The following is a 72,089-nucleotide window of genomic DNA, read 5'->3' as shown; positions in this document are numbered from 1 at the left end:
GTTCCGTTTGCCCTCAGCCAGCACGTGGGTCAGGGCTCCCTGCCAGAGCCCACAACTTCCTTCCTAACCCCCTTACTGTGTAACCCAAAAAGCTGCCAGTTATGTGCAGGGCCCAGAACAGGAGAAGACGGTGCCCCAGGGTCCGGCTGTTGACCGACTGCTTGAAGTGCCTGCAGCAGAGAGATGCTGTTTAGAGCCACGGGTAGGCCCGCTGCAGGTGCGGCACCGCAGAGAACCTCAGGACTTGGAGGCAAAGCAGTGCCATCCTCTGCAGATGGCTATTCTCCTTTTAAGAAGCCCACCAAGTTCCCAGGCGACCTGGGGTGACTGTAGGAACTGGACTGGTCTGCCGTTTGTCAGGTGTGAAATAGCAGAACACGTGTCTACCTTTAAGAGCTCAGCCAATTTTTTTTTTTAGCCAATTTTTTTTAAATTAAAGTATAGTCAGTTACAAGGTGTCAATTTCTTGTGTACAGAATAATATCCCAGTGAGCTCAGCCTATTTGATCACAAGGATTTCTATAGAAGTTATCAGGCGACCTGAGTGACAACCCTCACCGGTGCTGCCAGCCAGCTGGGTGACTTGCATGTCTGCATTCCTCATCTGTAAAGTAAGGGTGCCACAGTCACTGAGAAAGGACCAAGCAAATCTGAATGCAGCGGGTTCAATCCACTGGGTCTGTAGAGCGGTGGATTTGCTCCATCGAGGTTTTTACAGAAGGGTTTTTCTAGGATTGAATCAGCTTGCTAAGCCCAATGATGTCAGATCCTCTCTTGCATAACTTGTCATCTTTAATTTTCTAATATGCATGTGGTGGGCAGTTGCGGAGGGACATTGTGAGAAGAGCATATGTATTGTTTCCCAAATTTATCATGTATATATATTTTTACATGTAATATAAATACAAAAACTGGTAAAAAAAAAAAACACCCCAATTTATTGCAGACACCTATTAATATCACTAGGAGCCAGGCTTCCATGGAAGATGGGGTGGGAAGTTCTGGGATTCTTCTCTAAAAATGATAAACAGCTGTTAAAATTGGTAAGTCTAAGGTCTGGATTTATATAGGAGAATTTTTATAGAAAATAGATTTAGGGTAAAAAAAGCCGAAGATGAAATTACATGTGCATACTGATGACAGGGGAAATTATATCCAAGTAGTTTGGAGGCGGGAGAAAAGAGCTAGGTCGGTTTTCTATCTATTGGGGTCAAGGACAGTCAATTTAATAAATTAAGCTGTCAAGTGCTAGACTTGGTTGGGTGTTTTTAAATAGTGCCCCAGGTGGCCAAGGATAGGGCCAGTGTTAAGGGGAGAAACAGCAGAGCTCTGAGCCTCCAACCCTCTGCTTTAACTCAAGCATCTCTGGTTTTATCTGAAAGTAGAGACACAGGCTGTGGCATCAGGAATCCTGAGTTGGAATCGCACCTCCCACGGCCACTGGCAATATGACCTTGGTCATCTCTCTGACCCTCGGTATCTTCCTCTGTCAGTTGGAGAAAAGGAAAGAAACCTCCCCCGTGAAACTGTAGTCAAAATGAAATGAGATTATCCTTGTGACGCTGCAAAGCACAGTAGCAGGTCCTGTGAACTATTAAAATCCTTTCACGTAATGGGTTTCCATGTGAATGTGTAAGCAAGAGGCATCCCAACTAAAAGGGCTCGAAAACACAGGACTAGATGGTTCTTAAGGTCTTTTTCACTGGTAAGATCTTGGCATCCTACAATATGACATGTCTGCCCGGTGACAGCAAATTTCCCCCTTCCTGCTCCTCAGTTGTCACTTCTGGTCAAAAAAGGAGAGGGGAGCATTTGGTGTATAGTTCCTCAATCCTTGCTTTTTGTGAATTTCACTGGGTTCCTCTTCTAAATACGAGGCCTGGCAGAAAAGTCCAAAGGCCCGCAGTTTGTCTTTATTCAGAGGCACACTGAACACTTGATTAACTGACAGGGAGAACAGGTTCACTGGCTTGTGTTTTCAAGGTAAAAACTGTCCACTTAAAAAATGAAATTTACTCTCAAATGTAAACATACTAGGAAATATCTAAAAACGGGCACAATTTATGTGTAGGGATGTGCTTCCTGGAGGTGTAGTCATAAAGTGAACTCAGGTTTTAATGGTGAACAGACTGGGGGTTGACTGATGGTGAACTGGGGATGTTCGTTGGGTGGGTGGTCCTCCATTTGCCCCCATGTCTCTCCTCCTCCCTTCTAGATCCTGCTCTGCACCCTGGGAGGCTGATCCCTTCGGACTGCATTTGTCACTCGAGTCCCCTTGCCCTCTGGCTTCTGACTGGTCAATAGGGAGGCAGCCCCTGGAGAAAGGTGTGGATATCTATTCCTCCTGTTTCTCCATGGCTTGACCTGATTTTGGTGGTAGCTGCATCCCTCTGTGACTTCAGCCTGCCTCAGACAGCCCCTGTCCATGGTGCTAACCCCAGCCGGGCTCTGGTAACGTCTTCAGGCCTGCAGGTAGTGATGGCTTCTCAAGTCGCTAGTCCCTGAGGGCTTCTGTATCCCCAGTATCCCCTGAGCTCTGGCCTCCTCTGTAAGTAGTTACTCAGAGCCTGTTTAAAAATCCCAGCTGGTGATTCCAACTATATGGCCTTTTGGAAAGGGCAAAACTATGGAGACAGTAAAAAGACCAGTGATGGCCAGGACTTGGGGAGCAGGAGGACTTTTAGGGCAGTGGGAATACCATGTATGGTATTATAGTAGTGGGTATGTGTCCTTATACATTTGTAAGTGAATCTATTGATGTGTTTATTTAATATTTTAACAAGTTAAAATGTATCCAATTTTACCCTTTATGTTTCATTTTCCAAATATTTAAAAATGATCCTTCCCTACTTTCTTTTTAGGCAGTAAAGAATTATTTAAGGTTAATTGGACATCTAAAGAACTTTGGTACATGACTTACATGAGCAAAATAGTCTAATTTTTAAGATTTGTAATGGCTCCAGTGTGCTGTTGATGGGGTCAGACTCAGGCAAGACAGACTCAATTCATTTTCCTGTGGAAACCACACAGAGATAAATGATTATTTCAATAAAAGGTGGAAGTTTGACTGTTTCACATTACTGAGAAGACATTCTATGCTCTACTTCTCTGTGGCAACCTAAAATGATTTTTAAATGTCTGTTGTCGATTTTAAACAACAAAAGCCTTCAGCTCCTGCCAAGCGAAAACCTGCCTGCCTGTTCCAGTGTGATGATAACATATGCAGTGGATGGCTGGGGCCTGGGGCTGGGGGATCAGTGTCAGTTTAAGGGGTGACATTGCCAGGCCCTTCTGAATGGAATTCTGATGGAACAAGGGCCCCTGGATGGCGGCACGCACTGACCACTTCCTCAGTGTGCAACCTGAACCACCTCCCCATCTGGGAAGCAGAAACAATGAAAGGACTGAGCTGAAACCTGAAATGACTGAGAAAACCAGGAAGTGAGATTTCGCTTTCTGCCACATGGTAGAACAAGGGTTCAACTGAGATCAAGTGGATCAACAAAGAAAGGTCCACTTGCGGCATGTGGGCTGCTGTGGCTGTGAGAATTTACACTCACCGTATTGCGAGAGTTTTTGGGAATGATTATAGCACAAGCTGAAACTTGCTGAACTCCACTGAGAGCCAGGCCCTCAGCTAACGGCCTTCCATAGGGATTTCATCTAATCCTCTCTACAACCCTGGCTGGGAAGTACTGTGCCTCACATTGTATACAGCAGGGAAACTCTGATGGGCTCGCAGGGGTGAACTCACCGAATCAGAGTGACGGGCCCAGGTTCATGAAGCTGGCAAATCAGGAGCTGGTTTCAAATCCAAGACCTCCTGATGTAGAGGCCTTTGGCCCAACTGCTTAGCTGTGCTGTCCCCTAAATCTGTCACTGTTAATGCATCTTGCCTTCTACTGTAGTTAGTTCCAACATGCCTTACATTTTCAACCAGATCGCAATATTCTTTAAGGCAGGAGCTTGTCAGATTTATCCTTTTACACTTCTTACTGAGGTATAGCTCACTACTGCAAACACAAATAGTCAAGTATGTGGAATCATCCAAATCAAGATTAAAAAAAAAAAAAAAGATATTTAGACCATTCTAGCATGAAAGAATTTCCCCTTGAGCTTCATCCCAGTCAAAATAGTGCCGAAGATAACCACTATTCTTATTTCTATAAAATAGGTTTTTGCCTGTTCTTGAATGTCATAGAAATGGAATCATACTAATGTATTAATATTTTATTTCCTTACATGACTTAGTGCATAGTTATTTGGGTTTGGTTAATGTGCTCAGGAAATGTTGAATAAAAGTTTAAGGAAGGCGTGAAAGGCCCTTATCCTTAGTGCTATACATAAATCTGCTTAAATATAAATCTGTATTTAAATCTGTGAATATATAATATATATTAGTAATATATTATATATTGCATTATTGTTATATATTACTAATATATAATATACCCGTATATACGTATAGATGTGTATATAGGTGTGTACATATGCATACATGAAAATCTATACCATCGTTTAACTCTATAATAGCACTCACTACACTGTATTTTATGAGTCTGTTTAATTGCCTTCCCTGGCAGTAGTGAGGCCCTCGGGAGCACAATCGTTGTTTTATTCACATAGCACATATTTAATGTTCAGTGAATGTTTGTAGAATCAGTGAATAAACCCTTCACTGCTTCCGTATTCTTATTGTCCATTCTTATACCTTCTTTTATGAAGCGTTGCTTTTGTCTTTTTAAATTGGGTCAGTTATCTCCTGTTACTGAATTGGAGGAATTCTTTGCATATCCTAGATGGAAGTCCTTTGTCAGGTAGATGTTTTGCAGGCATTTTCTCCCAGCCTGTAGCTTGCTTATGTATCTTCTTCTTCTTCTTTCTTTCTTTTTTTTTTTTTTGTTCATTTTGTTCGTTGTTTTCTTTTTTTTCTTTTAACATTTATTTATTGAGTTATCGTCACTTTACAGTGTTGTGGCTTATATATTTTCTTGATTGTGTCCTGTTGAGCAGAAGTTTGAAATGCTCAGGAAAGCTGAATTAGCAAATTTTCTTCTGTGATTTTGCTTTCTGTGACGTAAGAAACTTTTGCATACCCTCAAGTTCTGAAGACATCCTTCTATATTTTCCTCTAAAAGCTTTATGATTTTAGCTTTCACCTACCAAAGATAATGTTAAAGATACATGGACAGATACTTTTAAAATTTAGTTGTAATACTTTTTTGAAAAAAGCTTATGGTTTTCAACTTATGACAACTTATACTAGTTTTCCACTTATAGAATCAACATACATGTTTCTTTTTCAAATAAACTGATTAAAATCAAAAAAAGTGAGAATGAAAGTCTTAACAGGATGCATGGTAGTTGACAAAAATCATGGAGAATGATACTTGAATGAATGAAATTTGCAAAATATTGAGCTAATATGTGAATGAAGAAGCTTTAGCTTTTGTTGAGTCCAGGTAACTATCAGTTTACTTATTTGTTGATAGCTGAAAATAACTTCTCTGTTGATCTTAGCATCAAGATTTGGCATGATTCCCTGTATAATTATTTTTGGCTCAGACCTAGTCCAAGCTAAGACTGTTGCCAAGGGTTAACAACTTCCAATTATCCAGAATGCTGGGGAAAAAGCAGAAGCAGAGGTCATGCAAAACTGGTGACACCATGTTTTAGAATTAACATTGGATGCCAGCAGTCTTCATTTGGAGCATATTATTTATTCTGAATAAAATTAATGAAGAAATTTCCAGGACAGTACATTTTTCTGCTTTTTTAAAAACAGGGTTAGGATAGAGGAGTGTTGCATGTGTTTGAGTTTAAGTTTAATAACTCAAGTTTTAAAAAATCTTTTCTTTGCCAGGGTATGAAAAAATAAGAGAAAATCAGAGCACAGAAGGTTTTTAGAGTGGTGACTACTCTGTAAGATGCTGTCATGATAGATACTTATCCTTGTACATTTGTCCCGATGTACGAGGTGGCTGGTGGCTTCAGAGCTGTGTCCCAAAGGGCTTGCTAACACCACTGGAATTGAGAGATCTCTCCCATCCAGGCCTTGTTGTGGATAGGTGCCAGGTTTTCCCACGAGGACAGAGCCTGCTGGGCAGCCTACTACCCAGTGAAGAGCAGGCCCCAGTTCACCGTCTTTTCAGGCTGGCAGATCCCAAGAAAACAGATCCCAGCAGGGCCTGATCTACCCTTCTCATTCCTTCTGCCAAAGCCACCAACTAGGGAAGTCACTCCTTCTGTGGGGCGGGGAAGGAGGGGGACAGAGAGGCTGGAAGTGTCACCCAGGTGGAGTGGTACTTACTGGTTGCCATTGGTTGGGCAGGACAGTTTTTGGTTGAACTGTCCTCCACATTGTAAGATCTTTAGCATCCTTGATTTGTGGGTCAGTTATTTAATAACCAAAATACTTAATGACCAACATATTTCCAGATGCACTTCCTTACCCACCAAGGTTGAGAGCCTTGCTTGAGAGGACCTTCCTCTACGGAAACAGGAGTCCTGTGTGATTGTGTGTGTGTGTGTGTGTGTGTGTGTGTGTGTGTGTGTGTGTAGGGGAGGGGGTTGGGAAAGGGCAGAGATTAAAGTTCTTGCTAACGTTAATGCCTTTATTATTATTAACTTTCTATTAGCTGTATTTTAACTAATTCCTTAGAATGAGAGGCAAGTTAATCTCATCCTGGCCCTACCTGGCTTCCCCAACAAGGGATATCAGGCGTAGCAAAGCAAAGCAACCAGCCAGCCTTCGAATTTGCTTCCGTGGCTTCTAACCTCTCCAGTGGTAGTTCTCATATGGGATCCCAGGGATCGTCATATGGGAACCTTGGTGGCTTGAATCCTGACAAAAAAAATCCAGCAAAGCTAAAGTAAAAGAGAAGGGCAGACATGGAAGGGACCAAGGGAAAGGGTGGAGGGAAAGTGGGGCTGCTTTTGTGTCTCCCATCAGCCACTGTAGACAAACAAAAAATCGAGGTAATATCTGCCCCATCCTGTTCCCAATTTTAGCCATCCAAAAGGAAATAAAAAGTTAACATCTCCCACTTCCATTCTCATCCTGAATCCATCACTCACTCTGAGATGACCATATTTAATGACTTTTAAGTTCTACAAGAAATGAACGTTCATTTTGAACAGTGTGCACATCCATGTTCTGTTTTATCACATGTAGGTGGTAGCTGCTGCCTCCATGCCATGAGTGATGAGGGACTCAGTGCGGCTTCTCTACTACCTATATGCCAACCACTCTGCCCTTTAAGTATTTTTAATTCTTATAATGGTGATTTTTATGACCTAAAATTATATAACCAAGCCCTGGTTTATTTTTGAAATTTAGACAGTTATCCATTGACACCACCCCCCCCCAGTGAAAAAAACGGAAATTGTCATATTAACATTTCCATCCAGTTCTTGTCTCCACCATGCCTTCCAGTTTTTTAATTATTTTTATTTTTTCACTGTCAAGATTATAGGTACGATTCTTTCCTTATTCATCTAAAGACTGAGTCTAAATTTTAAATTTAATACAACTCATAATATTTTCATTATGTAGTAACCATTTACCACTGAGCTAATTAGTCTGATTGGATCCAAAGAGAAAGTGTAATCTTGTGCCCTTAAACTTCAGCCACTTGGCAGGTGATGTCTTGAGCACCAGTGTTCCAGAGACCCTTCCTTCATTGCTTTCAGCTTTCTTCTCTTCTCCAGGTCATACTTAACCACTCTGCTGCTTTTTATCTTACCCTGTGTTCTTTCTTGAATTTTGTTTCTCATTTTGTTTGAATGGCCTCCTTTTAATTATTTTATCATTCTGTACTTTGGTTTATTTTATTGCATAGTGACCATAAAGGTGTCCTGTAAGCATGTGAATGATTTCTCCAGTAGGCCATAGGTAATGACGTAGGTGAACTGCAGGTGATGCACATTCCTGGTTTGCAGTCTGAACTTTACCCTCTGATTTCCCATCGGAGACTGTACATTGGAATGTAAGTATGTTAGAATGCCCTCATTGCAGGGACAACCTAACATCCGCTCTTGCTGATTTAAAAATATTAAGACAAACCACTTGCAACTTTGGTAGCTATAGATGGTAAGGAATTACCTGCAACAAAGCACGCACTGCCGTTCTTTGCTAATGACTGGAAACTTCAGCTCTGAGACTCTTGCTCCTGGACCTTTATTCTCGGGCTGAGCCAATAGCACTGAAGATTCCTGGGAATCATCCTTGCCTGTCAAACTCAGCTCTCCCACGTCTCCCCCTTTTCATACCCAATTATAAAAACTGGTGAATGTTATCTCCTTATTTGTTTTTTCCTTTTAACCATCCTTTTTGGAGTATATTTTATATACAGGAAAATGCACAAATCTTAAGGTCTTAAGGCACACAACATTCCTTTCACTCTGGGAAGTTCCCTCGTGCTCCTCTCTAGTCAGTTGTCCCCCCTCCCTCGAGGGAACCCCTATTCTGACTTGAGTTTTATCCACGTATTGGTGGGCATCAGTAGTTTGTTCTTTTCTACCAATGAAGTTCATTTCATAAATGTACGAACATTTATTTTTCCATTCTTCTGTTGATGGGCACTTGGATTTTTTTCTAGATTTTGGCCATTATGGAGAAAGCTACTACAAGTGTTATATACAAGTTTTTTTCTGTGCACATACGCCTTTATTTCTTTTGTGTATATACCTAGGAGTGCCATTTGCTAGGTAATAGAGTAGATACATGTTGAACATTATAAAAAGCTGCCATACAGTTTTTCCGTAGTGATGGTAGCATTTTGTACTCCCACCAACAATGTATGAGGGTTCCAGTTGCTCCACATCTCCACCAACATTTGACGGATTTAGTCTTTTTAAATTTTAGCCACTCTGGTGTGTGTGCAGTAGCATCTCATTGTAGTTGAATACTTCTTTTAGAATTTTGTTTTTAAATTGAGAGCACGTGCATCCTAACAAGTACAAATTTATCTTCATGGTGCCTGATTCCTATTGCCTGTGTATAGTAATTCGGATCAAAACATTTTATTCATAATTAGAAACCATTACATCACTGATTTCTAGAATCCATGTTTGTTGAGGTGAAGTCCAGTGACAGTGTGGTTCTCTGCTTTGTAGGTAAACAGTTTTAACTGTCTGGTACAAAGAATATGGATATTTCTTGAAGAATTTTTTTCTTTTTATTTGATCTTAGAATTCCTAAAGTTCAAAAGTATGTTTCTGTTCACGAGCGTCTTTTTATTCATCCCATTTAGTGCTCAGGGACCTGTTGGACTCCCAGAGGGTCACACCTTTCTTTATCTTGAGGACCTTTCCTTCTCTTTGAGGAGGTCATTTCCTCCTCTCTGCTGTGGCTGCCTTTGTTTATGATAGTCCTAGGACACCAAAGTTGCAGCCCAGTGGACCTATCTTCCATGTTCTTTAATTTTTAATTTTTTGCACAGCCTCTCCCATTATCAACATCATCACCAGAATGCTACTTTTTTTTTAAATTAAGGTGACCCTGCACCAACACAGCATAATCACCCACAGTCCACATTATGGTTCACCCCTGGTGTTGCATATTCTATGGGTTTGGACTAATGTATGTTTCCATCTTCATAATATCATGCAGAGTAGTTTCATTGCTCTAAAAATCCTCTGCGTGCTACCTAGTCATCCTTCCCTCCCCTCAGTACCTGGCGACCACTGATCTTTTTATTGTCTCCATAGTTTTGCCTTTTTGCAGAATGTTGTATAGTTGGAATCACACAGTATGTAACCTTTTCAGATTGCCTTTTCTCTCTTAGGTAACGTACGTTTATGTTTCCTGCATGTCTTTTCATGGCTTGGTAGCTCATTTCTTTTTAGCACTGAATAATAATCTGTGTCTGGATGGACCACAGTCTATTTACCCATTCACTTACTGAAGGACATCCTTGCTTCCAAGTTTTGACAATTGTGAATTGTGAGTAAGGTGCTATAAACATCTGTATGCAAGTTTTTGTGTGGACGTAAGTTTTCAACTCCTTGGGGTAAAGACCAGCGTCAGCTTTAAAACAGTAGATTTTTTCCCCTCTTTGCTTTTGCTCTGCATCATAGAGGATTTATTCAAGATTATCTTCTAGGTTGCTGCCTTGGTCCTCATCTTGTCTGTTGTGGTATTCAGTCAGTCCATTCAATGATTAATTTTGCTTGCATTTTTTGTTGTTGTTGTTAATAGAGGTACTGTGGATTAAATCCAGGACCTCAAGCACGCTAAGCTGGCGCTCTACCACTGATCTGTGCCCCCACCCCCTCAATGATTAATTTTGGTCAGGTTGTTTTATTCTGCCTTTTTCTTACTCATATCAGCCTATATTATTTTGTGGATGTAAAGTATTCTCAAATAATTTTGATGGTCCTTATTAGTTCTTACTAAAAAATTAAATCTGTGTTCCCTGAATTGATTAATTCCCTCTTGGGTCAACTGTTGTGTTTGTTCATCCTGGTCGTCCTCGTCACTGTTTTTGGTATGCCTGAGTTATGTGGTCCAGCTTGTCTGAGTGCAATTTGTGGCAGTTTGTATTTGCCGAACATGGCCACACATATGTATCCCATCTCAACGTACTCTTCTTAAAACGTGGTGCTGACACCGTTGCATCAGGAAGTGGGGTCCATGGTCTTTCCCCTTGAACTGGGGAGGGTCTGTCTACAATGGAAGTGATGCTGTATGACTCCCAAAGCTAAGTCACAAAGGCAATTCAGTTTCTGCCTGGCTCTTTCTTCGGACCTGTTGCTTTGGAGCCCTGAGCTGCCACGTAAGCCTGCCTCACTGGAGAGACCATCTGTAGAAACCACACAGAGGTAGAGACACCAAGCAGCCCCTGGTGGTCCAGTCCCCATGTTTGAACTGCTCCAGGGCTGAGAGGAGCCGACACAGCTGTCCCCACTGAATTCTTCATCAGTTGCAGATTTGTAAGCAAAATAAATATTGTCATTATTTTACATTTTTGGTAGTCCTTGGCCAGCAGTAGATAACCAGAACGCTGCTTTTAATCCCAGTGACAGCCTCCAAACTGCCCTTCCCTGTGGACTCCCACCCTCAAGCTTCTCTGTCCCCCTTGGGAAGGATTGCTCTTTATTTGGATGCTTTCTCTCCACAGATGGTATACAGATGGTTCAATATTTTGGGTCACAGCTTGTAGTGCTGACTAGTTTCTGACAATGATATCGAATAGCAGCTTTGGAACATTAGCAGATCTGGTAAACTCTGGACTCAGAAATCAGGATGCTTCCTGGTGGAAGTTGAGCAGACCCCCTTCTTGGATTCTAAGGCCCCCTCTAGAAGCCTGCGTGCCCTAGTAGAGAGAACACCCCAACAGACAGATACCAGACTCCTCTCTAATCTTGATATATAGGGCTATGAGCTGGTCCTAATTCCATTTCAAACATAAAGACAAAATCATTGCTCACCCGGGGATCATGAGGCAATTCATACTGGTTAAATAAGCATGAGGAATTATTATTTTTATTAAATTACCGTGTATGCCACAGAAGGGTTGCTGAAAATAGATCATCAGAAACAGTGGTTTTCCTGGCCCATTCGAGGTTGAGACCAATAGAATGAACACTCCAAGAGGATCTTCTTTCTTCCTGTTTTCTTCATCGATACCCTAATGCCTAGGGCCTAGGACAGTGCTGGCACACAGTAGGTGCTCAGCAAATGTTTGTTGAACAAAAGCACAATTTCAAAGGATTCTCAGTGTGTTGTTTTATTTAGCAGAGGCAAGAAGAAGTTTACAGGAGATATCAAATCTGTATTTTCTACATGGAAATATCAGTGTTTAGAGTCCCTACCTCCTGTAACTGTGGGAACCTTCCTTGGAACTTACAAATCAGTGATGTCAGCTTGCAACCTCTACTCTTGAAGCCAACTGCAATTTACTACTTCATGAAGAAGTAGTTACTCTAAAGACAGGACAGAAAGAAAAAAAAAAAAGATGTCCACATGATTCTGGGACGGTACTGGAGCTCTGTGAGACAGGCTCTCCATAAAGGCTCACTAGGTGTCTGGCTCTGGGCAGACCTCATTTAGACCCAGGAACTGATCTCAAGAGGCCAGAGGGATTTATAGATGATATGAAAGACATTAGACTTGATCTCTTGTTGTCAGATTTTTTCTCGGGATTTTGCTTGTTTTGCATTTTCTGTTTGCTTCTCTGAGCTTCATTAGACAGTTTCTTAAACATTCATTCCCAGTTGTCTATTCCCCCTCCCCACCTTCTTTCTGAGCCCACAAACCCAAACCCTCAGGGATGGGGTGTATAGTTGAGTGGTAGAGTGTGTGCTTGGCATGCATAAGATCCTGGATTCAATCCGCATTGCCTCTGTTAAGAGTTGGGGGGAAAAAAAAAACCTTGAAGCAAAATACCCAGAAAGAACTGGCAAGGCTATTTATATTCAGTAGATTTTACTTGCATAAGGATGATTGCATTAAATTAAAACAACCAAAACTCCTCCTTTAATGACAGTTCACCTGACCATTAACTAGTAATGCTCATCATGATATTAATAGTTATAATTTCCTGGGTGCCTACTATATACCTGCCAGGTACTTTACTTACATAAGTTAACTTTCATGTTGGTGAAAACAGGGAAACAGGTTTGAAGAGATTGTCTTGCTCAGTGGAACAAAGGGGAATTACAAATCCTGATATGAAGGTGCCTATAATGTGTTCCGTGAAAAAAAGGCAAGTTTCACAAAAACATGTTATCCTTCATCAATAGAAACTGTACATAAACACATACACATGCACTCATATATCTGTGTGTACTCCTGAGAAAAATAGGCAGAAAGCTGCACAAACATAGGCAAGTTTCCTACCTTCCCCAAGCCTTGGTTTTTTATGTCTGTAAAGAGGGAGTAGTCAAAGTATCCATCACATAGGAAGGATGTAAGGACTAAAGGAAACAGTCTACATAGAGTATTTAGCACAGTGCCTGACACATGAGTGAGTCCTAGATTCATTTTTGTTATTATTATTATTACCACTACTACTGTTACTAAAGGAAATTCACCAAGCTGTCAACAGTGATTACTGCTGTTGAGAGGGAGTGAAGCTAGAGGGGCCAGGAAGCGGGTGGTGATTTATATTTTCTACCTGATACACATCTGGGTTGTTCGAAGTATTTACACCAATCAGAGGCTACTTCTATTATCTATATTATGTAAATTATTTGATAGAAAATAGCTCTCATGTCAAAAGTGATTTCCCCAAGTGCCTCTATCTTTTGCTAGGAGCAACCGGTAAAATAATAATGAACTTTAAAAAAAAAAAAAAAAAAGTCTGAAAGCTCTATTCAAGTGTTTCTGTTCCATAGCTTATTTTTGGCACCAGAGCAGTGTGTAGAACCCGAGGTTATTAAAGTTTTCTTTGGATGCCCTGAATCAGTGTTCCGCAGGGCACACCACCTGCCTGGGTCTGGTCAACGCCGGGGGCGTTTTGGACGGACGTGTCTCTTCTGAAAGCTTCTAGGCCGCCTTTGAACCCGGCTTGGCGGCGGATAAACATCTGGAGCATCCCAGACGATCCCGCTGCGCGTCGGAAGCGCGTTCCCGCCCCTCGCTGCCCGGAGGAGCCCTGCAGTGCTCCCGGCAGCCGCCAGCTGGAGCGCACCGGCGGCGGCGCGGCCCCGAGCCCGCGGCACCCGCCCGCATCCTTTCCGAAGCTGGGCAGAGGTTCACCTGCGTCTCCCTTTCTGCACCTGTCTCTTTATTCCATTATCAAAGGTTGCTGTAGGGGTTTAATAAAACCAAACCGAAACGTTGTCAAAGGACAGGGAGCCGAATGTAGAGACGACTGGAAACTTGCTGTTACATCATTCATCGGGAGTATTTGCATATCCCCCTACCGGGTGTCAGAGGGAAAGCCAGGAGGCTGGGGACACCCAGCAGAGTAAGGCAATCCCTGCCTTCAGAGGGCCTCAGTCTGGTTAGTAATTATCAGGTAAAAGTTTGTTGCAGTGAAACCATTTGGCTCTGCTTTTGTCTGAATCACCAAAATTGTAGATGTCCCATATCAATGAGATGTGTGAGTTCGCCATGCAGGACTTGCAAAAAGAGATAGCTTGGAGGTGCTGAACCCTTCACCCCCACTGAGGGCAGGAAAGGGATCCAGAGGGGGAATTAAAGGAAAAGGTGCTTGGAGGGAGCTGTTGATGAGTTCCCCAATCCTCATCCCAAGTGAAGGACAATGTTAACTTAAACCTAGGGACAGGGGCTTTAAAGGGACCCCTTAGAGAGGCTGCCTGGGTGATCTAAAACATGCAGCTCTGGGGTTGGCTAGCTGTTCTGACTGAAGAGAAAAAGACATTACTACAATGGGGCCAGTCTGATCCTCACAGTTTGTGAAGGCAAAGTACAGTGTTTCCAGGGAACCGGATGTGGATCACGTGTGGAGAGAACTGAAGTGGGGCTGCCTTAGGTCTTGTCCATGGAGACTGCAGTCCTGGTGGAGTGAGGATATCTCAGCAGGAAAAAGATAGACTCTTGGATACTCTGGTTCTAAAGGAAGGACTCCCTAATCTGCCTGCTGAAACAGAGATGCATTCACCTGGATGGAGTGAACTGCAGGTGTGATGTTCCCAGTATTTTTAGCTCCAGGAGGGAGACGGCCAGTGTGAAACATCTGCCGTGCCTGGAGAGTGCCAGCATCCATCGTGGTGGTGTTGGTCAAGTCAACTCTTTCTGGCCCCCACACCCCGCTCCCTACCTCCACTAGGTCTATGCTTCATGGGTAAGGTGACCATATGCCCCAGTGTGACCAGGATGGTTCTGATTTACATCTGAAGTTCTGGCATAATTATGAACAGCACCCCCTTTCTCTCTTAAAAGGGTCCCATTTTAGATGATAATTCCATGTCCATCCTACTGATGGAAGAACAGGGGTAACTACTTAGGCAGGTGTTATGAATTGAATTGTGTCCCCCCCTACCCCTCCAGTTCAAGTGCTAACCGCCAGTGCCCCAGAATGTAACCTTATTTGCAGATGAGGTAACCAACTTAAGGTGAGGTCATTAGGGTGGCCCTCATCCAGTAAGACTGGTGTCCTTAGAAAAAGAGAATTTGGACACAGGACACAGAGGGAGACACGCACACAGGGAGAAGGCCATATGAAGTTGAAGGCAGAGATGAATGATGCCGGTACAATCCAAGGAACCAAAGATTGCCAGCAAGCTACCAGAAGCTGGGGTGGAGGCCTGGTACAGATTCTCCCTCTCAGCCCTCGGAAAGAACCAGCCCCGCTGACACCTTGATCTCAGACGCCTAGCCTCCAGACTATGGAACGAAACATTGCTGCTGTTCAAGCCTCCTAGTCTGTGGTCCGTTTTCACAACAGCCCTGGGAAGTGAATACACCCAGAAACAGAAGCAGCCAGTCTTGTCCTCTGTCCCTTCCCAAAGGTCCACTCTGCAGCTGGCTCAAACTGGGCACCAGGAGACTTCTTACCTGAAATACATTTTTTGTTTTTTTCAATTTCTTAAGACTACATATATTTGTAATGGAACCAGAAGTGTGTGCACTAATTTAAAGTGACAGGAGGATGTTTTTATGATGTAGGAATGACGGGTGCCAGGGAATAACCACTGCACAGAGTGATGGCAGAGCAAAGGGGGCACTGGATGCTGCAGTCTAGGGCGCATTGTCTGTAGAAGATAAATCCAGTAACAAACCAACAACAATTCACCAACTTTTTATGACGGCTGTGCTGCAGTACTGAGCAATCTCAGTGATAAAATCCTCCTCCCTGGCTTGGACACTGAAGCCACCGGCTGTATCCTAAGTGCTCATTATAAAGCACCCGTGAGGACAGCACAGACAGGACTCCCAGGGCATGCTGCTGTAGACCGGGAACGCTTAGGAGGGGCTGTGCCGATAGAGTTCTGGGTAGGGCGCCTGTGGCAGGAAGACACAAAAGGGAATTTCCACATCAGGCATTGGAATCTCGGATGTGAGAAGTAATAACAATGGCATTTAAGGAGAACGTGCTGTGAACAGGGCACGGTGCTAAGTGATGCTGTTGTACTTTTCATTCGACTCTCGTGACAGCCCTGAGAGGTAGACACTATTTCCATTTGGGTTCAGAGAGGTGAAGCAATTTACCAAAGGTCAGAAGGGAGAAAAGTGGGGTGCAGACCAGCTCCTGATTGACTCCAAAATGCATGCTTTTTTACCCCCAAACTGGGTTCGCCTCGATGTGTGTTGAGCCAAAAGATACAACCCAGCCAAAGAGCAAGAGAAGGAAGGACTTTCTCACTTGCAGCAAGTAAGGAGAACACCAGGGGTCTTCCCCAAAGCAGTATCTCCCCAAAGAGCAAAACTGGGGAAATTTAAAGCTAAGAGTACATGCATATTCATGAAGGGGCTTGAGCAGAGAAGAGTTCAGCACAGAACTGGGGCAAAGGCTGCCAGAGTCCAAGCTTTACTTGATTAAAGTCACGAGGGCCAGAAAAGGTCCACATCATCATCCCTTAGGTTCTGACCAGTCTGGGGTCTCAGCACGTGGTTACCATCCTCCACCACGGTGGGGACTTAGTTCCTGCAGGACTCAGAGATACGCATCAGATTGTTACGAGTATCCCTCGAGGAAGAGCCAGGACTCTTACCGATAAACTGTTGTTTCTTGATAACTTTTCCTTCTCTCCTGTGTTCCCTTAAAATCATTAATTACTGAGACCTGTTCACTGACAAGCATTGGGGCCAGGCTTAGATCACAAAACGGCTTAGGCCAAAAATGGCTTCTCTTACGTCAAGAAAACCATCCTTGGTCCTCTTTCTCTGGGGAACCCCCTCACCCTGTCTGCTTATACTTTTACCCCTGAAACAATAACACTGACTCATCATCAAATCCACCAAACGGCAGTGATGACCTGGATGAAGCAGAGACCCACTTGAAAAAAGTTACTGCATCTATCCTGTACAGCGTATTATTTTGATTTTCTATTGTTTCTTTGACTTTGTTGGTTTTTATTTCGTTTCCTTACCTTACTTTATTCCTTTCATAGATAGTCTTTGGTTTTGTTTTTATTCTTAAATCTATTTTAGGCAGGATTCTTACCAGAGCATTTGACAGAAACTCAGATCCAAACAGCCTAAGGAGAAAGAGAGTGGTTATCGAACATAATTGAAAAACTCAAAAGAACAGCTTCAGGCCTGGCTGAACCTCGCTGCTCCAACAAACAGAAATCCTTTGGGTCCCTTTCTCCTCTATCCCATGGTCATGTAGATGTTTCTGAGTTCCACTGATGATTCTTTTCTTTGTTGTTGTTGTGGGGTTTTTTTTGGGTGACATTCCATGTTTCTTTGTTTCTTTTAAATATTCAAAGTCATAGACTGTCAAATTTAAGAGAGTTATTTCAGAGGTTTTTTAGGGAATTCTGTATGTCCTATTCTGTATAATATAGTAACAGTGAATACATGACACTGTACATTTGTCAAAACCCGTAGAACTATGTAACACAAAGAGTGAACCCAAATGTACCCTATGGACTTTAGTTGATAATAATGTAGTAACATTGGTTCATCTTTTATAACAAATGTAACAAATACAAGTGGAGAAGCTGTAGCGGGTGGGAAGCAGGTTATGGGAACTCTATACCGCCTGCTCCATTTTCTGTAAACTTAAAAATCCCCTAAAAAAAAGCTATTAAAAAATTATTCCCTTCCCCATGTAGAAATCCCTTCCCGAACATTTCAGTCAGACTCCTATGAAATCACAAGATTTTAGAGAGAGGGAATTCCTAAATTTTATCTTACCCAAACTTTCACTTCATAGATAGGGAAACTAAAGCCCAGGGAGGAGAGGTGACTTGCCCAAGGTCACTGTTTAGTTTTTCAAGCCAGAATAAGAACTTTTTTTTTCGAGATAAGGCTTTTCCTTCCTAGCAGAGGGTGCTTTGCATCACGCCGAGCTGTGTGGAGTATCTATTTTCTACCTTTGGAATTCTCAAGTGATTGACTGTTCTTACAGTGGGGTTGGCCAGCTCAGTTTTGGACTAACGAGGAATGTTTCTTCTCTAGACTACTCCCTACCTGGTTCTTGCTTCTCTTTTCCTGAAGCTGGCACTGTCCTTTTAAAAGACAGAGCTGACATTCTGCCCCTTATAGATTTTGAAAGGCTGCCTCTACGACCTGGGCTGACATCCATGGCTAATGAAAGATTATGGCTTCTTGACTGACTTGGCCAAAATGCAGACGTGTCCTGCCGAGAAGGCCCAGGTGCCGTCATTTGAAGATGCTATGAAGCTGATAATCAGGCCGGTGGAAACATATGGAATACGTCACGCTCATTTTATTCTTTGTCTAAAACTATTATCCCGTTAGACAAACGTGAAGCTGAGGAAACAGCGAAGTGGTGAGACATTAACCGACTCATTTTCTCAGAATGGGTTTATTGGTTTAAGTAGAAATGATCCCTCTTCTTAAGGAGATGACAGCTCAAAATCATGTCCCTAGGTGCGATATTTCCTCCTCTGTCCCTCAGTTTTCTCAGAGCTAAAACTAAAGTGGTCTTCAAGGATGCATTTGGCTCTGATCATGGAATTTTTCATGTCTTATACAACAGCCAGGTAGCAAACCCATGGGTTAGGCTTATCACTTGTCCTCATCATCCACGTTCCCAGCACACCAGGACTCCTGACCTTTACATGTGACTTATGAATGTGTCTGAGCACGTGATCCTGCTCTCCCATGTTTTTAAACTTAATTCTAGATGAAGTTCAGAGGGAAGAGTTCACCGCCAGACTACGTCAGGGACTGAGTCCAGCAGAAAATGCCCTTTCAGTTAAAATCTCAAATAAGAGTGATATCTTTACCCCTGTTTTACAGATGAGAAACAGAGCCCCTGAATTAGTGACCAAATGTCCTGAGTCACTGTGTTCCAGAAATAATGCCTAGTATTTAGTGAATGCTCATGCTGCGCCAGGTGCTACATAGTAAGAGCTTCCTGTGGACTCATTCATTTAGTCCTCACAGTTATCCTTTGAGGCAAAGAACACCATTATCTCCCTTTATAGAGGCACAGAGAGGTTAAGCAACTCGCACAGTTCACACAGAGATAGGTAGAGAAGCTGGTATCAGAATCAGGCATTCAAACTATGAACTCTGTACACAGTAAGCATATCTTGCCTTTCATTACCTTGCTTTATCTAATTTACTACGGAAAGGGAGCAGGACCCTTTGAGGCACCTCCCCCCCACCTCTGACTCTTATATATAGAAAAGCTGAAGTCTCCCAGGCCTCCCTGAGTCACAGAAGAGCAGGCTCAAGCAATAGATTAGGACACGCCTGCAGGCACTGGGGGGTGGCAACCGCTCTGACCACCTCTCTCAATGATTAACTGAGATTATTCCTTCAATTCCTTTAAAAACGTTCATGGCTGAACAGAATCTTCGGAGTTTTTTTTATTCTTTTTTTTTTGTCAGGGAAGATGCTGGGCCCACCAGATGGCTGGCATTCTGGTTAAAAGCAACTTTCCTTTTTGTTGCCAGGGCTGTTGCCCCCAGTATCATATCCGTGCCCCTCCCCCAACTAGAAACCAGTTACTCTTTCTAAGTCTCAGAAGGCAACTGCAGAGAAGAAACAAGAACTGGTTAGAATCCAGTCCAAGATGGTGGAGGATTTGACTTCATTATACACTCATTGTAATGTAGTAGCATGCTAAATGACACACCCACCAGCACCGTGACAGTTGGCGATTGCCATGACAACAAAGTCCATACGAGGACTAAAAAGCCCATGCAAGGACTGATTGGCTCCATCACAGCCAGGAGGAGGACGTGATGGCAGAAGCCTCCCAGAAAAGTCCACATGGCCTAACCTGGGCCCGAGCTGTCCCTGCCACCCATCTTGGCTGAAGGCTCCCCATTCCAGCACCTCTTCCTCACTTGAGCGCTTTTCTTCCTTTTCCTCTTTTGAGAAATAAAAGCAGTTTTCGCTCTGTCCCTCTGCATCAGCTGGGAATTTTTTCCAGCCATGAGGCAAGGACCCACACTTTGGTGGGCCTCCTAATTTAGGGGTCTCACTGTCGGCTAACACTATTATTTAATTCTCATTTTAATCCTATGAATGAGGTACTATCTGTAGTGTGCTGGTAAATATCTAACAACTGGCTCTCCTGGGAAGGGAGGAACCTAATTTGTAGTGTCTGCCAGTTTCTATGGTGCAGGTATTCCCACAGTGGTTGATTTCAAGCTACCAGTGTGACATCGATGAACCCAGAGCTGGGAAGAAATGTTCATTGACTCCCTATAATAAGGTATTTGCATCATATGGATAAAATACAGGTAGAGAGCTTCAAGGACATAGATTATAGTAAACTGTATTAAAATAATTAGGAAATGATGAGTTTTGAAAATATTTTTGAATATTTCTGCCTTTATTTTTAATAAAATAATTTTAACTGTAAGTTAAACAAAGGAAGCTACAGAATAATGGCTACAACATGTTTCCATTTTTGTGCATAAGAGAAAACTCTCTACCCCATATATGTGTATAAATGTTTATTTGATCAGAAAACAGTAAACTCTTTTTTTCTTTCTTTTTTTAAATTGAGGTACAGTCATTTACAATGTGTCAATTTCTGGTGTACAGCACAATGGCCCAGTCATGCATATACATACATATATTCTGTCTCATATATATATTTTTCATTAAAGGTTATTACAAGATATTAAACATAGTTCCCTGTGCTATACAGGAGAAACTTTTTTAAAATCTATTTTTATGTATAGTGGCCAACATTTGTAAATCTCAAACTCCCAAATTTATCCCTTCCCACCCCCTTTTCCCAGTAACCATAAGATTGTTACCATGTCTGTGAGTCTGTTTCTGTTTTGTAGATGAGTTCATAGTGTCCTTTTTTAAAGAGTAAACTCTTAAAATGAGTTACTTCGGAGATGGGGAATTGAGGATGCCAAGAGACAGATTACCTTTTTCTTATTATACCTCTGTACTATTTGATTTTTTTTTTACAACTATCATAGTGTGCTTTTATGATAAAAATTTTTATGAAGTTTTTTTTTTTAATGGGAGACTAGAACCAGGAGGTAAGAAATGACTTTTCTGTTAAATGATTTTAGAGGTGAAGAGAATTATGATCATTGTAAAGGTTGAGGAATGTTCAACTTCCCGTTTTGAAATTAGTTTGTTTGCTTGTTCATTGTCTTTGCCACCAGAATGGAAGCTTCGTAGTGGCCGACCCCCAAGTGTGTACAAAGTCGTGTACAAAGCCAGCACCATGGCTCTCTTATGCTGGTATGATAGTTTCCTAACTCATCTCACTGCTTCTGCCCTTTCTTTCTGGGTTAGTTTGCTAGGGCCACTGTATCAAAGGACCACAAACTCTGTGGCTTAAAACCACAGAAATTTATTGTCTCACAGTTCTGGAGGCCAGAAGTCCAAGATCAAGATGTTAGTAAGGCTGGTTCCTTCTGATGCTGGGACAGAGCATCTGTTCATGCCTTTCCTCCAGCTCCGGGGGGTTTGCTGGCTATTCCTTGGTGTTCCCTGGCTTGCAGCTGCAGCACTTCATTCTCTGCCTCTGTTGTTGCATGGCTCTCTCCCCTCCTGTGTGTACGTCTCTTATCTTCTTAGAAGGACAGCAGTCATTTTGGATTAAGGGCTCACCATACTCCACTAAGACCGTCTTAACCGATTACAACGGCAATGGCCCTATTTCCAAAGAAGGTCACACTCTGAGGTACTGGGGGTTAGGACTCCAACACATCCTTTCAGGAGGACACAGTTCAACCCATCACGCCTTCCTACAGTCAGTTCTGCCTGGAGCTGCCACAGCAAACTTCTAAAAATATATATTGGTTCAATCTCCCATTCCCCATATTCTTGTTTTCTTGTCTTGTACCAAACTATCATTTAATACATAGCTGGCATTTTGCCTTTATGTTCCTTGAAAATATTTCCTGGACATCATTCTGTATCAGTTAATAGAGAACGTTCTCATTCTTTTTTAAACAGCTGTAAAGTATTCCCTTTTGGGGACATACTAGAATTTATTTAATCACTTCCCTACTGATTTACACTTGGGGCTTCCATCTTTTGCTATGTAGGAAAGCAATTTTCATGCTGACTCCGCCAGTCTTGAAGTCTTTCTGCCCAGAGGAGACTGCCAATAAACAATTGTTGAGAGAATGAATGAATTCACCAACATCAATGAGCCATGGAGGGTGGTAGAAAGGGAGCCCGAGGTCGGAGCGCTGGTACGCGGCGCTGCGCGCCGAGTCCACAGCAGGTGGCGCTGCAGGCGGCGGGCGCACCTAGCCGGGCGGGCCCCGCCGCTCTTGCTGTGGACGCCGACGGCGGCGCGGGGACGAGCGTGGGGGGTAGGGCGAGTCATATGACCTGCTCGGCTTCCTGGCTCCGGCCGCCGCCGCCCGCCCGTGTCCGCCAGCGTAGCACCGGGGCCCCGAGGAACCGTTGGGGGGATCCGGGCAGAGGCCCGCTCGTGTGGAAGTCGCCGCCGCCACTGCGCGCCCGCTCGCCGGTCCGTCCTCCCTGCCGGCCGCCATCATGCTGGCGCTCATCTCCCGCCTGCTGGACTGGTTCCGCTCGCTCTTCTGGAAGGAGGAGATGGAGCTGACGCTCGTGGGGCTGCAGTACTCGGGCAAGACCACCTTCGTCAATGTCATCGCGGTGAGTGCCCTCCCGCTCACCCGCCCAGGGCGCCGCAGCCCGCGGGTCAGGCCCGGCGTTCGCCGAAGGCCTGGCTTGGGGCTCCCCTCAGCGCGGCGGGGCTCTTGGGATTGTGTGTGTTTGGGTGGGGGACGCGGGGAGACAAGACGTGACCGTCACCTCCCCGAGGGCCAGGACTTGGAGTTTCCCGCGTGTTGGTGGCTGAAGTGTAGCGCTGAGATCGGCAGCTGAAGGGTTAGTTCCATGTAGTCATCTTCTTCCAAGGTGTGTGTCCTCGTCGCGGCCGGGGCTTGGAAAGGGTGGAATTGGGCTTGTCAGATTTTTAAAGCTCTTGGAGGACTGGAGTTTCTTTCGGGTTTGCTCTCTGGGGGCAGCGGAAGGGTTAACTCCAGCTTGTCACTTTCCTGAAGGGTGGGATTTGGCGAGTCCGTCTGTCTTGGGAGAAAGCATAAAAATTTAGATCCTCTCACTCGCCACTCGGGACGAAAAGTCCCATTGTGAGAAAAGCAGGGGACCATTGTGGACTCCTTTCTGAATTCTTTGGGCAGCTTGTCCCCTGTAATTCAGTTACTGGTTTTCATCCGTTTCCCTCGGGGCCAAGATCCAGTTGATTGTGCTGCATTCGTGGGTAGAAGCTGGGGAGAGACATTTCCAGCCAGTTCACAGTAGTGCTCAGCTTTTATTAAGCCGAGCAGTTGTAGGGGTTGGGGGTGGGGTCTCCGCTTTTCTAGAACTAATTGCCCTCGTCGACGTGGTAAGATGGATCTTATCAGTCAGCCAGCTACGTTGAAAGAAAGGGGTTGGTCTCTTGGGATGGCGCTTTCCTACATGAATAGAGAGGAAGGGATTCAGCAGGAATATAGCTCATTCCACGTACAGGGCAGGGGTGTCTGGGAGGGAAATTGCCCTGGGAACCTATACACAGTGTGCTGTTTATCCCACAGTGATTGAGGGGAAGGAGGATGATGACATTTTGCTTGTTTGGTTGGCTGGGGAAGGAATAAGAACGAGAGATTCTCTCAATCTTTATTTAGAGCCTGGGAGTTGCTGTGACTCACTCAGTCTTAGCTGGTAGGGGCTTGTGCTTGTCGGGGGTGAACTTTAGAGCCGTTCCAAAGAGAGATGGCAGCAGCTCCTCCACGTTTTAGATAATGGGTGAAATCCCTATTTAATAGGAGACTAGCTGTCCAACTGGTTTGGTTATGGGAGTGATTCAAACACATCTCCCTTGTTGTAGAACACGAGAGCTTGTGTAACTTGTGACTCTTAGTCCTTGCAGTTACAGAGCCACAGGAATGAGTAAGACTTGGAGAAAGAGATTAGCAGAACCCAGAGTTCCTTTGAGGAATGTTGCTTATAAGCATAAAGAAAATTTGCCTACTTGTTTGGCTCTTTTTGTAATATGGTTTTGGGGGGTAGTGCTTGAAATGACTACCTTTTCAATATGTGTAGATGAGTGGAATGTGTATCTAATACCCCTAAAATTAATAAGGAAAAACTTTGAGCTAAGTATCCATATTTGAGCTTTTATATGATGTGGAAAAGATCAGCCTGAGTGCAGTTGAGCTCACTGAACTGTAAATTTTCTGATATTCCCTTTAAGTAAGAATTGGAATCTCCTTGTAAATCCTACCCTTTGACAAGACTGAAGTAATTTATAATGTCGATAGGTGTATTACTGCAGTCAGTTGTTGAGTTTTTTGCAGACAACTAGTTAAGCTCGGGAAACCTAAAAAAGTTTAGTAAATCTTTGAGGAACTTTTAAAAACATAAGCATGAAAGTCATGCTTATGTTTTTAGTTGACAGTGTAGTTTAATATAACGAGTGTGAACTTTGAAGTCAGGCAGCCTGGGTTTGCAGTCTGGCTCTGCCACTTAGCAGCCTGTATCCTCTCTCAGTCAGTCCTTGCTTTCTTGTCTATTAAAAGGAGATAATAATAGGTTTCTTACAGATTTGCTGCAAGTACATGATGTTAAATGACTCTCATCATGCCTGCCATAGAAGGGGCTAGGTAAATGGTAACTGCTGTTATTGTATGTAATGGGTACACTCATTTAATGCAGAAACAGTATTTTGAAAAATGTTCAGAAGAAAGCTGGCTGGTGTCATTTCCTCCTTTGAATTTGTGTGTATATCCAAACGTGGCCTGCTGTACTGGATTTATAGATAGTGGCAAGTAATCACATCATGTCCTCCCCCCCATCTTTTTTGCATTAGATTATTTTAACAACATAGCTTCTGGAAAACTGTTGAACTAAAAGTGAATTATTATTTTAATGTTAGAGTATTCTTTTTGAATGATATGTTGTGGGTAGGCTCTGTTAAGAAAAAAATTGTGACTGTAATTGCTTGTGACCTTTAAGAAACTGAAAAGAAAAAATGTCAGTAAATTTCATACTTCAAAAAAAAAAAACCTCAGGCTTTAACCTAATCTGTAATTCTTACAAGAATATATTGACAATGAGGAAAAAGTACTTAAAAGTGAAATTTACAGACTTTTAGATAGAAACAATATGTCCAGAATAGTAAATTTATCTTGATCTTTTTTTTAAAAAACGCACTATTTTTTTGTAGAAAGTGTTTTGATTTATAGACTCAGGAATTCAGACGTGTTGAACACTATGTGTCACTTTAGAAAGTTGGCCATTTCTCAAGTTCAACTAGTAACTTCCCAGGTATGAAAAGCTTCAGGTGAAGCCAGTTTACTTAGATAAAAGTCAATTTTTTGTAAACATCAAAGTAAAATGTGGCTATCTTTTCTACTTTAAAAGTTAAGAAAATTTTAATAGAAGTCATTTAACTTACTCAAAAGGTTTATGAAGCTGAATTACTTATTGTAGGATTTGGTCTCTGAATTCTGAAAATTCTGAAATTTGGCAGTTTGCTTACAGAGAGTTTCAATCCTAAAATTCATATTCTTAGGGTTTAAAACCCAAAATGAAGGTGGAGGGTATAGCTCAGTGGTAGAGTGCGTGCTTAGCACGCACGAGGTCCTGGGTTCAATCCCCAGTACCTCCATTAAAACAAACAAACAAACAGACAAACCCAGTTACCCCCCCCAAAAAAACCCAAAATAAATAAAACCCCAAATAATACCACATGTTACCTAATACTTTATGTCGAAACACTTAATTTACATAGTATTCTCTTTGTTTTGAACATTAAAAAAAGAAACACCTCTAGTCCTTAATTTTTGATGAGTGTCAGGGAATGAAATACTGCCCATTGCCAGGTGTTGTAACAGTCATTGCATAATAAATCATGTGTCCCATATGTGTAATGTATATTCAGTAACTTTCTTTTTATCTGAGACTCTTAGATTGGTGATAGGATAGTTACTGAGAAATGTTTAATAGAATTTACCAAAATGTGATAGGATGAGTTTTAAACACCTTCTGTATTTTTGAAATAAGTAGTGTTACAAAAATTTGTCTACATTTTTATGAAGTGTTGCTACCTCAAAGGTTAATCCTAGGAAAAGTTTATTACTGCTGAGAATTAGGAAAAGAAGATATTTGGAAAGATTGTAGAAATCTGGACCTAGAATAATTTTTTTTTAAAGAATTGTAGAAACCTTAACTAAGTGGTCTAATTTTACCCTAATTTTATAGATGTAGCTAGGAGATCCAGAAAGGTTAAGTGAAATTCCTGAGGCAACAAAGCTAATTAGTAGCAGAAATAAAATTAGAACCCAGGGCCAATGCACTTTCTACTTTTCTTGTCTTCCTCTGTGGATCCACCTGAGGGTAGAACCATAGAGCTGTGGATTGGGAGATCTTAATCCTTTAAACATCTTTTTTTTAATGTAAATGTACTACTATTATGAATCCGGGTAGCACTTTAAATCCAAGCATCTTAAGCATTTTGACTAAAATTTGAAGACTATACACACACACACACACACACACACACACACACACACACGATTGTGTGCATATGTGTATATATGTGTCTATATTAGGGGAAAGAATGATAATCTATGGAAAGTAGGAATAGTGGAATATTATAATACTATGTTTGGACATTTAAATAACTGGCTATTGGGCATTGGATTATTGAACTAAATTTAGTATCTTTAAAAAGCAGAAATAATTCTGTGATCAAAGTACTTGTTATTTAATTACTTTGGGGTAAGAATGGCGAAAACAGTTTTTAAAGAAAATGTACTGTAGCTCAACTCTAAACTTGAACAAATCTGAAACTTTACTGTAGCCTTCCAGTGAACTCGGCTTCAAATGTAAATTCCGAGTCGTGGAACCTGAAGCATCCTGCTAGAGAACTCTTCACAGTTCTTTATCCCCCATCCCTCTTGCCATCATTTTTTCTGTGCAGGCCTAGAATCTCAAAGTGAAATGTTCTCGTTAAGAAGCTGTTAAGAGTGCAATAAGGCATTTTAAATGACTAACATAGAAGATATTTCACAACTTGAAGCACTTATTAGGTTTCTCAAAGATAAAATGAAATGTCACTGAACATGGATACAGAATGTGTTGCAACTGTAAAAAATAGTTATATATTCTTTTTAGATGATCTTTTTTCTGATTAGCAAAGTAGCACAAGGTTACGAGTAGAAATTTTAAAAGAATACTGTAAAATATAAGAAACCACTATTCTCCACCATCCAGGGTTAACTACTGTCAGCATTTCAGAGTATTTCCTTTTCATCTTTCTTTTTAAAAAATATATGTGTCCAAATGCCATTTAAAAATGCTGTCTATAATGTTCATATCCTGGTTTGTTTTCTTTTAATTGTGATGTATGCATTTTTCTGTGCCTAAAACCGTCTTTAATGCCTTCATAATTTATTCTGTTATGGCATAACTTGTGGACATACTGTAATATATTTGATCATTTCCTCATTATTGGACATTTGAGTGGTTTCCAGGGTTTTGCTGTTGTACATCAATTTGATCTGCATTTCCTGAGGATGGGTTCCAGAGTTGGCATCGCTGGGTCAAGGGTACGAACGTGTTTCATGTCAGATGGCCAAGTTGCTTTCCAGAAAGTATGCACTCCTGCTGAGAGGCTCTTCTGAACAAATTTTATGAACGGTAGAAAGTTGGGCTTCAGTTAAGCACGTTCTCCTTTGGTATTTTTAGGCATACTTAGTTTTATTGGTAAGGTGAAGTTAACCAGCAGTGTTTTTAAACTGTCCTAACAGGTAATTGCTCTGCTCTGTCTTTAACTTTTTTAAAGTACCTATTTATGTGTCAGCAGGTGCTAAGATGGAGGCTATAGAGAACACAATTCCTTTTTCTTTTTTTAAATTTTTTAAAGTATTTTTAAAATTTAAAAAGTTTTTCTTTTGGGAGGAGGTAATTAGGTTTGTTTGTTTGTTTTTTTGTTTATTTACTTACTTACGTAATGGAGATTCTGAGGATTGAACCTAGGACCTCATGCATGCCAAGCAGGCACATTACCACTTATACCATATTACCAGCTATGGCCTCCACCCATAATTCCTTTTTCAATTTTCTTTTTTATTGAACTTTCCAGGCAAGCCATATAAATACAGCTCATCCCCTTTAGCAATCACAGTCTAATTTGTTTTCAGCTTATTGGCGGATTGCATTAGGAGTTTGTATTCCAGAATTTTGGCAGTATTTCCACGTAGCCCTTACCTAACCTTACACTATTATAGTGTGATGCTGCTTTTTGTGTGTGTGTGGTGGGGTGGTGGTTAAAAACAATGTTTTCTAAACCAGAGTCTAAGAAAGTTTGCCAAGTAGGCCACTTTTTGAAGCTGTGGCTTATGAAATTTTAAAAATTTATATCTTGAATATCATTTATAGTTGTATAAGTTGATTCATGTCTTTTGAGCTCGTGTATGAAAAAAATAAAGCAAAAAAATGTTAACCTTGTTATTTGCTGAATAGGTCAAAATTAATGATAATTTAAGGCATTTAGTTTTTCTAAGATGTGACAAACCAAAATTGAAATTTCTAATGGAGTAATTTGAGTTAATTTCTTTATTCAAAGTCAAAATCACATTCTATTGTACTGGTTTTTGTTTTTTTTTTTTAATGTTACACTGTTTCTTAAATTAGATATTGGATTCTGTATTTGGATCTGATTCCAGTTTCCTCAGTTTTATATAATAGAATAATGTTCTTGTTTCATTTCCAAAGGAACTTTTTTTAAATTAAAAAATTAACAAAGCTTTAGGGTTCATTTAAAAATTATCCTTAAGGATACTATGTTTTTAATAAATCATAATATTGGCAAAATAATTTTAGGATTCAGGTATCGAAATAGTGACATTTCTCTGAAAATTGAGGTCTTTCCTCCTAAACTGGGTTGGAAAAGTAATCATTTGTAGTTAAAAAAAAACAAAAACAAAACCTTGAATGATGATTGGCAAAATGATTCTTAAAATGTCTTTTGTACCAGTTTACTTGATAACAATTCCATATGCAACTACTAAAGTGGTTATTACTGTTAGAATATATTTTGAGCCTAAATTTGTTGACATTTGAATGTGGTATGGTTGGGTTTATTTGGAATATATTTAAATTAAGTGGCTTGTTACATAAGTTACAATGGCATGGAGGTTAGGAGTTGAGAGCCAGACTATTTAGGTTCAGATCCTGACTCTTCCACCTGTGTTATTTTTGGCAAGTTATTTAACCCCTCAGTATCTGTTTACTTACTTGTAAAGTGGGAATAATAGTAGTTTCTACCTCATAGTTGTTATGGGTTAATGCTTGTAAAACACTCTGAGCAGTGATCAAAACGAGGTGCATGTTAGCTGCTCGATTACCATTATGTGATCTTCCTGAGGGCCAGGATTTCTCTCTTTTGTTCACTGATGTATTCCAAATGCCTTAAACCAGTGCCTGGCACATACATGGTGCTCAAATGTATTTTCCAATGGACAAATATTATTTTATTTAAAATATAAAATTAAGAACAAATATCTTTCTGAACCCATATTCACATTTCAGTATGCAAAGTGTAGCATAATATTAGGAATGAGAGTTCTGGAGTCTGACAGATTTGGATTTGAATATCGATTTAGCCGTATATAACTTGTGTTAGCATCTGTGTGTTTCATTTTTTCCTCCTCAGTAAAATGTAGATGATCAAAGTACTGCCTCATAGAGTAGTTGTCAGAATGAAATGAATGTGTGCAGACTACCCAGCACCTTGCCTGGCACCTAGAGAGCACTCAGTGAGTGGAACTGCTACGTTTCAGGAATAATATTAGATGTAATCATCAGCCTTCATTAGATTGCTCTCGATTATATTTAGATATTAGTAGCCTTTGTTTAAGAAGTAAGCCTTCGTTTTGTTTAATTCACATTTTGAATCCTATTGACTTTTTTTTGATAGCTGAGATGGGCTGGTGGAAAAAATGTTTTAACCTCCTGGATAGGCTAGTCATTTTTGATGGACCAACTCGTACAATTCTTCCTTTTAGAAGATGAAGAGAGATCTGTATACTTCTCCTTGGACAGTGTGTATTTAATTGTGGAGTTGGTTGTGGGAGCATTTCTGAGCAGGGAATTGGAAATAGGAGTTGTCCTTTTGCTTGTCCCACCACTGACTAAATGGCAGGACTGTAGACAAGTCATTTAACTTCCCTGTTCTTCAGTTTTTGTGAAGAGTCAGTAAGCACTGAGAACCTTGATGTTTGAGAGTGAGCGGTGCTTTCTTGTACCTGGAATTAGAACTCTTACTCGTAGACTGGAGAATAAAATAAAAGGATAAGGATGCCTGGTTATAAAATCCCAGCCTTTTGCCAGAAGAAAAACTGAGATGGTTTGCAGCTTTATGGTTAAGAGGTAGAAAGGTAGACGTTCCCAACAGGAAGAAAAAGGTGGCTCTATTGAGTAGTACCTGCCCTCTAGAACTTTGGTGCCCTGTACAAGTACATGCTTAGATTAAAATTTTAAATTTGGATATTGCCATTTGTGTTTGCTGTAACTTTTTAACTAAGATTTAAGATGCAAGTGGATTTTAGTCACTGTTGACAGCTCTAAATTTGCAAGCCCCGACAGGCAGTTTGCTGCCTGTGTTGCTCTGTTCTCCTGGATGAGAATTGGGCTCTGTGGACTGCATATTGGCTGGGCCAGAAAGGGCTTTTGGCAGAAAGCTCTTCCTTTCTTAAGGTGGCTTAGGGTCTGGTTTAGGCCTACTGGGCCTGTTTTTCCTTTACTTCTTGAAAGCTCATTTTGTCTCGAAAATGTTTTAAGGTGGATTTTTAGGTTTTATCATTTCTGAATAGTTCTTATCACATGAATAACTAGGAAATGGAGGAAAGTAACATTTTTTCCTCCAAAATCTAGCCGTTTTGCTCCACTAGCTTTTAGTTTCCCTATTTTGATTTATTATTTCTTCATTCAGTGGCTGAATTATAAAACTAAAAACACTTGTTTTTTAAAAAGAATATACAAAATCTGTATTGTTTGAAAAATAGTGTGGATATACAAACAGGAAAGAATTTTTAATACCATTAAGCTTTAGTCATTATTAGTATCAGCTGAATATCCTTTGCATTTTTTCACCTGTCCCTTTATATATACAAATATATGCATTTTAAAAATTGATAAAATTGACATATAACATTGTGTTCATTTTTTGTATAACATAATGATTCTGTATTTGTATATATTGTGGAATGATCACTACAGTAAGTCCAGTTAACATCGTCACTATACATAGCTACACATTTTTTCCCTTTTGATTACTCTCTCAGCAACTTCAAGTATACAATACAGTATTATTAACTATAATCACCATTCTGTATGTTACATCCCATGACTTATGTATTTTATAACTGGAAGCTTGTAGCCTGCTATCCCATCCTTTCACCTATTCCTCCCCCACCCCAACCACCAATTTTTTCACTGTCTGTGAGTTTGGAATTTTTAAAATTTTAGATTCCATACATAACTATCTTTCTCTGACTTATTTCACTTAGAATAATGCCCAATATATGCTTGCTTTTTTGTATTATTCTGATAACCTTTTTTTTTTTATTATTAAAGACTCAAAAAATTTCAATGTCTTCTTAGCTGTTATCAGTATGGTTTTCTTTTTAAAATAATATTGAAATGTGTACCATAAAAAACAAATATTTTTACCCACCCACCCTAGAAGCTCCAGAATGTTTACTGTGAACTAACATTTAGTCACAGCTTTGTCTTGCCTATTCCTATTCTGCAGGTCAGATTCTAAAGGGAAATAAGTGATGTGTGTACAATTTGTTGGTATAGTCTAATTTGGTAATGTAAGAAATTTTATTCTAACACTGAGTTTGATCCTGATTTTCCCTTTTCACTTTCATGCAGGATTATTCCCTCACAATATGTTTTCTTGACAACAGTGACGTGATCGTGCTGTCCGTACTAAGTAGTCCCATGTAGTCTACTTGATTTATCTACTTTGGTGGCTAATGGGCAGCTCGGTTTCATTCAGTTCAGAATGGAACTCTTGATTTCTCCCTCTGTCAATTCAAAGAACCAACATCTATCCTTATCTTAAAAATATTAAAACAAATAGATGTTGTAGGCTTTAATTAACCCTTATATGTATATTTTGGGCATTATTTTCCACTGTTGAGTGATTGAAATATTGGTGCCTAAAACTTTCATTTTGTGATTTTCTTTGGAGAACCAGAAAGTGGGCCAGATGGTTTGACCAGTTTTAACCTTTATGCTGTCCTGTCATCCTTTCTGTGGTAGGTATCTTCCTTCCAGATTGATCATATCACCTCCATCGTAATTTTCGCCACAGTTAACCACCATCAGAAATTGTCTTGCTTACTGTCTTCATCTCTTTTGTGATTATAAGTTCCATAGGGGCAGGACTTTCTCCTTTTTTCAATGCTGCATCCCAATGAAAAGAACAGGGCCTGGCACATAATAAGCTCTATAAATATTGAGTAAGTGAATGAATGAATATAACAGCAAAGTAGTGTATCTATTTTGTGTGTACTCAAACTATGTGCAAAGCATTGTGGTAGGAGATGATTCATAAATGTACCAGACGAGGTTATTTATGGTGGAGTATGTGCCTTAGAGTAGCCATGTATGGGATAGAAATAGTAAGTGCCTTAGAACTGGCACATGATGCTGTGGGAATCTCCCCACCTTCACCGAAGACATTGGGGAAGTTTTAGAAAGACATTTTGCTGACTTTTGGTAGGACCGTGGTGGGAATACCTGTTAAGCTGAGCTTTGAGTAGAGTGGTTTTCATTCATTCAATGAGTATTTGAAGCACTGTTGTAGGCAGCACACATACAATAAAGAATGAAACAGACATGGTTCCTTGCCCTGTGGAGCTTCCAGTTATCATGGAGGGAGGAAAAGATGTTCAGGAAGGAACAGTGGGAGAAGCAAAGATAAAATCGAGGGCAAGAATTTTTGTCAGATTAAGTATAACCTGCATGAAGGAAAAAAACCAAAAGGCTGGAAAAACAGATTGAATCAGTCCACCCAAAGCCTTGACTAAATTTGAATATGTAGCCATCGGGAGCCATTGAAGATTTTTGTTCAGGGGAATGAAGAGCTCTGTTTCCAACGGATTAATTTAGTAGTAATATAGAGACCATCGAAAAGGAAATTGGTTACAAGATTATTACAAAGGTCTAGTTAAGAGATAATGAAGGGGAAGCTAGAGAGTAAGGGAGAGTAAGCAAGATTACGGAAGTGCAGTTTAGCAGTTGAATCGGATGTGCCCGGCAAAGGGGAATTTGTAGTCAAAGACCTTTTTAAGGATTTAAGTGATTGGTGGGGAATGAGATTGTGGAATCAACAAGTAGCAGATATGGGGTGGAGAAGGGGGGATGGATTTAGAAGGGAAGGGGATGAGTAGAGTATAAAATGTATTATACAATTAATGATATAAAGGTACTGTTGTTTGGGAAGGGAATTAATGCTGTATTTAAGTGCAGTGGAACTAAAACTGAGAATTGAAATTTCATCCAATTCGTATCTTTATCTTCAGGAGTAGTAAGAGACTTAGAAAGTAGTCGAACATTCACTCCTGGCTTCTCAGAAGAATGCTGTATTTTCTTTCTAGTGATTCATGTTAATCATCCTACTCTGCTGACTTTTTGTTTTGCCATTGTTTTGTTCACAAGAACCAAGCAGAATATCTCCACTCCTTTGGAATTGCGGTTGGGCTGTCTTGATTTATTTGTGGCACTTAGGTGCATTAATCTGTGCCCAGAATGCAGGCTGCCAGTACAGGTCATTTAGGCAACTGAATGAAGGCCGTGTATTCAGAGTGGTTCAGACTCTTTTATATCCTTGGAAGCCTTTGCTGTTGAATTTGAAGAGGAATGTTTCTGTGCCTGGAAAATGTCTGGTTTAGGTTTGTATAGTGTCTTTCTACTGAAGATGAAAGTTGGTAAGGGTAATTTGTGTGCTTTAAATGTAAAGGATAGTGGATAGTTTGGGATTTAAGTTGGGATTTTTCTTAGGTGCTGTGTAGTCTTGTAGACAGTATTAGGTTCAGAATATCAGTTTTCTCTCCTATCAGGTTACATTACTGATTATTTTACCATGTGGTTGAAAAGACAAAGTGTGATCCTCAGTCCTCATATCTGATAGGCTGTTTGATACGTGCTTAGAGACTCACTCATTGCAGTCTGTTGTGGGTTTTTAGTGCTCAAAGTGCTCTCAGACAGCAGTTCATCTTGGACCTTGTAGACATTACGATAAAACAAGACAGGAAATGTACCACCTACACTATGTCCGTTCTTAAGTGTAGTTAGCACAAAGAATGTTCCTAAACATCCTATTACTTCTTAATCATCCTTTCCTCTATGTCCATCACACAGGGGGCATTCAGTAAAAATCTATTCATTTATTTAGTTATTTGAACATTTGACTGTTCTATGAAGTGCTTTCACACACAAAGCATTGTATGATTTTTTTAACTCCCTTGTTAAGTAGATATTCATAAGCTTATACAAGGTAAAGAAAGGCTTAAGTGACAGTTTTTAGATACGCCTGGAATTCAGCTCCATTCCATAAAAAAGGTGAGCTTTGATGAATACATGTTTACAGACAAATCCTTAAGGATCTTGTTTTTCCACCTAATAAGTACAGCTCTTTCGAAGTCCTGTAACTGAGACTAATTTGGAAATTGGACATGACATTGTGCAGTTCCATATGCAATTTTACCTTTCTTTGGCTCTTTTTTGCCATATGCTTTTAAATCTGCTTTACTAATTGTATAAGTATGTCCTTGCTTTATCCTTCCTAGGAACATTTGTAAATATTAGTTTTTTTGTCTTGTTTGTTTTTGTTTTTGTGAGACTTTTGGGGGGGGTCCTTATATTTGCCAGTGAAAATTAGCAAGGTAGGTTTGAGGAAGGATGGAGGAAGCAAGTCTTTGAAATACATGTTAGATTGGGTAATGGAGGAGTATGAGACTTTCAAGCTATCAAGACTTAAAAAAAATTTTTTTTTTGGCCTACAATACATTTTTATCCCCTGGTGTCCCTTTTCCCTTTGATGACACTGTCTTACACGTTGCTGAGGTCTCAGATTGTAAAACCTTGCCCCAGCTCTTCTCTCAGGCAAAGTTAATTACCCCTTGCTCCATTTTCATAGTACTTTGTCCAGAACTATATTTAATTGTGCCAATTATCTCTTCATCTGTCTCTACTTCAAGACTATAAACTTTCTTATTATTTATGCCCTCTTAAGTGTAGCTCTGGGCCTGACTCAGTAGGAGCTCCATAATTAGACTTCAGAGAGTGAAGCATTGTAGGGTGATGTTTAAATATGCTGGGTCAGAGAGGCCTAAATTTGAATTTCAGATATGCCAGAGCTCTGATCCCTCAAAGCTTCAGTTTCCTCATTGGTGATTTGGAAGTGAGACTAGGTACCTAGTAGACTCACAGTCTGAGGTCAGGTAATCAACACAGTGTCTGTCATACAGTGAATGCTCCATAGTTGGTAATTATCGTTGTGGGTGATGTGATATTTGGGAGTTAGGGCAGGAGCATGTACTCCCGTTAGATGGTGGATGGAAGGGAACCCCTTCACTCCTGTGAGTACCGACTAGGGATTCCATTTCAGGAGGGATGAAAGGTTCCTGAGTTTCAGGGTGGAGGTGTATTGGGCACTAGGGACCAGTTTCCGATTCCTGATGAAGGTTTTCTGTCATTGTGAGAGAGAAACTAAAATAACTGACCGTCCTTTATCATAATCCACTGTAGATGTGCTAGGATGTTTGGAGCAACCTGTTGAAAAATCTGCTGGTCTATTTGGTTTGTCTTTCTGTTTGTAATTTGGTGGTTGTTACTAGATTTAGCTCGGTGGAAGAGACTCTGATCGCTCTAAGTTGGTATTTTACTACATATGCTAATAGAATACCAGCATAGTATCTATTTACAACCTCTCAGTTGACCGCTGAGTTTGTATTTTGTTGTTGCTGCTGTTGCACGACTTAACATTGTCTTCAGGTTCTGTACAAATAATGACCATTCCTTATTTACCCACAGATAACCCTCAAATGCCTGAAGCATTATGTTCGAGTAGAAAGTAACATTACGGCTTTGAAGTTCGGACCCTGCCGATACTTAGCTGAGTGTGTGACCTTGTGACCTTGACCTCAAACTTCCTTTTCTGTAAGATGAGGCCAGTAAAGTGAATGAATGGTGGTGTGCTGCTGTTGTTATTTTTACTGTTATTAAGAGGGTAAGCCAGCGACATGTATCCTAACTAATAACAATGATGTGTGAGGCAGTAATCACACGTAACTGGAAGACGTTCTTGTTATTCCACACTCTTCCTGCACTTTCAGTTCCCTGCCAGGCTCCCCACCCGGATGGTTATAAGTGGGGTTGTAGACAGCTACTGAATAAATAATGACGTTAGCATCTTAGGAGGCACTGCAATTTGGAATCTGAGCAGTGTGCAGTGACTCAGTATTTCATGACTGTCCATCACTTAAGAGCTGAATTTCAGTGTGAAGCAATCCTGATAATACTGACTGGGCTGATGGAGTAACTTTATAGTGTTTAGTGTTTCTTTGGGGACATCCAGAGAGCCACAGCATGGAAAATAACTATTGAAAGAAAATGTATTCAGGCCATGGCATTTTTTGGAGCTGTGCCATTGTGCTGCCAAACTGATAAAAATGGGAGCAAAGATGCCTCTACTGATGTATGAATGAACAGATAGGTAAAAGGTTTGTACTCCGGTTTACAGTGTTTTTAGGGAATTAGTAACTTTGATATTTAAAAAAGTAACAGTGTTACTAAACATTTTACAGTGGCAAAAGACAAGACAATCCATGTGATGTTATTAATAGAGGAGATAAGGTTATGAATCCACTAGGCAGGAAAATGTTATAAGTATGCAATCAAGGATGAATAAATTAAAATCCACGTTTTAATTTATCCTAATGATAGGTGCCACTGTTTGCTTTCTCCAGAGTCTGGCATCAGAGTTGTGTTTATAAACATTTTTTTGCCTCCACTGTTGCAATGAATGCCCAGATTAGTCTTTAAAAGAAAAGGGAGGATTGCCTATTTGTTTTATGACATAACTGTGAAGCAGGATTTTAGTAGCTTCATTTATCTTCTAGATGGAAAAGAGAACTGTTAAGAGGTCATGCATATGCTGTCTGGCATGATACGCTATAATCCTTGGTTACATTTAGAGGATTTTTCATTCTAATGTTTAGGGATTCCAAGTATCAGTAGGAGTCATGGGTTAAATTCTAAATTAGGAGACGGTTTCTGGATAACTTCTCAGTAATGTCTTTGACATTTGTTTAATTGCAGATCTAAATAACCACTAATGGATATCATGGTTCCAGTGAGCAGTGGAATTTATTTCCCTGGAAGTAAAATGAGGCAGACTCAGAAAATTGTGTGGAATGTGTCACCAGTTAGATTTCTTCATGGCCCAGAAAAACTCCTATATAACTTCTCTTAAAGAAATGGAGCTGAACAGGAAGCAGAAGTAGTTAATGGATGATGTTGGACCAGGGAGTTACGAATGAGTCAGTGCAATTCCTGCAGGGAGTCTTGTCTGAAAGAAATCAGGGCAATATGCAATACCAAGCTTGCAGGGAGGTCTCCCAGTGGCCTTCCTCATCATCTTCTTTCAGAGGTAGCAGTGGTCATGGCATCGTCTTCCTATACAAGATGTGATTAGCTTATTTTCTTCACTTTGGGAGCCATGTAGGGCATTTTTTTAAAATAATGCTCTCCTGTTGGTGCATCAGGAACTTAAGCCTCATAGATAAATTCCAGCACAGATTAATCTTGTGTTTAATTCTCTATTTATTGAATGTTGGAGGTTTTCATACTGCTTAAAACAGAAACATGGGTACAATCAGAAGAGGAAAGACACCCTCAGGGAAGTAGCTGTATGTGTGGAACTGGGACTTGTATTCTGAAAATTTAGAATAAATGGTTCCTGGGGCACCAGGAGACATCGAGGAGTTAACCACTAGCAACCAGGTGATGGCTTGGTATGTTCCCACTCTCTTACCCTCCTACCAGCATTTGGTTGAACAAAATTGACAATTTGGACAATCTAGATCATTCAGCAAGTTATAGCCAATGATCCATCCCTCTTGCTTCTGGTTACTGTCTTATATTGTTAAATTTATTTTAGGACAGTGTGTCAACTTTTTTGAATATTGTAAACTATTTTTTGGCATCAGGGTAATGCTAGGCTCACAAAATGAGATGGGTAATGTTCCTGCCTCTTCTCTTTTTATGCAAAGTTGGTGTTACTTCTTTTTTGTGTGTGTATGTATTTCTTATTTAAATATTTGGTAGAATTCACAAATGAAACTGGGCCTAGGGATTTCTTTTTAAGAAGATTTAAAATTACTAATTCTATTTGTTTAATACAACAGAGGACTGCTTAAGTTTTTCTTCCTGGGTAAGTTTTGGTAGATTGTAGCTTTTAAGAATTGGTCCATTTCATTGGTGGTGTTGAATTTATGTGCATAAAGTTCATCGTATTTCCTTATCTCTTAATAACTGTAAAGTTTAGTGATATCTCTTCTTTTATTATTGATAATGGTCATTTTTGTCTTCTTTTTTCCTTTAACAGTTTATCAATTTTATTTATCTTTAGAAAATCATCTCTTGGTTCCATTGATTTACTTCTGTGGATTTTCTGTTCAGTATTATTAATTACTCCTCTTACTATTTCCTTCTGCTTGTTTTGGATTTATTTTGCTCTTTTTCTCTGCAGTTTTTTTGAGATATAATTGTCATAAGCACTGTATAAGTTTAAGGTACACAACATAATGACTTGACTTTCGTATATTGTGAAATGATTTATCACAACAAGTTTAGTTACTATCCATCATCTCAGATAGATTCAAAAAAAGAGAGAACAATTCTTCCTTAGGATGAGAACTCTTAGGATTTACTCTCTTAACAACTTTCAAATATACCATAGAGCAGTGTTAACTATAGTTATCATGTGATACATGTTCTTTTTCTAGTTTCCTAAGTTGTTACTTTGAAACCTTTCTTCTTTTCTAATATAAACATTTGAGTCTCTAAATTTCCTTCTAAGCATTGCTTTAACTGCATCCCACAAATTTTTATGTATTTTTTATTTAGTTTAAAATATTTTCTAGTTTTCCTTGAGACTTCCTCTTTGCCCCATAGATTATATATAACCCAATATTTGGTTATTTCCAGATTCTTTTATGTTAATTATTTCTAGTTTAATTCCATTGTACTTAGAGAACACACTTTTTATGACTTGAATATTTTAAAATTTCTGAAGTTCTGTTTTATGGCCAGCGTATGGTTTATCTTGAATGATTGTTCCGTGTTTACTTGAAAAGAACATGTATTTGAGTAGAGTGTTCTCTAATTGTCAGTTAGACCTAGTTAATTGTTGGTGATGTTAAATGCTGTACTCTTGCTGGTTTTCTTGCTATTTGTTTATCAATTAACATGAGAGGGGTGCTGAAGTCTATTATTGTGGGTTTATTTCTCCTTTTAGTTTAATTTTATGTTTTTTGAAGCTTTGTTGTTGGTGCATACACATTTAGGCTGTTATATGTTCTTGGTGAATTGATTCTTTAATCTTTGTGTAGTGTCCCTCTTTATCCGTGGTAATTTTCCTTGCTCTTTTGTTTGATACTAATATAGCTACTCCTGCTTTCTTTTGGTTAGTGTCTGCATGGTGATAGACTTTATATCCTTTTGCTTGTTACCTACCTCTCTCATTATATTTAAAGTAGGTTTCTTGAAGATAGCATATAATTGGGTTTTTAAAAAAATACAGACTTACAATCTGTCCTTTAGTTTGTGTGTTTAGACTGCTTACTTTTACTCTAATTATTGATATGTTTGAATTTAGTTCTACTATTTTATTTATTTTCTGTTTGTCTCCTTTGTTTTTTGTTCCTCTTGTCCCTCTTTCCTGCTTTCTGTTCATTTAGACTTTTTTCAGTATTTTAATTTATTGAGGTTTTAATTATTCTCTTTGTATGGCTTCTTTAGTGGTTGTTCCAGGAATTACAATATATGTATTTTACCTAATTTTCTTAGAATTAATACATTATCACTTTGTGTGGAATGTAGAAACCTTACCACCATATAGGTCCTTTTACCTTCTTCCCTTTATGTTGTTTTTGTCATATTATATCTACATACATTGAAAACCATAGCAGACAATGTTACAGTTTTTGCTCTCAATTATTGAACATTTTATAGTATTCAAGAGGAAGAGAATGGTTTATTACATTTACCCAAATATTATTATTTCTGTTGCCCTCCCTTAATTACAAAGCTCTAGGTTTCCCTCTGTTAGTTTCTTTTATGGATGAAGAACTTCCTGTAGCATTTCTTTTAGAACATATCTGCTAGCTACAAATTCTTCTGGTTTTCCTTCATTTGAGAATGTCATATATTATCTTCATTCCTAAAGGGTGTTTTGCTGAATATAGAATTCTAGGTTGAGAGTCGTTTCTTCCCCCTAGTACTTTTGAATAGGCATTTATTATTTGTGATGAGAAATTCATAATCATTCAAATTGTTATTCTCATATATAATTTCTCTCTGGCCACTTCCAAGTGTTTTTTTTGTTGCTTTTTTTTGTTTTTTTGTTTTTGTCTTTGGTTTCACCAGTTCAGTTATGATGTATCTGGGTGTGGATTTCTTTGCGTTTATCCTGCTTTGGGTTTGTTGCACTTCCTGAATCTGTAAGTTCGTCTTTTACCAAATTTTGAATATTTTCAGCCATTCTGTCTCTCTTTTTTCTTTATTGTGGTATAATTGACATCCAACGTGATGCTTCAAGTGTGCAACATGATTGAATATTCATATTTGTTGCAAAATGATTACCACAGTAAGTGTAGTTAACATCTGTCACCTTAACATAGTTACGAAGAGTTTTTTTCTTGTGATGAGAACTTTGAAGATTTACTCTTTTAGCAACTTTCAAATACGGTATTTTAATACAGTGTTATTAACTTTTGTCACTATGCTATACATTATATCCTGTGACTTACATATTTCATAACTGGAAGTTTATACCTTTTGACCCTTTACCCCAATTACCCCCATTTCCCATCTCTGGCAACCACCTGTCTTGTTTTCTGTATGTAGAAGCTTATTTTCTTGTTTTGTTTTTAGATTCCACATAAAAGTGATATCATTTGGCATTTGTCTTTGTCTGACTTTTTAAACTTAGCTTAATACCTTTGAGGTCCATCTGTGTTTCCAAATGGCAAGGTCTCATTCTTTTTTAAGGCTGAATAATGTTCCATTGTGTGTGCACATGTGAGCATGTGCACATGCTCGTGTTCGTGTGTGTGTACATCTATCTCTTTGTCTCTCACATTTTAAAAATCTACTCATTCATCACTGGACAGTTAGGTTGTTTCACTATCTTGGCTGTTGTAAATAATGCTGCACTGAATGTGGGGATACATATATCTTCTCAAGTTAGAGTTTTCATTTGCTTTGGATAAATACTCAGAAGTGGAATTGCTGGACCATATGGTAGTTTTGTTTTTAATTTTTTGAGAAGCCTCCACGCTGGCCGATAGTGCCAATTTACATTCCTACCAAAAGTGCAGAAGAGTTTCCTTTTCTCCACATCCTTACCAACACTTGTTATTTGTTGTCTTTTTAATAATTACCATTCTAACAGGTGTGAGGTGATAACTTATTGTGGTTTTGAATTGCATTTCCTTGATGATTAGTGATGTTGGGCACTTTTTCAAGTGCCCATTGGCCATCTATATGTCTTCTTTGGGAAAATGTCTGTTCACGTCTTCTGCTCATTTTTTATCCAACTGCTTGTTTTGCTAGCAGTTGAGTTGTATAAATTCTTATATATTTTGGATATCAGTCCCTTATCAGATACATGATTTGCAAATGTTTTCTCATATGCGGTAAGTTGCCTTGTTATTTTGTTGATGGTTTCCTTTGCTGTGCAGAAGCTTTTTAGTTTGATGTGGTTCCACTTGTTTATTTTTGCTCTTACTGCTTTTACTTTTGATGTTGTATTCAAACATCATTGCCAAGATTTATGTCAAAGAACTTACTGCCTATGTCTTCTTCTAGGAGTTTTATGGTTTCAGGTCTTATCAAGTTCTTAATCCACTTTGAGTTACTTTTTTTTTTCCTGTGGTGTAAGATAGTGGTCTAGTTTTCCCATGGCCATTTACTGGAGTGACTGTCCTTTCCTTACTGTATATTCTTGGCTCATTTGTCATAAATTAATTGACCATATGCATGTGGATTTATTTCTGAGTTCTGTATTCTGTTCCATTGATCTGTGTGGCTATTTATGCTAATACCGTACTGTTTTGATTACTACAGCTTTGTGATAGAGTTTAAAATCAGGGAGTGTGATGCCTCCAGCTTTGTTCTTTTTTCTCAGGATTGCTTTGACTATCTGAGGTCTTGCATGGTCCTATTCTTTTTCTCTTACTCTAGAATTTCAATGATGTAAATGTTAGACCTTTTTATATTGTCCTATAGATCCTTGAGGATCTGTTAAGTTTTTTCCCCCAGTCTTTTTTTCTCTTTTGTTCAGCCTGGAATAATTTCTCTTGATCTGTCTTCAAGTTGGTTGAGTTTTTTCCTGTCATCTCCATTCTTCTATTGAGCCCATCTGTTGAGGTGTTTTGTTTTTGTTTTTGTTTTTTTAATTTTGGTTATTGTATTTTTCAGTTTAATATTTCCATTTGGTTCTGTTTTATGGCTGTTATTTACCTGCTGAAGCTTTCTATTACATTCATTTCAAGAGTGTTTGCCCTACCTGGAGTATGGTTATGGTAACCAGTCTTCGTCTGCTATTTCCAATTATTTGGGTCATCTTGATGTTGGCATCTATTCAGTGTTTTTTTCTTTGCTAATTGAAATTGTCTTGATTCTTCATTTATTGTTATTTTGGATACTTTGAATATTATGAGATTCTGAGTTTTGTTTAAATTCTTTGGAGAATGTTGATTTGTTGTTTTGTTTTAGCAGGAAGTTGACCCAATTAGGTTCAGGCCACAAGCTCCAACCTGCTTTCTTCTGTGGGCTTTGGTTCTAGTATCAGTCCAGGTTGCAGTAGTACTATTTGGATCATTTCTACCTATATACTACCTAGGGGGTTAACTAGAAACCTGGCTAGTGGTCTGCATCATAGTTTAGTTCTCAAGGCCTTTGATAGGTTATTTCAGGTCAGATCCACATATCACAGTTTGGGGATGAGCCCAGGAGTTCATATACAACTTTATGGGGTCTATTTCCCTAGTCCATTCATTTATGAATTTCCCCAATACTGTCTGACTCACAGGGCTTTCCCCCTCCCACTTTCCTGATCCTCTGATTAGAAAGCTGGGGCTTCAGTCTCCCTGCTTTGCTATGCCCTTCCCTCAACCGTATCTGTCTCAGGGGCCAAGTGGTAGGGGAGAGAATAAAGTCCCCCCCACAAATCAACAGGGATTTATTTCTCAGTTGCCCCCACCGTCTTCCCTGCCCACCACACACACACACACACACACACAGTCCTCAGACCAAAAAGAGAAGGCTCCTCTTTGAGCTTTTTCTGTTCATGCTTGGTATCCATTTCCGGCAGTTGACCTGCCTTTGATCCAGGGGAGATTGAAAGGGAAGAAAAAAACAACTAGGACATAGTATCAGGTTGCCTGTACTCTGAGTTCTGATTTTCTTCTCTAACTTATCAGCTACCACTTACTTTCAGAGTCCTCAATTTGCTGCATGCTGTTCTGTCCAGTTTTTAGTTACATTCATTGAAGGGGCAGAGTGGAGTGTGCTGACCTAATCTTAACCAGAACCCTGTGAACTACTTTTTAACATCTCATTTCATGGATAGTGTTGGTAGCAAATGTACAATGCTTTCCCTGTGCCTGAAGCAGGCATTGTTCTAAATGCTGTATGTGTTTTAATTTATTTAATTTTTTAAACAACTCTATAAGGTAGACACTTATTATATTCATTTTTCATTTGGGAAAAATGAGGCATTGCAAAGTTAAGGAACATGCAAGAAGGACATATAGCTAGCAAGTGGTAAGACCAGAGTAATAACCTAGTATGACTGTCTGCAGAGTCCCAGTCATAACCACTAGACTAACATTAACATCCATCACCTGAGAAAATGAGCTGGGTTTATAGTAACTCCACATCCACTGGGCTTCTTGTTTAAAGAATGATTCTTGTCAGATGATTATTTATCAGCTATATGATTTTACTGTTTTATGATGGGCCTTATTAATTATATTCAAAATTTTGTTTTGTTGTTTTTCTGATTCTGGCTTAATAGATCTTCAGTAGAGCAGTACAGACTAGGCTTTCTTATTTTGTTTTAAAGAGTACAGAATTTATTTTACCATTTGTAGATAACAAATTTGTTATATTTCCATCACAGTGTTTTTCCTAAGACTAAAGGATTTACGTTACATATATATATATATCTATCTCATTGGTTTGTAGCATTTGGTTGGTTCTAGGAATTCCCCTTTTTAAGTTTAGTAGTAGAAACCTATTTCAGGATTATAGGAAGGAAACTTTTTCTTTTTATAATTTTTTTTTGAACAAGCTGTACATGCATACGCAGAAGGGCATACAGTGAAAAATAAGTCTCTTTCTCATTTTAGTTTCCTGAATACCCAGTTCTTCCCAGAAAGAGGGAAAGAAACTTTTAAATATAGAAAATACTTGTTTTCTTCTTCCAGTTTTATTTATAGATATAGCTGACATACAGCACTGTATGTTTAAGGTATACAGTATAATGATTTGACTTACATACATCATGAAGTGATCACAGTAAGTTTAGTGACATCCATCATCTCATACAAAATAAAAGGGGAAAAATTTTTCCCTTAGTACTCTTAGGATTTACTGTCCTAATTGCTTTCATATCTAGCATACAGCAGTGTTAACTGCATTAATCACTTTGTATATTACATTCCTAGTACTTTTATAACTGGAAGTTTGTACCTTTGACCACCTTCATCTAATTCCCCTTCCCCTACCCCTCACCTCTGGTAACCACAAATCTGATCTCTTTTTCTGAGGTTGTTTTTGAAGTATAATTGACCTACAACACACTGTGGTAGTCCCTGATGCATAATATAGTGATTTGATGTTTCAGGACATTACAAAATGATCACTGTGATAAGTTTAGTTACCATCTGTCACCATACTTAAATGTTATGTTATTATTGACTGTGTACCATACTCTATTCATTTCATCCCTAAGACTCATTATTTATTAACTAGAAGTTTGTATCTTTTAATTTCCCTCACCTATTTCACTCATCCCCTCCACTCCCCGCCCCTCTAGTAACCACCTGTTTGTTCTCTGTATCTGTGGCTGTTTCTATTTTGCTATGTTTGTTCATTTATTTTGTTTTATAGGTCCACATATAAGTGAAATCATACTGTATTGTTCTCTGATTTATTTCACTTAGCGTAACACTCCAGGTTCATCCATGTTGTTGCAAATGGCAAGATTTCATTCTTTTTTATGACTCGTATTCCACTGTTTATATGTGTATATGTATGCTGTCCCCCCACCCTCCACTCCACACACACCCCGTAGATCTGTATCCATTCATATATTGATGGGCACTTAGGTTGCCTCCTTGTATTAGCTATTGTGAATAGTGCTACAGTGAACATGGGGTGCCTATATCTTTTCGAATTAGTGTCTTTGTTTTCTTTGGAAAAATACCCAGAAGTGAAGTTACTGGATCATATGGTAGTTGAAGTTTTAATTTTTTTAGGAACCTCCTCACTGTTTCATAGTGGTTGTACCAATTTACATTCCCACAAGTAGTGCACAATGAGGGTTCCATTTTCTCCACATCCTTGCTAACCCTTGTTATTTGATGTTTTTTTTGACAACAGCAACTGTGACAGGTGTGAAGTGATAACTTATTGTGGTTTTGATTTGTATTTCCCTGATGATTAGTAATGTTGAGCATCTTTTCATGTGTCTGTTGGCCACCTCTGTGTCTTTGGAAAAATGTCTATTCAGGTCGTCTGCCTACTTTTTAATTGAGTTGCTTAATTCTTTTTGATGTTGCCATTGTATGAGTTCTTTTTGTATTTTGGATATTAAGCCCTTACCAGATATTGTTTGCAAATATCTTCTCCCATTTAGTAGGCAGCCTGTTTGTTTTGTTGATAGTTTCTTTTGCTGTGCAAAAGCTTTTTAGTTTGATGTAGTTGCATTTGTTTAGTTTTGCTTTTGTTTCCTTTGCCTGAGGAGACATATTTTTAAAAAATACTGCTAAGACTGATGTCAGAGCACGTATTGCCTATGTTTCCTTCTAGGTGTTTTATGATTTTAGATCTTACGTTTAATGTAGCTAGATGTCCGGTTTTCCCAACACCATTTATTGAATAGGCTGCCTTTTTCCCATTGTATCTTCTTGCCTCCTTTGTCAGAGATTATTTGTCCATGTAAGTGTGAAACCCAGCAAAGGGTACATATGCCTGTGGCACAGAAAGCCAAACTCTTGACAGTGGGAGTTTGCAGCAGAGTAAGGAAATACTGCAGGGCACCAAGCAAGAGAGTGGAAGACAAGCATCAGATCCACTCCAGCTTGGTCTTTGAATTAGGTTTTATTTTGTTTTAAAGGGGAAGAACAAAGAAGCTGGGATTACTCATTGTGTTGTGACATTTCTTAATTGTGGTTGTGGGAGTCTGGTTCATAATTCTGTGGCCAGGTGGTCAATGGCTCAGGGGTCTGTTAGCTCCTCTTGCCCTGAAGAAACAACCTGAGTTTGCATGTTAATGATGGTATCTATAATAGCAATTTTAGTACATTAGTGGTTATCGACAGTTGCAATTGTAGTCATCTGACTCTGGTGGATTAGTGTTTAGTTAGCACAGGATTGAGGTCAGAGGGGACAAAAAAAGGAATAAAGTTTTGGATAGAGAAACTGATTTTAGTCTTGGTAAGGGAACTTGGTTTTAGGGGGACTTGGTTTCAAGTGTGGGTTCATTTTGGGGTGCTCTCTTCTGTTCATTGGTCTATGTGTCTGTTTCTGTGCCGGCACCATACTGCTTTGATTATCAGAGCCTTGTAGAATAGCTTGAAACCAGGGCACGTGGTACCTCCAGCTTTGTTCTTCAAGACTATTTTGGCTACTCAAGGTCTTTTGTGTTTTCATATAAATTTTAGAATTGTTTGTTCTAGTTCTGTGGAAAATGCCATTAGTATTTTGATAGAGATTGCGTTGAATCTTTAGATTATCTTAAGTAGTATGGTTATTTTAACAATATTTATTTTTCCAGTTCATGAGCATGGTATATCATTTCATTTGTGTCATCTTCCACTTCTTTAATCAATGTCTTAAATTTTCTGAATACATATCTTTTACCTCCTTAGGTAGGTTTTTTTCTTAGGGGTTTTGTTCTTTTTGATGCCATTGTAAAGGGGATTTTTTTTCTTGCTTTCTCTTTCTGGTAGTTCATTATTAGTGTATACAAACAGCAGATTCTGTATATTAACTGTATCCTGCAACTTTACTGAATTCATTAATAAGTTTTTTTGGTCATATGTTTTAGGATTTTTTATGTATAGTATTATGTCATCTGCAAACAGTGACCATAAAGATTTATAGTAGACTCTTGATGTTCATGGGAAATACATCCAGACATATTAATGACTTGACAAGTAAGCAAATGCTGTGTTTGCTGAAGCTCTCCAGCACTGATTTCTTTTGGGGTCCTTTTTTACATTGTTATTACATCATCAGAATTCCTGATTATCTGAGTGAAAATACTGCACTGTGATCTGGTTGCCAAGTGGTTGACTAGGGAGGCTCACCAGCGAATTGTTACATGGACAAAACGAGTTGAATTTTCTTCAGCAGTTCTCTGAATATAAATTTAGTAAAACCATTACTAAAGTGCTGTTAGTGAAAGGTATAGTGAACACAGGAAACAGTCATTAGAGACCTTTTGAAGTGCATTTTCTTCAGGAGTAAAGGTTAGCAGGAATGAGAGTATGCAGGCTCCAAATTGAAATTGTGGGTTTGGGAATATTTAATCCTCAGGAGTTGTCTTTGTAAAGGAGATTGCTGCAGAGTAGCTCTGCTGGTATTAGCAGGCATTAGGGATTAATTGTTTGAAATGACTTGAATTAGAATGACAGTCATTTAATTAGTAGTTAGAGTTCCCTATGTCATTAATGCTTTATAAAAAGTTCTTATCTAGAGAAGTCTTATCTGTCATGTTTTTGTAACTTAATGTCAAAGAAAACCCCTGGCCTTTCACCTAGTTTTAATATTGCTACCTAAAAACAACTATTTTAAAGTCCATATTGCTACTGTTTGGGGTGTATTAAAAAACCTACCAGTAGTTAACTTGAAAAATAAACTACCCACCCTAAGCCCCTCCCAAGGCAAAACTGTTTACTTGCAAAATTACTAACTTTAACGTCAAAAAAGAACAAAACAAATGAACAAAAAATCCTGGCAATTTCAGCGCTAAAATCTAGAGCCTTGCCTTACTGGACCCTTAAAAGTTCAGGACTGGTCCTTAGTCCACAAGTAGTCTATCAAGAGTGCCTCTGATGGCAAAGAGGTAATTTTTGAGTGGCTTGTGAAGACCAGTGCAGCAGTTAAGAGTTAAATATTACATCTTAAGGGTTGGAGTGGGTCTGGAGGCTTAAATGTCACTACTTCAGAGAGTCCTTCTTTGGATACCCAGTCACCCTGTATTATGTCCTCTGTAGCATGTTATTTGTTGTGAGATATTTTTATATTTGTTTCCTAGTTTCTTTTCTTTTCCTTCTCTCTGTTGTTGAATGAGTGAGTAAATAAATGAATGAATAAAGGCAGAGACAAAGTAGCTTTGTAGGTTGATAAGGCTATATAGGAAAGGATTAATAGGAATAGGTGTTTGTGAATCAGTACAACACAGATTTATTATTGGTTGATGATTGGATCATCTATAAAGCAGGCTTTTGTAATTGTCCTGCCTACATTAAACCATCTAGGCCAGAATTCATAAATGCCTAGCAGGAGAGCTACAGCCACTACTTCCTCATCTGTGTAGACAACGCAGATGAAAGAGCACGTCACTCACTGTGCCCAGGTGGATGCAGTTGCCAGTCAATTTGCGTGGGTAGACCAGATGAAAAACATTGGTATCTAGACCGCTGTCTACACAGGAGGCCTATCCATACAAGGATCTAAGGATGCCTTTATCTTTTTGGCTAGGGTTTTTTGAAAAGTTAGTTTTTTTGAGTGAATGTTATTGCAGATTGTGCTTTTTTTTTTTTTTTTTTTTTGAAGGATAATTGTGGGAATTTCTGATTTTGCAGAATGTTTTTATTACTTGATTTTGCTTTAGAAAAATAATTTTTGAGTTTAGTTTATTTGGAATGATGGCCCATTTTGAGAATTTGGACCATTTGAAAATGAGAGGCCTTCGTTGATTATGCCCTTAAGGAACCTGAAATGAAATTTAAAAATTTTATGCACTATTTAATTCTATACACTAAGAACTGAAGAGATTCCCTCCCTCTCACAACAAACAGAAAACACAAACCCACCCACTGGGGATTTTGAGAGATGTTATTCTTTGGTTACTAAGATTTAACTCTCAATTGAGTCTTTTAACATTTTAACTTTTAAACTGACGTCCTGTGGGAAAGAATTATGTCTGTAATTGGGAGTAACTTTGGATTTGCACGTATTATTCTCTTTTGGGAAATTAGTTAAAGGAAAGATTGTCAGAATGTTCTAAAATTGAGAGAAAATGAACATTATATGATCCTTGAAATACTGCTGTCATGAATAATTGTATCTTTTCTAACCCCTTCAAAAGAGAGGTTGCAAGGGAGATGGTCTTAGATACTGTGTATGTCTTCACAGTGGTAATGATTGTATGAAATGCTTAGAAAGAAAAGAGGAGTATATGTTAAAATGGGATAGTTTTCCCCGAAACTAAGAGGAACTGAGATTGGAAGAGCACACTGTTTAACTCATTTCCTAGTGTATACAGAAATACTAAAATATTGGAATAGATTTAAAAATGCCAGTTTTAAAGCCAAGAGGCTTTTCCCTTATACTGAAACTATAAACATGGATTTTTCTGTTCGGAGACATTTGTAAGTTAGTGTCCTTTTAGAATATTAAAGGACAAAACAAGATTAGCAATGACTTGTTCCTGAACTATTGTCATAATGCTTTATGATCAAATTTTTCATGAATTTCATAATTATTATAGTAGGTAATTTATCTTTTAATTCCAACTGTGTCTCAGACATATACAAGAAGATGATATTTGATTATGCCCATTTTAAAAATGTTTTATTTGGAAACAGTTTCAAATTTACAGAAGACTTGCAGGAATAAAAGCATTGCAAAACACACACACACACACACACACACACACACACACCTTTATCAGAGTTGAACATTTTACTTCATTTGCTTTCTTTCTTGTACCCTATGTGTCACCTTATATAAGTAAGATGTGTGCACCATGGCCCTTATTCCTGACTTAAGTAGGGGATTTTACGCTTAGAGATATTCTCTTATGTAACTAATTTAGTTACCAACTTTATTATATTAAAAAATGATACGTCACAGATTTTGTCTATTCCTAGCTTGTCAGTTGACCCAGAAATGTTGTTTATAGCATTTTTGCCTCCAGTGCAGGATCCAGTCTAGGGTCAGACACTGCATTCAGTTGTCATGTCTCTTTAGACCCATCCGAATCTGGTCTAAAACATTTTTACAGCCTTTATCTTTTATAACGTTGATTTTTGACCCCCCCCCCCCTTAATAGAATGTTCCTCTGTTTTGGGTTTGTGTGATGTTTCTTCATGATTATATTTAGTTTGTGCATTCTCAGCCGAAATGCTACATAGGGGATACTGTGTCCTTGTGGTGACACTTCTGCAGGCACATGATGTCTGTCTGAGCCTCAGTGTGACGTTAGTTTTGATCACTCGGTCAAGGAATTGTCTGATTTCTCCATTGTATAATTACTAGTTTTTCCTCCTGCAGCTGAGTGGTGCAAGGTGAGTGGTTTGTTGGGGTACACTTTAAGACCGTTGAAATATCCTACTCCTCATCAAAATTTCCCCCTTGATCTACCTTTCATTTCAAATAACTGCAGCAAAAAATAGGTTGCCTTTCTTGTTTTTAAAATACTGTAAATTGAAATGAGTGATATTGTCAGTAGTGCACCTTATTACTGAAATTTAAGAAGCATAATAATGCTCTACACTAGAAAACTGAATGCTGATAATAACAATTTCACATTTGAATTAAAAGTTCTTGAAAAGAAAAATGACTAACTTGTGTATTTATTGGCCATATCCTCTCCCTTGTCAAATGTGGGAATTTTGGCAGTTAAACAATTAAGTCACAGTCTGTGTGTTGTTTTAAAAGAAGAAGGCCACTCTGCTTGGCATGTGAAAGTAGTTTCTTTGGCTGAGAGGAGAAATTTAGTTTGAGGCTTTTGTTATGCTCCTTATTTCATTCTGTCTTTACAAAGTAGCTTGATAGCTAAAGCCTTGAAAGAAAGACTTTAAGAGAAAAAACCGTGAGACATTTGTCAAAGCAGGTATTTTTCCACTTGTCTTTAAAATGTACTGAATTGGGTTGGCCTGCTGCTGTATTGGGACAGATCAAGCAAAGAGAACTTCTTTTCCTATGTTGTTAATAGCTTGATTTCTGCATTTTTCATTTAAAAGAGCAATTGTAAGATCTAATCTAATGCATTTGGAATCTCTCTACTTTAAAACACTGAAATGTATGAGTATTTCACTGTGTTCTCACTAGGGTCAGGTATGGTTTATAAGCAGCCAGTGCACACACAGTACCTCTCTGGACAAGAACCTGTTTACAAAGCACAGATCCCTCCCCCATTCTTACTGTCGTAGAGTATGGTCAGTGAGGTGTCCTTTCACTCATACGGGTCCACTGCCATATGTTTTCTGCCTTCCTGGTGTTAACTTTTACCTGGTTTCTTCTCTTTCCTTCCCCTGTCTTATGTGCCTGTGATCTGCAGTAGTAAATTTAGGTAAGCTCTGTGTGCTGGAGTAGCCACTAGCAGAACTTTATGAGACAAGGTCTGCTTTTAGCCTTTGGTATACTAATGAGTTTGCGGAAAAAAGAGCCACATTTTTCCTACTGATGTAGGCGTTCATCTCTTGCTTAACTATATTTTAAGTGAGAAGTCTGTGAATAAAACATGAAACCAAAATGTTAGAACTAGAAGTGACTTTGGAGATACTCTTCCAATTCCCTTTTCTTCTAGAGAAGACAGCTTCAACCCAAAGGTAGAATGACTTGCACGTGGTTATTAGTAAGTAATGTAACTGGTAATAAGACTCCTGGACCTCAACAATAGTCTTCTTTTTACCTTCTCGTTTTGCTTCAGATTTATTTTGCGCCAACCAAACAAATTCCAAAGATACCGCCTTGTGACTTTGGGTGTGCATTGATAGCTGCAGTTCCATCCACTGTCACAAAATCACCATGAATGCCAATGATCATGAATTTGTTACTAAGTGAAGATCAGTTTATGTTTTATATGCTTTTTAAGATGATGGATATGAAAACATATTTTTATTTCTCTATACAGATTTTAAAAATAATGTGACTTTGGGCAAATAACTTAACCTGTCTTTGTCTTGGTTTTCTCATCTGAGAAATGAGGATAATGCTGCTTACTTCATAGGGTTGTTATAAGAATTAAGGAAGTTAATACTGATTAATATTTACTAAGTGCTTAGAAAGTGCTTCATGTTATTCAAGTGTTTGTTAAATTTGTTAAAATAAATAGCATGATACACAATTGAGTAGTATTTTTAAAGCATCTGCTTGTTTCCTAAATTGCTGCTCTCAGTTTAGAGGCATTTTGACAGCATAGAAATAAATTCTGTTATTTAGAGCACACAACTGCCAACTGAGTGGTTTAGTCATTCAACACAAGCTTTGAAAAGTGATGATTCAGATTTGACACTAAGAAAGAAGTAGAAAATGCTTCCAAGTCTATAAAGTAGATATGCCACACAATCCATTCATCAGAGCTAACAAATGTTCATTGAACATTATGCTGTACTCAAGACTTTTTAGGATTAAAAACCTGAGGATTTGATTACCTAATTTTCAGCCATTGCAGATTAGCAGTGGCAGCTGAATTAGGGAAAGGATTGTTCATATCTGCCAGCAGTGAGAAGTACTGGTGAAGAGAAAGATGAGCATCTAAGAGAGTTCAGGGGCAGCTGAGTATACTGCCCCCTCCCTTCATTTTATCATGTGGTAGTGCTATAACTGATGATCATCATCTTAAAGTTTTACTGCCAGAAGGGCCCTTAAAGGTTATCTAATTTTACAAATGATAAAAAAAAAAAAAACCTGAAACACTACGAACACCTTAAAATCATATCCCATAGATTGTGAGAAGTTAGCCGAGTTTGTATTGCATTTTAGAAAGCTTTCTGTGCAAGCTGTATTAAACGTTTTGGTACCTAAAAGCTTTAGCCACAATTTCTGGCTGCTTCATTAGATATAGCACCTTTTCCTAGTGATACCAAGCAAATGAGGCATTATCTCATACAGACCTCTCCTCAGATATTAATTAAAGCCTGTATTACAATGCACAGTGGCAATCTTTAAGAAAAATATAATCAAGCACTGTTGAGCTATGTGACCTTGCTTAGGACTTTATACCTTGTCCTATAAAATGGCAGTGATATGCCTCCCTTTATGTCATTCTAGGTTTTTTAATTGTAAATAAATTGTAAATACACAAAACATAAAATTTGCCATCTTAACTTTTTAAATGTGCAGTTCAGTAGTATTAAGTATATTCACATTATTGTGTAACCATCACCACCAACCATCTATAAAACTTCCTAAGCTGGAATTCCATACTCACTAAGCAATAATGCCCTGTTTCCTCCTCTCTCCCTAGCCTGTGGTGACACCGTTTTACTTCCCATCTTTATGAATGTAACAGTAGGTTCCTTATATAAGTCGAATCATGGAGTATTTATCTTTTTGTGTGTGTTTGTGTGTGACTGGCGTATTTCACTTAGCGTAATGTCCTTTAGGTTCATCCACATTGTAGCATGAATAAGGTCTTTAAGGCTGAATAATATTATATTGTAGGAATAGACCACACTTTATCTATCTGTTCATCTGCCGATAGACACTTGGGTTGCTTCCACCTTTTGGCTCTCATGAATAGTACTGCTATGGGCATGGATGTGCAAGTGTCTCTTCAAGTTCCTACTTTCAGTTCTTTTGGGTATCTACCCAGAACTGGCATTGCTGGATCATGTGGTAATTCTGTTTCAAAATTTTTGAGGAACTGCCTTACGGTTTTTCTGTAGCAATAGTACAATTTTACATTCCCACCAGCAGCACACCAAGTTTCCAGTTTCTTCAGATCCTCACAAACACTCTTTGGTTTTTGGGTTTTTGTTTGTTTGTTGTTAGTAGCCATCCTTATGGATGTGAGGGGGTATCTCTTATAGTTTTTGATTTGCATTTCCCTAATGATTAGTGATGTTGAGTATCTTTTCATGTGCTTATTAGCTATTTCTTTGCTAAGGAGATATTCTTCCCCTTTAGAGAAAAGTTTATTCACGTCCTTTGCCCATTTTGTTTTTCATTTTGCTATGACTTTTAAGAGCTGCTTTAGGTTCACAGCATAATTGAGGGTAAGGTACTGAGATTTCCCATATACCTTCTATTCCTGCACTCTCAGCCTCACCCGTTAGCAACATCCCACACCAGAGTGCTACATTAGCTACAACTGATACCCTTACACTGACACATCATAATTACCCTAAGTCTGGTGGTTTATATTATGGTTCACTCTTTGTGTTGTACATTCTCTGGGTTTGGACAAATGTATAATGACATGCATGCATCATTATGGTATCATGCAGAGTACTTGTACTGCCTAAAAATCCTCTGTCCTCTGCTTATTCATCCCTCTCCACCTCTCCAACTTCTGACAACCACTGATCTTCTTACTGTTTTCATAGTTTTGACCTTTTCATAATGTCGTATTGTCGGAATGATACAGTATGTAGTCTTTCCAGATTGGGTCTTTCACTTAAATATGCATTTAAAGTTCCTCCATGTCTTTTTGTAGTTGGTAGCTCATTTCTTTTTAGTGCTGAATAATATTATATTGTACTACATACAGGTCTATCCGTTCACTTACTGAAGAGCATCTTGGTTGCTTTGAAGTTTTAGCAATTATAAATAAAGATGCTATTAGCATTTAATGTGTGAGTTTTTGTGTGGACTTAAGTTTTCAAGTCTTTTGGGTAAAAACCAAGGAATATGATTTCTGGATTGTATGATAAGAACATGTTTGGGTTTGTAGGAAAGTGCCAAACTGTCTTCCACAGTGGCATTTTGCATTCACACCAGCAATGGGCGAGAGTTCCTCTTGCTCCAGATCCTCACCAGCATTTGGTGTCATCAGAATATACCAGATTTGGGCCACTGTAATTGGTGTGCAGTGATATCTCACTGTTTTAATTTGCATTTCCCCGATGACATATGATGTGGAACATCTTTTCAAATGCTTTTTTGCCATTCGTGTATCTTCTTTGGAGAGGTATCTGTTAAGTTCTTCGACTCATGTTTTAATTGGATTGTTTGTTTTCATATTTTTGAGTTTTAACAGTTCTTTGTGTATTTTGGATAACAGTCCTTTATTCAGTGTGTCTTTTACAAATACTTTCTCCTGCTTTGTGGCTTGTCTTTTAACTCTCTTGACATTGTCTTTTGCAGAGCTGAAGTTTTTAATGAAATTATGTTATTATTTCTGTCATTCTTGCCTTTGGTGTTACCTTTGCCCATTTTTTAACCAGGTTATATGTATATATTTTTTGTTGTATCATGACTAGTTTTGATATGTGTAGTTTTGATATCATGATTTGATTTTCATGTATAAATCATACATGTGAAATTCTGAGAATTATAATGTCTGATATATATAAATAATGATTATGGTTGTGTTACCATTTTTTCTGAGGTCAGCCCAATCTGCACTGAACAGGAGGGGAAAAGTAGAACACTTCCGGAGTTATGTAGAGGAAATTAACTTGTAAAGTTTGAATTCATTGTGCTCTGGACTTGTAGACAATTTTGGAATTCTTGTGTGGCTAGCTCAACAGCTGGCCAATATTAGGGCCTTGAAAACAGTCCTGTTTAACCAGTCCCTTGTTGAAACATTTTATAATCCTGGGCTGTTTACCTAATAAGTAAGAGTCAGGTCAGCTGAGAAATTAGTATTTGTCCAATAAAATGTATAAGTATATAAACATATAAAATCAGCATTAATTGTGACTCAAATACACCTATATTTCACAATTGCAGTCGAAATAAAGAATATGACAAGATAGGTGGAAGACCCGTTAGGAGAGAATTATGATACTTCACTGAAGGATTTGGATGTTTGAGTAGCCAGATCTTGTGCCTGGGTGGAGAGACTTGGTTAAATACCAAGAGTTGATAAAGGACAGTCAGTATTTTAACAGAATTACTAATTTCTAGAGTTTATTTCAAATGTGAGAGATGAATCTCATTTCAAAACATTCCAAATTCTTGATCTGCTATAAAGAATAATACATAGGATAAGGTACAGTAATTCATGTAGGCTAACTAGAAATAAACAGGATAGTGGAGAAGAATGAAGGACTCAGATGTAAAACTGTCCCTGTGTGGAATTCGGCAGATCACTTCTAACTAGTTAGGAAAATGTGGATTTTTAAATGAGGAGTAAGATGATTCTCAGTTCTCCAGTTGTAAAAAGGAACTTTCTTGCACTATATAATCAAATTCCAAATGGATGTACATTTTAAATTTTAAAATACAGATATATTAGAAGACATTTGATTTTAGTCTTATGACAGGAAGTTCATAAACCAAAAAGAGAACAGAATTCGTTACATAAAAGGAAGACCATTTATATGACAAACCATTTTATAAGCCTTGTTAAAAGACTGATTCAGAACAGCAACAGTGAATTTTAACAGTTATTGGCAAAATAATTTAAATACTAGAAATGAAAAACTTTGAACTTTTACTTCTAATTTACTTCTACTTTGTAAAAATGTATGTATAGATGGGGAAATTAATAAATTTTTATATGTGGTTGTACATTATTTCTTAAATTTAAGGAAACATGTAAAAAATTACCTTAGTTTCAAAAAGATGGTTAATGGAAGAATATGTCTGAATGAACAAAATCACACACCTCTTCAAGATTTATGTCTGTCAGGAATGTTTTCATAAGGCAGATTGTTATCATCACTAAAAAGTTAGTTGTTTGCTAAGATGAGTACAGCAGCAATGTTGATATCAAAGGTTATGCAGTGTTATATGTTTTAATAAAAATCAATTAGTCTAACTTCAGATGTTTTCCTTCATTCAGTCAGGTCAGTTCAGTGAAGATATGATACCCACAGTGGGCTTCAACATGAGGAAAGTAACTAAAGGTAACGTCACAATAAAGGTACGTCAGCTTCTTGCCATACTCAATTTAAACTTTTAGCATATACAGCTAGGAATTTTTCTGTTTGTTTCTTTGCTTTTTACATGAGTATGTGCAGTTCTTAACTAATGAATGGGCATGTTCCAAAAGAATGTAAATCAATTGTTCTTCTTTCTTTCTTTCTCTAGTAGATCAAAATATGTAAGTGTTGAAATGTTGTTAAGTGCCCATAGAAAACAGATGGGTTGGCAGAAGTAATATTTGGGATTTAAGTATTCCTAGAAAATAAAAATCCCATCTTCAGGGTATTTGGAATGTGATACTACATTACTTCACAAATAATATTTTGTATTGAAAGATAATAGTTTATTATTTATAATGAATATTGATAATTTAGTATTATGTTTGTGGTAGAAAATATGGTAACCCAGTTTTCCCTTTCATTACTACTAAGCCCTAAAATTAAGGCTATAAAATAGGAAAAAGTTAACTAGTTTAACATACTTTTGTTTTTAGAATAAGTTTGATAGGTTTGAATCAGGGTCTGTTTATTAGGGGCCTTATTTTATTTTATTTTAATTTATTTTACTTTTTGTTCGGTAGTCGATAGGAGTTTACTTCTGTAGCCTGAAACTTTATGGCCATTTCACCCAATTCTAGTGGCTCACTGGAGCTGTGTACTGAATTCTGTCTGTAGCTTTGTCTAATGAAGCTTCAGATTTTTCATGTGTGTCTCTTCATATATGTTTCCCAGGTCTCTAGCAAAATTGGACGCCTCTTGGAGATAAATACCATGACTTAAGACTTTTACGTAGCTGTACAGAGTATCCATAATAATGAAATCATTGTGGGTAGTGGCTTTCATATGAATAAAATAATTTTATATAAGAAAAGCACTTAGGTAGGAATGTTTTCTATGTTGTTTACAGAATAATTAAACACGATTAGGCATTAATACATACCCAATCCGATAATTAAACTTAAATAGATTCTGAATGAACAGTTGTTTTCTGTCTTGGGATTCAAATCTGGATGATGCATGATTCTTCAGATTCTAAAAGTATTCTCTTAAAAAATATTTTTTCATCACTGGAAATTTACTGGTTAACAGGCAAAAGTATTGCACAAAAACTAAATCTTCACTCAGGCAGCACTTGTTAGATCTAGTATAAATATATTAAATATGAACTTCAAGTTTATAAGTGGTCCCAAGAACTTGCAGATTAAGAACTGTTTGAGCTCAAGTTTTCAGGAGCAGTTTGTCTCTAACATTGTGGAAATGAGCACATCTGCCTGATGTCTCCCCTTCTCCTGCTACTTCTTTTTTCAATGTATTATTAGAAATATCTTTATTAAGAATTATGTGTCTTGATTTGAAGATTTGGGACATAGGAGGACAGCCCCGCTTCCGGAGCATGTGGGAACGGTACTGCAGAGGAGTCAACGCCATCGTGTAAGCTGTGCTCCCCCACCGCTCGTCAGTTTAGGTTTCAAGGGAAAAAGTTGTTTTTCATATTTTTTAAAGATCAATTTTTACTTGATAACAGTCTTTCTTAGATATTTTCTTAGTGTAATCACTTTGAAGAATGAGAGTTTTATTTCTGTTTTTCGTTTGTTCATGCAGCTAAGAGCTAAGGGATATGTTTTACTATCATGTATTAGCCCCCTAAGGACAGTCTGTGTATCTGTACTGATTTTATTGAATATAGTTGATTTACAGGTTTGTATTAGTTTAGGGGTGCAGCATAGGGATTCAGTATTTTGCAGATACATTCCATTATAGGTTATTAGAAGATAATGGGTGTAATTCCCTGTGCTAGACAGTGTATCCTTGTTGCTTATCTCCTTTATACATAGTAGTCTGTAGAACAGTCTATTGAAAAGCATTTTTGGGTGCTGACCTTTTTTTAATCTAGGGCTTTATTTTGATTAAGAGTTTTAACAGTGTAAATTAAGAAAATTTAAAAATCTATTGTGGTCATCAAAGAATATGGAGGAGTCATACTGAGATCCCTTTATTATTTTTTTAAAGTTACATGATAGATGCTGCAGATCGTGAAAAGATAGAAGCCTCTCGAAATGAACTACATAATCTTCTAGATAAACCACAGTTACAAGGAATTCCAGTAAGTATGGAGTGCTGGTTAATTTTTTATTATATGACTATAATACTTATATTATTAAAATTATATAATTATATTAGTTATGTTTGAAATCAGTAAAATATTTCCTATTTTTAAAGCCTAGAAGGCTTGTTTTACTCAGTATCTGCCACATGTTGGGCAGTGTGCTATTTATTTATTTCTTAACCAGCTATTAAACTGTATATAGTAGGAGCAGTGGTCAGTCCTGGAGAAATAGTCGTGAACAGAGACGAATAGAAACATGCTCCCTGCTGTTGTGGAGCTCTCAGGGTTAAGTAGGAAACTAGGTGGGTGATACGGAATCACTTGACCAGTACAGCTGTGGTAAGCGCTGCGAAGGAGAGGCTGGGGCTACTGGATCGTAAGGGGGAGGTGTGATCTACTTCGAGGGAAGAAAGAAGGGTGCCCTGAGGAAGTGCTGCTTGAGCTGAGATATGAGGGACGTGTAGGCATATGAGAGGAGTGACAGTTGGAGGAAAAGAGAGTTGCAGGCAAAGCTGTTTGGTAGGAGGAAGTAGGGCGCGGAGAGGAGGCGGTCTGTGGGGCGCAGGGCAGAGGGGGAGGCTGGGTGGAGGTGGTGAGCCCTGCGGCAGCCGGGACGCTTCAGGAGGCTGGGCTGGGCTGGGCTGTGGGCAGTCGCTGTGGGGTTTCACGTGGTCAGATTTATTATTTAAATCACTCTGATTTCAGTGTAAGAACAGATTGAAGGGGGATTATAAGGAGGACAGTTTTAGGAAACTGTTGAAGTTGTCCTGGCAAAATAGAGTACCATGGATTGGGGTAGCCATAGACAAGACTGTGAAAAGGAAACAGATTTGAAGGGTATTTAGGAAGACAGTCCACTAGACTTGGTAATGTATTAGAAGAGAAGATGTAAAGAATGATTCCTTGTTCCTGGCTCATGTAGTCTTATATAGTTAGGTGCCATTTGTTGAGCTAGAGAGTGCTGGAAAAGGACCAGGCTTTATCCTCACGGCACGTTCACAAGTGTCAGGTACTTGAGGTGTGTTATCTCAGTTAACCTTCACAATGTACTAGGGTTGTCATCCCTCCTCCGTAACGGTTGTTACTCACTCAGGATAGCATGGCTGTTAGTCTGTTGCACTAGAACTATCCGTGTCTTTCTGACTTCAAAGCCTACTCTTTTTCTTCTATATTAAAAACTAGTTTTATATACCATAAGTTAAAAAAAGTCAGTCTTGGTCACCACAGGAGTTCTTGGTTGCAAGCGATAGAAAGCTGATTTAAATAGAAAAGAATTCTTTGAAAGGATATTGGGTAGCTCACAGAGTCTCTGAGAAGGCTGCCAATAACCATGTTCAGAAAATCGGCTGGAACAAGGGAAGCTAAACAGCTGCTAGGACCGCATCCAGACTTAAACACTGTAGAGTGAGTCTGGTGACCCCATGTGATTTCCGAACACCAGACACAGTTGCTCTGATGGGGAGTATGTCCCTTCCTTATCAGAACAGGTTCTCTGTCCCTGCTTTCTAGCAATACTGGCTCTGCATTGAGTTTTCGTTGATCCTTGGACATTATTTGTCCATTTTCTAGCAGAAAGGAAAGCTGGAAAAGAAATTATCTACAGAAGCAAGTAGCTTTATTGGGAGGCAGGTTCATAAGGTGGGAGATTTCATAAATGTAGGAAGAGGCTAAGATACTAAGCAACCCTAAAACTGACAGCTGATCACATATCACCATGATGTATTTTTTAATGCTCAGACAGGTCCAGCTTGAGAACCTGGGGTGACTTAAATAAGAGTGTGGAGAAGGGAGAGTTGGGGAAGGGAGGATGGCTGACCAAATGTACTGAGATTTGGCTTTTGGCTTTCTGACTCCCTGTGGTTTAGCATTCCCCTGTGAGCTCCCAGTGCCCCTTGCTCTCTGTGCCTCTGTTCTTGGGCTCTTCATCCTTTGTGTGAAATGAGAGTCTAGGGCCTATGAGTAGAATCAGTCACAGTGTCTAGAGTCGGGTGGGGGCGGGGGGTGTATTGTGTGAAAGAAGTAGGTGTGACAAGTGTTTGACCAGATGTTGAGGTAGACTTGGTGTGTACTTCGCTGGGATTGGTCAAAGATAGAAGTCCTTAGAAAACATTGACTTAGAGTAAGGATGTTATCAGATGCGTTATATGGACTCACATTTTTTGCTTTTTGTAAGGCAGAAAGGATCTACCTGGGAAAGACAGAGTGGTAATTGGGAAGCCCATCTCTGCTTTCCTCTCTTTTCAATGCACATCTAGTGATCAGATGACTTTTATTCTGAGTTTATGGCTACTCTGTTTTTCCTGATCCCCAGACTTATCCATTGTTTTAGATTATTTATACATGATATTTTATAGGATGGATGTAGAATTTTAAAGGCTATTTCAGTGTTCACTGTTAGATGAATGACTAACAGATAAAAATGGTTGAAAATCATTCCTCCATCCTTGGCTATTCAGATCACATTCACATTTTGGTAAAGATTTATTAGGAAATAGCAGAATGTATACCATACACTTAGAATATTTTAAATAGAACTTGGCAGCTACATGTTGAATTAAGGACGTCCGCCTGGTAGAAGTTAAAGTAAATGCTAATTTGAATGACTGAATGAATGAGGCCACCAGTCACATAAATACGCCTTAATATTATGGCTTGAGGTAACATCCTTATTTTAATGTCTCCAGGTATGAATATGATATGCTTCTGTGACATTGTCTTACATAAAAGTTTATTGTCAATATCTTTTCTTTTTACAGGTACTAGTACTTGGAAACAAGAGAGATCTTCCTAATGCCTTGGATGAGAAACAGCTAATTGAAAAAATGTATGTCTTCAGAATGAATGATGGTTTTTTAAAAAAAATTTAGTTCTTATTGCTACATTATTCAGTAATGATTATGGCCATGTTTTGGGGTAGATAAACTTGACATACTAGACAAGTGAGCCTGTAAAATTTAGTAGTAGTAAATTTCTTTAGTGTAGTAATTAAAAAAAGTAAAATTGAGCAAAGAGTGATAAAATGATAGTTGTTTTAAGCACAGACTTATTTTCTTCTGCTTTTCATAGGAATCTGTCTGCTATTCAGGATAGAGAAATTTGCTGCTATTCAATTTCTTGCAAAGAAAAGGATAATATAGGTAAGAAATGACTGGTGTTTGTGGAAGAAGTGGGTACCATTAGAAGGGGTGTCTCATGCTTTTTACTACTTACTATCTCCATTTCTGTTTAAGTGATTTCCCTTATAAAGTACTGTTGCTTTTGCCTCAGGAAAAAGAGTAGACATTATACCTTTTATAACAAATACAACATCCTGAATCTGCTCTGTGCTATTTAAAGAAGTAAATGCAATAAAGACATGAAGTTAATAAGCACTGTGATCTATTTATTGTATTAATTTTTGCAGAGCTAGTATCCAGCTGTGCTTTATAACAGAATGATGTTTTTGAAATAAGACTTTACAAAAATTATTCTATAGGCACTGTAAAAAATTTTCATTTATCAAACCAGTGTATTACTGCAATATGTTAGTACTCTCTTGGAAGTATAAGCCAAAAATACCCTTTATCTACTTAATGTCTGTATTAATTTCCTAGGACTGCCATAAGTCCTACAAACTGAGTGTCTTAAAATCAGCAGAAATTTCTTCTCTCAAGTTCAGGAGGCTAGAAGTTTGAGATCAGAGTGTCAGCAGGGCCCTGGTCTCTCTGAAGGCTCTAGGGGAGGACCCTCCCTGCCTGTTCCTAGCTTGTGGCCAGCCGTCCGTGGCCTCCCTGGGTTGTAGATGCTTCACTGCATTCTCTGCCCCTGGCTTTACATGGCCTTCTCCTCTTGTGCACGTCTGTGTGTCTGTCTTCTCTTGTAAAGACACATGTTATTGGGTTAGGGCCGACCCTAATCCAGTATAACCTCATCTTAAATCTGCAAAGACCTTATTTCTAAATAAATTCTGAGGTTCCAGGTGGATGTGAATTTTTAGGGGACACCATTCAGTCCAGTACAGTATCCTTGAAGAGTAAGTATGTCTGACTCAACTTTAGTCTCTTAGATAATTTGGTGAAGGATTATTTAGTAAAAGTGGATTAGTGTGAAGAGGGTCAAAAGGTTAAAAAAAAAAAAAAGATAAACAGAAGTGTTTGACAAGGTAAAAGGCTATCCAACATGTTAGCTGCTTGAGTGGAAAGACCCGTAACAGTGCAGTAAATTATACTCACTGGTAAAAGATTCCTTCATGACAAAAGCTTCTCAAGCTAAGTCTTGTCTGGCATGCCAGGCTCAGCCAAAGTCTGAAAGGAGAGTTAATGCTATGCCTTGAAACAGTTGGGTAGGAACCTAGGGATTTTCATGGCTCCTTCACTTCTCCCAGTTGGGTGGTCACTGGTGAAAAAAAATCTCTCTCAGGTCATTATAGAAAAAGAGGCTATCCATCAGTGCTGCTTAGTGGCTGGAGGTAGCCTGGGCTTTGGCGTAAGGCAGCCTCAGGCTGGAACACTTGGTTCTGAGTGACTTTCTGACTGGCCTTCGACAAAGAGCTTCAACTCCCTGATCTCCGGTTTTTGCTCATCTATTAAGCGGGGATAATGGCGACAGCCTCAGAGCTCCCTTATGAGAGGGAGTGAGAAATGAACTGCACAGTGTCTGACATGGTGGATATCACACGGGTGTATTCATTTTCTACTGCTGCTGTCAGAAGCCTGTCACTGATCTTACTGAGCTAAAATCAAGGACTAAAATTACAGTTGTGCTCCTTCAGGAAGCACTTTTTTTTTTTTTTTTTTTTGCTGGGAGGAAGCAGTTGGGTTTACTTACTAATTTTTCTCATTGAGGTCCTGAGGATTGAACCCAGGAGCTTGTGCATGCTGGGCGTGTGCTCTGCCACTGAGCTGTGCCCTCGTCCTACAGTCACTCTCCTTCTGGGTACTCTAGGGGAGAATCCATTCCCTTGCCTTTTTCAGCTCCTAGAGACTGCCTGCATTCTTGGCTCATGGCTCCTTCCCTCTCTTCAAATTCTCTGACTGTTCTTTGATAGTCATAACTTCAATTAAAAAATATTTTGGGATACAATGTAATAAATCAGTAGTGCCCAAACTACTGTGTTTAGAAGGTATTCTGACATTTTTTCTTTAGCCTTCATGCAGTATGGGTCTTCATCATACTTAACTTTTCTCCCAAGTCAGTTCCAGTCTGTATCTCAGCTCCTTCCCCAGTCCCCTCAAACGTGCTCCAGTGAGCTTACAGTAGGCTGATACTGGGCTTTCTTTAAAGACCACCCAGAAGAATCTGAGCCCAGTACTTTGCTGATGGACACAAACTTCCTCTATTAAATGGAGAGAATAAGTGGCTTGCTACATTGGGAGCATCCAGTTAATCTGAGAACAGACCATTCAACACTTAGGGTTGCTTAGAGTTCATTTTAAATGTTTTTCTTATGTTGCGGGGAACTCTTGTTAAATTTTAAGTGTGTCCCCAAGAGAACATTTACTTATACACCACTAGTTCTCACTGAGGGATTTTTTTCCCCCAGGAGACATTTGACAGTGTCTGGAGACATTTTTGGTTGTCATAATGAGAGTGATGCTGGTCTCTAGTGAGTAGAGACCAGGGGTGTTCTACACATTCCATAGCCTCCACAGCTAAGAATTCTTCAGCCTAAAATGTCAGTAGCAGTGAGGCTGGGGAACCCTGTTCTACACTAGTTATAATTTTTAGTACATTGTACTGTTCTGTAAATCTGTTACTCCTTTCTGTTTTCTCTGGTATTTTCTAAAATATGGGGCAGGGAGTGTTGGAAAGGAGGAAAAAAATCCTTTGTTTTACCACTATGACAAACTAGCCTTGATAGTTTCCTGAAAAAATCTTGTGAGCTCATTTATACAGCATGTACGGGAGAGCTGGTGAGAACTTCTTTTGCTGTTTGAGGCTGATCTTCATAGTTTGCAGTGGAGCCCCGCGGTCACCAGGCTGTGATTGTAGAACTCCTGGTTCACTTAATATTATCAAGCCCAGGGAAACGAATCCACCCTTAACTAGACTCAAAATGAGTTTGTAAAGCCTATTTATTTGGAGAAGAAATACAACTAACAGCCAAGTCAATTAAACTTCTTGGGTGATGAAGTATCAGAATACCCTCCTTAATTTCAGCCTTTATAACATATTTTAGTACCAAATTTATGAATTTACTAAATTGCTCCAAGATGTATTTCATTGCACGTGGGTTGTGTGTTACACATGAGGTACCTTAGTTTCATTAGTAATTTGTCCTCAGACTACACTTAGAACAGATTGCTTCAGGGAAGATGATCATTGCAAAGATGGCTCATACTTATGGCCCTTTTTGTCATGGAAGATGACTCTTCATTCATCTGAATATCTTATTTCTTTTTTGCCTTTTAATCTAGTCTTAAGAATTCATCTGTGTTTAGGTTGACTTATGTCAAGTGCCCACAAGTTTTTGTTTGTTTGTTTTTTTAAGTGAATTTCTTAAATATTTAAACTTAGTCATTTCAGTTTCAGATTTACCTTTTCCTCCATTCAGTTCAAATGAGTGTGGCTTTGCTGGTAAACTACACACTGCTGCCCTCCTTCTTAAGTGTAAATGATGCTGCTTTAGCAGTCAGGTTAAATCTTTGTTTCCACAACTCTGAACAGGACATGTCTGTTCAGATCTCAGCTCTAGGCTATTCTTTACGTAATGTTTGGCTTACAGTTAGCATGTTAGCTGGGGAACTGGGAGATTGAATGGAGAATAGAGTGCCACTTGTACTAGGCGCTCCCCTGCCCATTATGTGGATAACACGTGAACGAATTCAGGGACAGTTGTTGAGTGTTTTGACTTAGCTGCCTTCTCCTGTCCATCTCAGTGTTTTTCTGGGTTAGTCTCGGCCATGGTAGCTTCAGCTGCCCCCTCTCCAATGGTATCTTCCAGTCTCCACCTTGTCCTCAGCTCCGCACAGCTGAAACCACCTGCTGGGTATCTCCTTGTGTTGCCTTCTGCCCTCACACTTGATGTGCTTACTGCTAAATTCTTAGCTTCTTACCTTTGTTTATTCTTTTGCTTTTGCTGTTTGTTTTGCCTGAAATTCTGTGGGGCCATCCTCCAGACCCAAATGGTTACTTGTATGTTTTCCATCTCTTACACTAAAAGTTCCTTGAGGGCAGAGACAGTTTCTCCCACCTTTTTGCATTCCTGGAACTGCACATACAATACTTACAGGCCATCAGAAAATTTTTGAATGACTAAAAGAAGGCACAAGCTGTTCTGTCCACAGTCTAACTTTTAAATCAGAGACTCTTCAGTCCCTGGTGTTCCCAGATTGACCTCTGGAAGCTGAGATAGTGAAGGACAGTGGTACAGATGCAGTTATCTATTTAAGGAGAGTAGCACAGGGGCAGAAAAGACGAGGACAGGCGGAGCACAGCACGTGCTTTGAAGTTAGCTACCTTTTAAACATTGTGTCTGGTATTTAGTTCCTTAACTTTGGAATCTTAACACCTTCACTTTTTTTCCCCTCCATCTTTAGATATCACACTTCAGTGGCTTATTCAACATTCAAAATCTAGAAGAAGCTGAAGCATCTCCTGAAGTCTTCCAGTCCTTTCCTGGCTATAATCCTAGAATTACTGTCCGTTCCTCTGAAGTACTTCCCAGAATACGGTCCTTCCTAAACCCCAGAAATTGCCTTTTTCAGAGTTTATTTCTCATGTGCACTGCTGAAGATGTGTATTCCTAATCCTTCATAAAGAATCAACTAGAGTTGTCATGATAAAGTCAGCACACACAAAAAGGCTTCTTATACGTACTTGTCTTAAACAGTGTGTAGAGCTTTTTTTAAAAAACACACTTTTGACCATCTTAACTCAAGAAAATTGCATATTTCTGTTCTGGTCTTTCTGGGCCAGGTTTTTATATTGGTTTTCAGTAATGTCTATCTATGATATTTCATTATAGATTCCAGTAGCTTAATACTGATACTGACTTGATACAGCATGAAGTTTCTAGTGCCGCACACAGTATTTAGAAAACTTTTAGCTTGACTCATGTGGGATATGAACATAAATATTACATATCTCACAAATGCATGTGAAATGTTTAATTACACCTTAGGAATTTAAAATATGGTCAGCAAAGAGTGAGCAGAGGCACCAGATCAATGTTGTTATTGGTTCTTTACTCTGGTGAGATCTTACACAATGAATTTTAAAAACATTCTGCTTTCTGAAAATTCATTATCACCAGACAGCAGCTGGGGATATGGGAGGAACTGAGGCATGCTGTTTTGTATCTGTCCAGATCATTACTTCTATATATTTTTTTCTTTTTTTTCTTCTTTCCTGGTTCAACACACTTTTTTAAGGGGTTGGGAATTGAAGATTTTTCTCAAAAGCTTTCATGAATTTAGAGCATTCCAGCCAATATAATAAAACGTGTTAAGAATGTCATACTATTCAAACACCTGTTTGTTCTTTCTCCCTCCAGTCATTAAACCAGTGCTGCTGCATGACACTGTAACTCTTGACTTTTTATATCCAGTCATAAAGTTGACTTTCAGCACAATAGATACTTACAAACAAATAAAAATTCTTATTTTTCTCTCTTACTGATGTACAGTTTGGCACTCTTTTGTCCGGTGCCATTAGACATCTCGATTATTGTGACAACTCTAGACCTGCCTGCTTTATCTGATGTAATCATGCACACCACCTACAGGTTGTTTAATAATCACACAGAGAACTGAGGAACTGATGCTGTCTGTTGTTTGCTTCTGTGATACAGAGATGTGTAAAAACTTACATGAACATGTTTTATAGTTTAGTGATCTCCATATACATAAAGGGACATATTAATACTGGTTCACTTGTAAATTGTAATTCACACAGACCATGTAGTAGCTATAACTGTGGTACACCTGCTTCTGTGTTGCCTCACACCGTGTGTGATCTTTGTTTCTTCTGTTAAGCAGCACTCATGTAGACAAGTGCATTTCCAAGTGCATTGAGCACTCAGAGTGCAAGTCAACAGTTAGTTATTTTAATGAATACCAGTTTTAATTTATAGACTGCCATGGCCTTAACAATATTCTGTACAAAAGACTGTGCCATGTTGCACAGACACTACTTGCTTTTCTCCATTCACATTTTTATGAATAGAATCTCAGCTTTTAAAATTCTGTTGTTATTCTTTGAAGCATGTTGCATACTTCCCTGATGGGATGGATGGTTCTGTAAATGAAGGGGTATTAAACTTGCTACTGTACTTTCAGCACCATTAATGGTCACTGTGAACCATTACAAAGAATGTGGCGATTTGCTTGTGCCTAAAAGGAGGAATCAGAACTAGAATGTGTGACTATGTGGGGACCGCATAGTTTTGTTAATTGACCTACAGCGAAATGTGTTTGTGTGTCTTTTCATTGCTTCTAGCATTTCAAGACATCCAAACACCACTACCAACATTTTCCTGTGCATTAACCTCTGCATGTGAAACAACAGTTACTGAACTTTGTAAATACGTGAATTTTTTATTTAGGTGGATGCATTTTTTTTTTGTCTGTTTACTGCTCTTCTCAGCTTTATTCAATAAACTTGCATTTTGAGGGTTGTATTGACAGTTTTAACTTAAAATGTGCATCATGATGGAAGGTGCTGACTTTTTTAGAAGGGGATTTAAAGAAAATTACCATGAGCAGGGTCCGTAGACCATGTGCTGGAATCAGCTCAGCTCTCAAAGAATTGGGTCTGTGGGCTAGTTATAAAATAGAATAAACTTTTAAATATCCACAGAATTGATACTGCGATTTTTGGGGGGAGGTGGTGGTGGTGGAAGAAATGCTACTACTTGTAAACTGTCATAATACACCAAACTTAGGACTTTTTTTAATAAGTGACAAGAGCTAGTTAAAGCATTTTGTAATCTAGCTGTTTTAAAAATCATAACAAAGCTATTAATAAACTGAAATTACAAGACATGTCTATTTTCTGGCTTCATTTCCAGGATGACAAGATTTAAAATATTAAACATGTGGTGGTTTTCCCTCAGAGGCACACTTTTAAAGTAAAGCATTTGGCCTGTTTTGTTTAGTATGTTCTTTTTTGTACAATGAAAGTGAGCATTTCTCCCATCACAGCTGCTGGGGACATGATTTTATGTCATTTTACTCAGAGAAGTTCAGCTTGGCTTTTCCTCCACATCCACACTGTCATTCTGTGCAGCCAAGCCTTGTTGGCCAATTGGACGTGTGATTGAGCATTTCTGGGACAGAAGTACCTGGGATATCAAGTTTAAATTCATTGAATTGGTGGAGCCATTTAATCAAGTAGTCAGTTTGGTCCTCTTCTCACCCCAATTCCTGCTGAGGTAATTTTTGAAGGAGGCGTGTGTGTGTGCTGGGGACGGGGCTGGGGAGAGCATATAAATCTAGCTTACCTCAGTCTCAATATTCTAAGTCTATATTTGCTTCCAAAAATTGACACTTTTAAAATTAGTCCCTTAGATTCTATCAAGTAAATTAGACGTATTGGACCGTGTCTGCTTTTGTGTTTATTGCTTTTGACTGAATTGCCAGATGTATTCTATTCATTTAGGATCCAGTTACACTGAGATCTTGTTGCTTTGGTAATTCCAGCCTCTTCAGGGTCTGGCGGATTGAGAACTGGAGCAGAAGTTTAAATTTATGGTAACCAACATGGCACCATGACTGTAGCATCCAGCTGGCTGAATGCTTTACACCAAAAATGTGCCATTGGGGGGAGTCACCTGTTTAGTATGTGAAATATTTTCACTTTGGTACCACCTTTAAAGGTTATATCCTTAGCGACGTGTTTCAGCGAAGATAACTTGAAGACAGCAAAGCAAGCCCTAGGCATGCCCGACTTCCCTTAGGTTTGCAGTTGCACACACGTGCAGCCCATGCCAGGCGCTTCCTGTTGATGAGTAAGTCGCCTCCACAATTTCTGTTTAAAATTCAGCTGTTAGTAAAAATGGGTGCTTTTGTCATTGCTGCCTCTTGAATGTTCTTAGGGAAACAGAAGCAAGTCATTGACATGCTAGATGGACTCGAAGGAAAGTTCCTTAATAAGAGCAACAGCAGTAGTTGTTCATTACTGCATTTCATTAACAAGCCCTCTCTTCAGTAAGGTAATTGTATTTTATTTTAAAATCCCAAGGTAACTGGTGACTTAGGTAATGAAGATTTCCTGGCAGGAACCAGAAGGGGGTTAGATATCTTAGCCTCATTTTACTGGGGCTTGGAGGTTTTGGAATCATAAAAGGATTGTGGTCGGAAAAGAATTGTCAGCTTAAAATGCCAATGTCGCTTGGTTCTGTCGAGTGCTGGGTCGGCGCTGGCAAGAATGAGCTCTTTTCTTTGCTATTAACTGATCATGTGACCTTGGTGAGCTGCTGAACACACCCCCTCTCCCCCCGCCCCACAGTTTGTCCACCTGTAAAATGGAGAGTAGGGGATTTCTAACATACTTTTTCCCACTAACAGGCTCTGGTTCTAGCAGCTTAGGGATTTGGATGGTGGTAAAACAAAACGCGGGGAAGAAGGATGAAAATGCCCACTAGTCCTAGTGTCCCAGTGGTTATGTTAATGTTGGGTGTTCCTTCTGCTTGAAAATAATACAAACTACAATATATTTACACTTTGTAACTAACATAGTAAAAGGCTGACAATCACAGACATTTTAGAGAATGATGCAATAACTTAAGACTTTGTCTGAAGGAAATGCTGTAACCACGCAGGCTTATACTTTGAAATCCATTTAAAATTTTTAAAGCATTTCTCCCACCCAGACTGCAGAAAAATGTGTATTCTGGTATATAATGTGGAAAAATATAAACCACATATATACTACCAATTTGGGGGCAAATGTTTAGGGCAAATGTTGAATACTTTACAACTGCTGGTTGCTAGGTTGTGCTAGAATTTACCTGGAGTTTGGAGAAACCTGGGGCAGTTAGAAAATACTTCCTTTAAAATAATGAGGGGTGGGGAAAAACCCCAACAAAACCAGTGTGTTGCCTTTGGAACACGGAAAGTGGAACATGAGCAGATCACTAATTATAGTATCTCTCCAACCATCTCTTACATAGTCTATAGCTTTGGCCTACCCTCAGTTTCGCACGGTCTGCATCCCATAATGTGCTACCTTATTTCTGCATTTTAAGAGAGTCCATCATTTCTATCTCCTGTTACCCAGCACGTGAATTAGATGACTCCTTTTTCTATTTGTATCATCCTCTTAGGAAAAAAATTGTCATACCACTAGCCAATTTAGGAAAGTGCTAGCTCTCCTTAACCTTCAGAGAAAGGTTAAGAATTTATATCCTTCCTTCTTTGGCAACATCGGTAACTTCAGGGCTGGGGCTGGGCTCATG

The 72,089-nt window shown here is 38.9% G+C and overlaps 1 protein-coding gene, 1 long non-coding RNA gene and 1 other non-coding gene across 3 annotated transcripts in view; all 3 read left to right on the top strand.

Annotated features, from left to right (window-relative positions):
- The window catches only part of LOC116657039, an 8,113-nt gene extending 3,424 nt beyond the window's left edge, over positions 1-4,689 (top strand). Inside the window, exon 2 of the long non-coding RNA XR_004311963.1 lies at positions 2,216-4,689. This is a non-coding gene — a long non-coding RNA (uncharacterized LOC116657039). The remainder of the gene's footprint in view (positions 1-2,215) is intronic.
- Positions 4,690-22,358: 17,669 nt separating this feature from the next.
- Positions 22,359-69,675, top strand: ARL8B (ADP ribosylation factor like GTPase 8B). Its single transcript, XM_032458044.1, is given in 9 exon segments — positions 22,359-22,457; positions 22,459-22,506; positions 22,508-22,669; positions 57,525-57,605; positions 58,964-59,037; positions 59,617-59,710; positions 62,470-62,537; positions 62,780-62,850; positions 67,231-69,675. Coding segments are annotated over 9 exon segments (732 nt in total). The 5' UTR covers positions 22,359-22,373; the 3' UTR covers positions 67,281-69,675.
- On the top strand, positions 25,617-25,688 carry TRNAA-AGC. The gene has a single exon. It is a non-coding gene; the product is annotated as a tRNA-Ala (tRNA).
- Positions 69,676-72,089: the final 2,414 nt, after the last annotated feature.

This window comes from Camelus ferus, chromosome 17, assembly GCF_009834535.1.
Source record: "Camelus ferus isolate YT-003-E chromosome 17, BCGSAC_Cfer_1.0, whole genome shotgun sequence".
NCBI lineage: Eukaryota > Metazoa > Chordata > Mammalia > Artiodactyla > Camelidae > Camelus > Camelus ferus.
The sequence above is the reverse complement of the archived record's forward strand: the minus strand, read 5'-3'. Positions and strand labels throughout refer to the sequence as shown.